Source organism: Heloderma suspectum, chromosome 9 (assembly GCF_057233095.1).
Source record: "Heloderma suspectum isolate Gila_16-S chromosome 9, 16-S_ref, whole genome shotgun sequence".
Taxonomy (NCBI): domain Eukaryota; kingdom Metazoa; phylum Chordata; class Lepidosauria; order Squamata; family Helodermatidae; genus Heloderma; species Heloderma suspectum.
This window is the reverse complement of record NC_139466.1, coordinates 52,523,735-52,595,823: the sequence shown is the minus strand read 5'-3', so window position 1 is coordinate 52,595,823 and position 72,089 is coordinate 52,523,735.

The following is a 72,089-nucleotide window of genomic DNA, read 5'->3' as shown; positions in this document are numbered from 1 at the left end:
TAACCCTAACCCTAACCCTAACCCTAACCCTAACCCTAACCCTAACCCTAACCCTAACCCTAACCCTAACCCTAACCCTAACCCTAACCCTAACCCTAACCCTAACCCTAACCCTAACCCTAACCCTAACCCTAACCCTAACCCTAACCCTAACCCTAACCCTAACCCTAACCCTAACCCTAACCCTAACCCTAACCCTAACCCTAACCCTAACCCTAACCCTAACCCTAACCCTAACCCTAACCCTAACCCTAACCCTAACCCTAACCCTAACCCTAACCCTAACCCTAACCCTAACCCTAACCCTAACCCTAACCCTAACCCTAACCCTAACCCTAACCCTAACCCTAACCCTAACCCTAACCCTAACCCTAACCCTAACCCTAACCCTAACCCTAACCCTAACCCTAACCCTAACCCTAACCCTAACCCTAACCCTAACCCTAACCCTAACCCTAACCCTAACCCTAACCCTAACCCTAACCCTAACCCTAACCCTAACCCTAACCCTAACCCTAACCCTAACCCTAACCCTAACCCTAACCCTAACCCTAACCCTAACCCTAACCCTAACCCTAACCCTAACCCTAACCCTAACCCTAACCCTAACCCTAACCCTAACCCTAACCCTAACCCTAACCCTAACCCTAACCCTAACCCTAACCCTAACCCTAACCCTAACCCTAACCCTAACCCTAACCCTAACCCTAACCCTAACCCTAACCCTAACCCTAACCCTAACCCTAACCCTAACCCTAACCCTAACCCTAACCCTAACCCTAACCCTAACCCTAACCCTAACCCTAACCCTAACCCTAACCCTAACCCTAACCCTAACCCTAACCCTAACCCTAACCCTAACCCTAACCCTAACCCTAACCCTAACCCTAACCCTAACCCTAACCCTAACCCTAACCCTAACCCTAACCCTAACCCTAACCCTAACCCTAACCCTAACCCTAACCCTAACCCTAACCCTAACCCTAACCCTAACCCTAACCCTAACCCTAACCCTAACCCTAACCCTAACCCTAACCCTAACCCTAACCCTAACCCTAACCCTAACCCTAACCCTAACCCTAACCCTAACCCTAACCCTAACCCTAACCCTAACCCTAACCCTAACCCTAACCCTAACCCTAACCCTAACCCTAACCCTAACCCTAACCCTAACCCTAACCCTAACCCTAACCCTAACCCTAACCCTAACCCTAACCCTAACCCTAACCCTAACCCTAACCCTAACCCTAACCCTAACCCTAACCCTAACCCTAACCCTAACCCTAACCCTAACCCTAACCCTAACCCTAACCCTAACCCTAACCCTAACCCTAACCCTAACCCTAACCCTAACCCTAACCCTAACCCTAACCCTAACCCTAACCCTAACCCTAACCCTAACCCTAACCCTAACCCTAACCCTAACCCTAACCCTAACCCTAACCCTAACCCTAACCCTAACCCTAACCCTAACCCTAACCCTAACCCTAACCCTAACCCTAACCCTAACCCTAACCCTAACCCTAACCCTAACCCTAACCCTAACCCTAACCCTAACCCTAACCCTAACCCTAACCCTAACCCTAACCCTAACCCTAACCCTAACCCTAACCCTAACCCTAACCCTAACCCTAACCCTAACCCTAACCCTAACCCTAACCCTAACCCTAACCCTAACCCTAACCCTAACCCTAACCCTAACCCTAACCCTAACCCTAACCCTAACCCTAACCCTAACCCTAACCCTAACCCTAACCCTAACCCTAACCCTAACCCTAACCCTAACCCTAACCCTAACCCTAACCCTAACCCTAACCCTAACCCTAACCCTAACCCTAACCCTAACCCTAACCCTAACCCTAACCCTAACCCTAACCCTAACCCTAACCCTAACCCTAACCCTAACCCTAACCCTAACCCTAACCCTAACCCTAACCCTAACCCTAACCCTAACCCTAACCCTAACCCTAACCCTAACCCTAACCCTAACCCTAACCCTAACCCTAACCCTAACCCTAACCCTAACCCTAACCCTAACCCTAACCCTAACCCTAACCCTAACCCTAACCCTAACCCTAACCCTAACCCTAACCCTAACCCTAACCCTAACCCTAACCCTAACCCTAACCCTAACCCTAACCCTAACCCTAACCCTAACCCTAACCCTAACCCTAACCCTAACCCTAACCCTAACCCTAACCCTAACCCTAACCCTAACCCTAACCCTAACCCTAACCCTAACCCTAACCCTAACCCTAACCCTAACCCTAACCCTAACCCTAACCCTAACCCTAACCCTAACCCTAACCCTAACCCTAACCCTAACCCTAACCCTAACCCTAACCCTAACCCTAACCCTAACCCTAACCCTAACCCTAACCCTAACCCTAACCCTAACCCTAACCCTAACCCTAACCCTAACCCTAACCCTAACCCTAACCCTAACCCTAACCCTAACCCTAACCCTAACCCTAACCCTAACCCTAACCCTAACCCTAACCCTAACCCTAACCCTAACCCTAACCCTAACCCTAACCCTAACCCTAACCCTAACCCTAACCCTAACCCTAACCCTAACCCTAACCCTAACCCTAACCCTAACCCTAACCCTAACCCTAACCCTAACCCTAACCCTAACCCTAACCCTAACCCTAACCCTAACCCTAACCCTAACCCTAACCCTAACCCTAACCCTAACCCTAACCCTAACCCTAACCCTAACCCTAACCCTAACCCTAACCCTAACCCTAACCCTAACCCTAACCCTAACCCTAACCCTAACCCTAACCCTAACCCTAACCCTAACCCTAACCCTAACCCTAACCCTAACCCTAACCCTAACCCTAACCCTAACCCTAACCCTAACCCTAACCCTAACCCTAACCCTAACCCTAACCCTAACCCTAACCCTAACCCTAACCCTAACCCTAACCCTAACCCTAACCCTAACCCTAACCCTAACCCTAACCCTAACCCTAACCCTAACCCTAACCCTAACCCTAACCCTAACCCTAACCCTAACCCTAACCCTAACCCTAACCCTAACCCTAACCCTAACCCTAACCCTAACCCTAACCCTAACCCTAACCCTAACCCTAACCCTAACCCTAACCCTAACCCTAACCCTAACCCTAACCCTAACCCTAACCCTAACCCTAACCCTAACCCTAACCCTAACCCTAACCCTAACCCTAACCCTAACCCTAACCCTAACCCTAACCCTAACCCTAACCCTAACCCTAACCCTAACCCTAACCCTAACCCTAACCCTAACCCTAACCCTAACCCTAACCCTAACCCTAACCCTAACCCTAACCCTAACCCTAACCCTAACCCTAACCCTAACCCTAACCCTAACCCTAACCCTAACCCTAACCCTAACCCTAACCCTAACCCTAACCCTAACCCTAACCCTAACCCTAACCCTAACCCTAACCCTAACCCTAACCCTAACCCTAACCCTAACCCTAACCCTAACCCTAACCCTAACCCTAACCCTAACCCTAACCCTAACCCTAACCCTAACCCTAACCCTAACCCTAACCCTAACCCTAACCCTAACCCTAACCCTAACCCTAACCCTAACCCTAACCCTAACCCTAACCCTAACCCTAACCCTAACCCTAACCCTAACCCTAACCCTAACCCTAACCCTAACCCTAACCCTAACCCTAACCCTAACCCTAACCCTAACCCTAACCCTAACCCTAACCCTAACCCTAACCCTAACCCTAACCCTAACCCTAACCCTAACCCTAACCCTAACCCTAACCCTAACCCTAACCCTAACCCTAACCCTAACCCTAACCCTAACCCTAACCCTAACCCTAACCCTAACCCTAACCCTAACCCTAACCCTAACCCTAACCCTAACCCTAACCCTAACCCTAACCCTAACCCTAACCCTAACCCTAACCCTAACCCTAACCCTAACCCTAACCCTAACCCTAACCCTAACCCTAACCCTAACCCTAACCCTAACCCTAACCCTAACCCTAACCCTAACCCTAACCCTAACCCTAACCCTAACCCTAACCCTAACCCTAACCCTAACCCTAACCCTAACCCTAACCCTAACCCTAACCCTAACCCTAACCCTAACCCTAACCCTAACCCTAACCCTAACCCTAACCCTAACCCTAACCCTAACCCTAACCCTAACCCTAACCCTAACCCTAACCCTAACCCTAACCCTAACCCTAACCCTAACCCTAACCCTAACCCTAACCCTAACCCTAACCCTAACCCTAACCCTAACCCTAACCCTAACCCTAACCCTAACCCTAACCCTAACCCTAACCCTAACCCTAACCCTAACCCTAACCCTAACCCTAACCCTAACCCTAACCCTAACCCTAACCCTAACCCTAACCCTAACCCTAACCCTAACCCTAACCCTAACCCTAACCCTAACCCTAACCCTAACCCTAACCCTAACCCTAACCCTAACCCTAACCCTAACCCTAACCCTAACCCTAACCCTAACCCTAACCCTAACCCTAACCCTAACCCTAACCCTAACCCTAACCCTAACCCTAACCCTAACCCTAACCCTAACCCTAACCCTAACCCTAACCCTAACCCTAACCCTAACCCTAACCCTAACCCTAACCCTAACCCTAACCCTAACCCTAACCCTAACCCTAACCCTAACCCTAACCCTAACCCTAACCCTAACCCTAACCCTAACCCTAACCCTAACCCTAACCCTAACCCTAACCCTAACCCTAACCCTAACCCTAACCCTAACCCTAACCCTAACCCTAACCCTAACCCTAACCCTAACCCTAACCCTAACCCTAACCCTAACCCTAACCCTAACCCTAACCCTAACCCTAACCCTAACCCTAACCCTAACCCTAACCCTAACCCTAACCCTAACCCTAACCCTAACCCTAACCCTAACCCTAACCCTAACCCTAACCCTAACCCTAACCCTAACCCTAACCCTAACCCTAACCCTAACCCTAACCCTAACCCTAACCCTAACCCTAACCCTAACCCTAACCCTAACCCTAACCCTAACCCTAACCCTAACCCTAACCCTAACCCTAACCCTAACCCTAACCCTAACCCTAACCCTAACCCTAACCCTAACCCTAACCCTAACCCTAACCCTAACCCTAACCCTAACCCTAACCCTAACCCTAACCCTAACCCTAACCCTAACCCTAACCCTAACCCTAACCCTAACCCTAACCCTAACCCTAACCCTAACCCTAACCCTAACCCTAACCCTAACCCTAACCCTAACCCTAACCCTAACCCTAACCCTAACCCTAACCCTAACCCTAACCCTAACCCTAACCCTAACCCTAACCCTAACCCTAACCCTAACCCTAACCCTAACCCTAACCCTAACCCTAACCCTAACCCTAACCCTAACCCTAACCCTAACCCTAACCCTAACCCTAACCCTAACCCTAACCCTAACCCTAACCCTAACCCTAACCCTAACCCTAACCCTAACCCTAACCCTAACCCTAACCCTAACCCTAACCCTAACCCTAACCCTAACCCTAACCCTAACCCTAACCCTAACCCTAACCCTAACCCTAACCCTAACCCTAACCCTAACCCTAACCCTAACCCTAACCCTAACCCTAACCCTAACCCTAACCCTAACCCTAACCCTAACCCTAACCCTAACCCTAACCCTAACCCTAACCCTAACCCTAACCCTAACCCTAACCCTAACCCTAACCCTAACCCTAACCCTAACCCTAACCCTAACCCTAACCCTAACCCTAACCCTAACCCTAACCCTAACCCTAACCCTAACCCTAACCCTAACCCTAACCCTAACCCTAACCCTAACCCTAACCCTAACCCTAACCCTAACCCTAACCCTAACCCTAACCCTAACCCTAACCCTAACCCTAACCCTAACCCTAACCCTAACCCTAACCCTAACCCTAACCCTAACCCTAACCCTAACCCTAACCCTAACCCTAACCCTAACCCTAACCCTAACCCTAACCCTAACCCTAACCCTAACCCTAACCCTAACCCTAACCCTAACCCTAACCCTAACCCTAACCCTAACCCTAACCCTAACCCTAACCCTAACCCTAACCCTAACCCTAACCCTAACCCTAACCCTAACCCTAACCCTAACCCTAACCCTAACCCTAACCCTAACCCTAACCCTAACCCTAACCCTAACCCTAACCCTAACCCTAACCCTAACCCTAACCCTAACCCTAACCCTAACCCTAACCCTAACCCTAACCCTAACCCTAACCCTAACCCTAACCCTAACCCTAACCCTAACCCTAACCCTAACCCTAACCCTAACCCTAACCCTAACCCTAACCCTAACCCTAACCCTAACCCTAACCCTAACCCTAACCCTAACCCTAACCCTAACCCTAACCCTAACCCTAACCCTAACCCTAACCCTAACCCTAACCCTAACCCTAACCCTAACCCTAACCCTAACCCTAACCCTAACCCTAACCCTAACCCTAACCCTAACCCTAACCCTAACCCTAACCCTAACCCTAACCCTAACCCTAACCCTAACCCTAACCCTAACCCTAACCCTAACCCTAACCCTAACCCTAACCCTAACCCTAACCCTAACCCTAACCCTAACCCTAACCCTAACCCTAACCCTAACCCTAACCCTAACCCTAACCCTAACCCTAACCCTAACCCTAACCCTAACCCTAACCCTAACCCTAACCCTAACCCTAACCCTAACCCTAACCCTAACCCTAACCCTAACCCTAACCCTAACCCTAACCCTAACCCTAACCCTAACCCTAACCCTAACCCTAACCCTAACCCTAACCCTAACCCTAACCCTAACCCTAACCCTAACCCTAACCCTAACCCTAACCCTAACCCTAACCCTAACCCTAACCCTAACCCTAACCCTAACCCTAACCCTAACCCTAACCCTAACCCTAACCCTAACCCTAATGGAACCCTAACCCTAACCCTAACCCTAACCCTAACCCTAACCCTAACCCTAACCCTAACCCTAACCCTAACCCTAACCCTAACCCTAACCCTAACCCTAACCCTAACCCTAACCCTAACCCTAACCCTAACCCTAACCCTAACCCTAACCCTAACCCTAACCCTAACCCTAACCCTAACCCTAACCCTAACCCTAACCCTAACCCTAACCCTAACCCTAACCCTAACCCTAACCCTAACCCTAACCCTAACCCTAACCCTAACCCTAACCCTAACCCTAACCCTAACCCTAACCCTAACCCTAACCCTAACCCTAACCCTAACCCTAACCCTAACCCTAACCCTAACCCTAACCCTAACCCTAACCCTAACCCTAACCCTAACCCTAACCCTAACCCTAACCCTAACCCTAACCCTAACCCTAACCCTAACCCTAACCCTAACCCTAACCCTAACCCTAACCCTAACCCTAACCCTAACCCTAACCCTAACCCTAACCCTAACCCTAACCCTAACCCTAACCCTAACCCTAACCCTAACCCTAACCCTAACCCTAACCCTAACCCTAACCCTAACCCTAACCCTAACCCTAACCCTAACCCTAACCCTAACCCTAACCCTAACCCTAACCCTAACCCTAACCCTAACCCTAACCCTAACCCTAACCCTAACCCTAACCCTAACCCTAACCCTAACCCTAACCCTAACCCTAACCCTAACCCTAACCCTAACCCTAACCCTAACCCTAACCCTAACCCTAACCCTAACCCTAACCCTAACCCTAACCCTAACCCTAACCCTAACCCTAACCCTAACCCTAACCCTAACCCTAACCCTAACCCTAACCCTAACCCTAACCCTAACCCTAACCCTAACCCTAACCCTAACCCTAACCCTAACCCTAACCCTAACCCTAACCCTAACCCTAACCCTAACCCTAACCCTAACCCTAACCCTAACCCTAACCCTAACCCTAACCCTAACCCTAACCCTAACCCTAACCCTAACCCTAACCCTAACCCTAACCCTAACCCTAACCCTAACCCTAACCCTAACCCTAACCCTAACCCTAACCCTAACCCTAACCCTAACCCTAACCCTAACCCTAACCCTAACCCTAACCCTAACCCTAACCCTAACCCTAACCCTAACCCTAACCCTAACCCTAACCCTAACCCTAACCCTAACCCTAACCCTAACCCTAACCCTAACCCTAACCCTAACCCTAACCCTAACCCTAACCCTAACCCTAACCCTAACCCTAACCCTAACCCTAACCCTAACCCTAACCCTAACCCTAACCCTAACCCTAACCCTAACCCTAACCCTAACCCTAACCCTAACCCTAACCCTAACCCTAACCCTAACCCTAACCCTAACCCTAACCCTAACCCTAACCCTAACCCTAACCCTAACCCTAACCCTAACCCTAACCCTAACCCTAACCCTAACCCTAACCCTAACCCTAACCCTAACCCTAACCCTAACCCTAACCCTAACCCTAACCCTAACCCTAACCCTAACCCTAACCCTAACCCTAACCCTAACCCTAACCCTAACCCTAACCCTAACCCTAACCCTAACCCTAACCCTAACCCTAACCCTAACCCTAACCCTAACCCTAACCCTAACCCTAACCCTAACCCTAACCCTAACCCTAACCCTAACCCTAACCCTAACCCTAACCCTAACCCTAACCCTAACCCTAACCCTAACCCTAACCCTAACCCTAACCCTAACCCTAACCCTAACCCTAACCCTAACCCTAACCCTAACCCTAACCCTAACCCTAACCCTAACCCTAACCCTAACCCTAACCCTAACCCTAACCCTAACCCTAACCCTAACCCTAACCCTAACCCTAACCCTAACCCTAACCCTAACCCTAACCCTAACCCTAACCCTAACCCTAACCCTAACCCTAACCCTAACCCTAACCCTAACCCTAACCCTAACCCTAACCCTAACCCTAACCCTAACCCTAACCCTAACCCTAACCCTAACCCTAACCCTAACCCTAACCCTAACCCTAACCCTAACCCTAACCCTAACCCTAACCCTAACCCTAACCCTAACCCTAACCCTAACCCTAACCCTAACCCTAACCCTAACCCTAACCCTAACCCTAACCCTAACCCTAACCCTAACCCTAACCCTAACCCTAACCCTAACCCTAACCCTAACCCTAACCCTAACCCTAACCCTAACCCTAACCCTAACCCTAACCCTAACCCTAACCCTAACCCTAACCCTAACCCTAACCCTAACCCTAACCCTAACCCTAACCCTAACCCTAACCCTAACCCTAACCCTAACCCTAACCCTAACCCTAACCCTAACCCTAACCCTAACCCTAACCCTAACCCTAACCCTAACCCTAACCCTAACCCTAACCCTAACCCTAACCCTAACCCTAACCCTAACCCTAACCCTAACCCTAACCCTAACCCTAACCCTAACCCTAACCCTAACCCTAACCCTAACCCTAACCCTAACCCTAACCCTAACCCTAACCCTAACCCTAACCCTAACCCTAACCCTAACCCTAACCCTAACCCTAACCCTAACCCTAACCCTAACCCTAACCCTAACCCTAACCCTAACCCTAACCCTAACCCTAACCCTAACCCTAACCCTAACCCTAACCCTAACCCTAACCCTAACCCTAACCCTAACCCTAACCCTAACCCTAACCCTAACCCTAACCCTAACCCTAACCCTAACCCTAACCCTAACCCTAACCCTAACCCTAACCCTAACCCTAACCCTAACCCTAACCCTAACCCTAACCCTAACCCTAACCCTAACCCTAACCCTAACCCTAACCCTAACCCTAACCCTAACCCTAACCCTAACCCTAACCCTAACCCTAACCCTAACCCTAACCCTAACCCTAACCCTAACCCTAACCCTAACCCTAACCCTAACCCTAACCCTAACCCTAACCCTAACCCTAACCCTAACCCTAACCCTAACCCTAACCCTAACCCTAACCCTAACCCTAACCCTAACCCTAACCCTAACCCTAACCCTAACCCTAACCCTAACCCTAACCCTAACCCTAACCCTAACCCTAACCCTAACCCTAACCCTAACCCTAACCCTAACCCTAACCCTAACCCTAACCCTAACCCTAACCCTAACCCTAACCCTAACCCTAACCCTAACCCTAACCCTAACCCTAACCCTAACCCTAACCCTAACCCTAACCCTAACCCTAACCCTAACCCTAACCCTAACCCTAACCCTAACCCTAACCCTAACCCTAACCCTAACCCTAACCCTAACCCTAACCCTAACCCTAACCCTAACCCTAACCCTAACCCTAACCCTAACCCTAACCCTAACCCTAACCCTAACCCTAACCCTAACCCTAACCCTAACCCTAACCCTAACCCTAACCCTAACCCTAACCCTAACCCTAACCCTAACCCTAACCCTAACCCTAACCCTAACCCTAACCCTAACCCTAACCCTAACCCTAACCCTAACCCTAACCCTAACCCTAACCCTAACCCTAACCCTAACCCTAACCCTAACCCTAACCCTAACCCTAACCCTAACCCTAACCCTAACCCTAACCCTAACCCTAACCCTAACCCTAACCCTAACCCTAACCCTAACCCTAACCCTAACCCTAACCCTAACCCTAACCCTAACCCTAACCCTAACCCTAACCCTAACCCTAACCCTAACCCTAACCCTAACCCTAACCCTAACCCTAACCCTAACCCTAACCCTAACCCTAACCCTAACCCTAACCCTAACCCTAACCCTAACCCTAACCCTAACCCTAACCCTAACCCTAACCCTAACCCTAACCCTAACCCTAACCCTAACCCTAACCCTAACCCTAACCCTAACCCTAACCCTAACCCTAACCCTAACCCTAACCCTAACCCTAACCCTAACCCTAACCCTAACCCTAACCCTAACCCTAACCCTAACCCTAACCCTAACCCTAACCCTAACCCTAACCCTAACCCTAACCCTAACCCTAACCCTAACCCTAACCCTAACCCTAACCCTAACCCTAACCCTAACCCTAACCCTAACCCTAACCCTAACCCTAACCCTAACCCTAACCCTAACCCTAACCCTAACCCTAACCCTAACCCTAACCCTAACCCTAACCCTAACCCTAACCCTAACCCTAACCCTAACCCTAACCCTAACCCTAACCCTAACCCTAACCCTAACCCTAACCCTAACCCTAACCCTAACCCTAACCCTAACCCTAACCCTAACCCTAACCCTAACCCTAACCCTAACCCTAACCCTAACCCTAACCCTAACCCTAACCCTAACCCTAACCCTAACCCTAACCCTAACCCTAACCCTAACCCTAACCCTAACCCTAACCCTAACCCTAACCCTAACCCTAACCCTAACCCTAACCCTAACCCTAACCCTAACCCTAACCCTAACCCTAACCCTAACCCTAACCCTAACCCTAACCCTAACCCTAACCCTAACCCTAACCCTAACCCTAACCCTAACCCTAACCCTAACCCTAACCCTAACCCTAACCCTAACCCTAACCCTAACCCTAACCCTAACCCTAACCCTAACCCTAACCCTAACCCTAACCCTAACCCTAACCCTAACCCTAACCCTAACCCTAACCCTAACCCTAACCCTAACCCTAACCCTAACCCTAACCCTAACCCTAACCCTAACCCTAACCCTAACCCTAACCCTAACCCTAACCCTAACCCTAACCCTAACCCTAACCCTAACCCTAACCCTAACCCTAACCCTAACCCTAACCCTAACCCTAACCCTAACCCTAACCCTAACCCTAACCCTAACCCTAACCCTAACCCTAACCCTAACCCTAACCCTAACCCTAACCCTAACCCTAACCCTAACCCTAACCCTAACCCTAACCCTAACCCTAACCCTAACCCTAACCCTAACCCTAACCCTAACCCTAACCCTAACCCTAACCCTAACCCTAACCCTAACCCTAACCCTAACCCTAACCCTAACCCTAACCCTAACCCTAACCCTAACCCTAACCCTAACCCTAACCCTAACCCTAACCCTAACCCTAACCCTAACCCTAACCCTAACCCTAACCCTAACCCTAACCCTAACCCTAACCCTAACCCTAACCCTAACCCTAACCCTAACCCTAACCCTAACCCTAACCCTAACCCTAACCCTAACCCTAACCCTAACCCTAACCCTAACCCTAACCCTAACCCTAACCCTAACCCTAACCCTAACCCTAACCCTAACCCTAACCCTAACCCTAACCCTAACCCTAACCCTAACCCTAACCCTAACCCTAACCCTAACCCTAACCCTAACCCTAACCCTAACCCTAACCCTAACCCTAACCCTAACCCTAACCCTAACCCTAACCCTAACCCTAACCCTAACCCTAACCCTAACCCTAACCCTAACCCTAACCCTAACCCTAACCCTAACCCTAACCCTAACCCTAACCCTAACCCTAACCCTAACCCTAACCCTAACCCTAACCCTAACCCTAACCCTAACCCTAACCCTAACCCTAACCCTAACCCTAACCCTAACCCTAACCCTAACCCTAACCCTAACCCTAACCCTAACCCTAACCCTAACCCTAACCCTAACCCTAACCCTAACCCTAACCCTAACCCTAACCCTAACCCTAACCCTAACCCTAACCCTAACCCTAACCCTAACCCTAACCCTAACCCTAACCCTAACCCTAACCCTAACCCTAACCCTAACCCTAACCCTAACCCTAACCCTAACCCTAACCCTAACCCTAACCCTAACCCTAACCCTAACCCTAACCCTAACCCTAACCCTAACCCTAACCCTAACCCTAACCCTAACCCTAACCCTAACCCTAACCCTAACCCTAACCCTAACCCTAACCCTAACCCTAACCCTAACCCTAACCCTAACCCTAACCCTAACCCTAACCCTAACCCTAACCCTAACCCTAACCCTAACCCTAACCCTAACCCTAACCCTAACCCTAACCCTAACCCTAACCCTAACCCTAACCCTAACCCTAACCCTAACCCTAACCCTAACCCTAACCCTAACCCTAACCCTAACCCTAACCCTAACCCTAACCCTAACCCTAACCCTAACCCTAACCCTAACCCTAACCCTAACCCTAACCCTAACCCTAACCCTAACCCTAACCCTAACCCTAACCCTAACCCTAACCCTAACCCTAACCCTAACCCTAACCCTAACCCTAACCCTAACCCTAACCCTAACCCTAACCCTAACCCTAACCCTAACCCTAACCCTAACCCTAACCCTAACCCTAACCCTAACCCTAACCCTAACCCTAACCCTAACCCTAACCCTAACCCTAACCCTAACCCTAACCCTAACCCTAACCCTAACCCTAACCCTAACCCTAACCCTAACCCTAACCCTAACCCTAACCCTAACCCTAACCCTAACCCTAACCCTAACCCTAACCCTAACCCTAACCCTAACCCTAACCCTAACCCTAACCCTAACCCTAACCCTAACCCTAACCCTAACCCTAACCCTAACCCTAACCCTAACCCTAACCCTAACCCTAACCCTAACCCTAACCCTAACCCTAACCCTAACCCTAACCCTAACCCTAACCCTAACCCTAACCCTAACCCTAACCCTAACCCTAACCCTAACCCTAACCCTAACCCTAACCCTAACCCTAACCCTAACCCTAACCCTAACCCTAACCCTAACCCTAACCCTAACCCTAACCCTAACCCTAACCCTAACCCTAACCCTAACCCTAACCCTAACCCTAACCCTAACCCTAACCCTAACCCTAACCCTAACCCTAACCCTAACCCTAACCCTAACCCTAACCCTAACCCTAACCCTAACCCTAACCCTAACCCTAACCCTAACCCTAACCCTAACCCTAACCCTAACCCTAACCCTAACCCTAACCCTAACCCTAACCCTAACCCTAACCCTAACCCTAACCCTAACCCTAACCCTAACCCTAACCCTAACCCTAACCCTAACCCTAACCCTAACCCTAACCCTAACCCTAACCCTAACCCTAACCCTAACCCTAACCCTAACCCTAACCCTAACCCTAACCCTAACCCTAACCCTAACCCTAACCCTAACCCTAACCCTAACCCTAACCCTAACCCTAACCCTAACCCTAACCCTAACCCTAACCCTAACCCTAACCCTAACCCTAACCCTAACCCTAACCCTAACCCTAACCCTAACCCTAACCCTAACCCTAACCCTAACCCTAACCCTAACCCTAACCCTAACCCTAACCCTAACCCTAACCCTAACCCTAACCCTAACCCTAACCCTAACCCTAACCCTAACCCTAACCCTAACCCTAACCCTAACCCTAACCCTAACCCTAACCCTAACCCTAACCCTAACCCTAACCCTAACCCTAACCCTAACCCTAACCCTAACCCTAACCCTAACCCTAACCCTAACCCTAACCCTAACCCTAACCCTAACCCTAACCCTAACCCTAACCCTAACCCTAACCCTAACCCTAACCCTAACCCTAACCCTAACCCTAACCCTAACCCTAACCCTAACCCTAACCCTAACCCTAACCCTAACCCTAACCCTAACCCTAACCCTAACCCTAACCCTAACCCTAACCCTAACCCTAACCCTAACCCTAACCCTAACCCTAACCCTAACCCTAACCCTAACCCTAACCCTAACCCTAACCCTAACCCTAACCCTAACCCTAACCCTAACCCTAACCCTAACCCTAACCCTAACCCTAACCCTAACCCTAACCCTAACCCTAACCCTAACCCTAACCCTAACCCTAACCCTAACCCTAACCCTAACCCTAACCCTAACCCTAACCCTAACCCTAACCCTAACCCTAACCCTAACCCTAACCCTAACCCTAACCCTAACCCTAACCCTAACCCTAACCCTAACCCTAACCCTAACCCTAACCCTAACCCTAACCCTAACCCTAACCCTAACCCTAACCCTAACCCTAACCCTAACCCTAACCCTAACCCTAACCCTAACCCTAACCCTAACCCTAACCCTAACCCTAACCCTAACCCTAACCCTAACCCTAACCCTAACCCTAACCCTAACCCTAACCCTAACCCTAACCCTAACCCTAACCCTAACCCTAACCCTAACCCTAACCCTAACCCTAACCCTAACCCTAACCCTAACCCTAACCCTAACCCTAACCCTAACCCTAACCCTAACCCTAACCCTAACCCTAACCCTAACCCTAACCCTAACCCTAACCCTAACCCTAACCCTAACCCTAACCCTAACCCTAACCCTAACCCTAACCCTAACCCTAACCCTAACCCTAACCCTAACCCTAACCCTAACCCTAACCCTAACCCTAACCCTAACCCTAACCCTAACCCTAACCCTAACCCTAACCCTAACCCTAACCCTAACCCTAACCCTAACCCTAACCCTAACCCTAACCCTAACCCTAACCCTAACCCTAACCCTAACCCTAACCCTAACCCTAACCCTAACCCTAACCCTAACCCTAACCCTAACCCTAACCCTAACCCTAACCCTAACCCTAACCCTAACCCTAACCCTAACCCTAACCCTAACCCTAACCCTAACCCTAACCCTAACCCTAACCCTAACCCTAACCCTAACCCTAACCCTAACCCTAACCCTAACCCTAACCCTAACCCTAACCCTAACCCTAACCCTAACCCTAACCCTAACCCTAACCCTAACCCTAACCCTAACCCTAACCCTAACCCTAACCCTAACCCTAACCCTAACCCTAACCCTAACCCTAACCCTAACCCTAACCCTAACCCTAACCCTAACCCTAACCCTAACCCTAACCCTAACCCTAACCCTAACCCTAACCCTAACCCTAACCCTAACCCTAACCCTAACCCTAACCCTAACCCTAACCCTAACCCTAACCCTAACCCTAACCCTAACCCTAACCCTAACCCTAACCCTAACCCTAACCCTAACCCTAACCCTAACCCTAACCCTAACCCTAACCCTAACCCTAACCCTAACCCTAACCCTAACCCTAACCCTAACCCTAACCCTAACCCTAACCCTAACCCTAACCCTAACCCTAACCCTAACCCTAACCCTAACCCTAACCCTAACCCTAACCCTAACCCTAACCCTAACCCTAACCCTAACCCTAACCCTAACCCTAACCCTAACCCTAACCCTAACCCTAACCCTAACCCTAACCCTAACCCTAACCCTAACCCTAACCCTAACCCTAACCCTAACCCTAACCCTAACCCTAACCCTAACCCTAACCCTAACCCTAACCCTAACCCTAACCCTAACCCTAACCCTAACCCTAACCCTAACCCTAACCCTAACCCTAACCCTAACCCTAACCCTAACCCTAACCCTAACCCTAACCCTAACCCTAACCCTAACCCTAACCCTAACCCTAACCCTAACCCTAACCCTAACCCTAACCCTAACCCTAACCCTAACCCTAACCCTAACCCTAACCCTAACCCTAACCCTAACCCTAACCCTAACCCTAACCCTAACCCTAACCCTAACCCTAACCCTAACCCTAACCCTAACCCTAACCCTAACCCTAACCCTAACCCTAACCCTAACCCTAACCCTAACCCTAACCCTAACCCTAACCCTAACCCTAACCCTAACCCTAACCCTAACCCTAACCCTAACCCTAACCCTAACCCTAACCCTAACCCTAACCCTAACCCTAACCCTAACCCTAACCCTAACCCTAACCCTAACCCTAACCCTAACCCTAACCCTAACCCTAACCCTAACCCTAACCCTAACCCTAACCCTAACCCTAACCCTAACCCTAACCCTAACCCTAACCCTAACCCTAACCCTAACCCTAACCCTAACCCTAACCCTAACCCTAACCCTAACCCTAACCCTAACCCTAACCCTAACCCTAACCCTAACCCTAACCCTAACCCTAACCCTAACCCTAACCCTAACCCTAACCCTAACCCTAACCCTAACCCTAACCCTAACCCTAACCCTAACCCTAACCCTAACCCTAACCCTAACCCTAACCCTAACCCTAACCCTAACCCTAACCCTAACCCTAACCCTAACCCTAACCCTAACCCTAACCCTAACCCTAACCCTAACCCTAACCCTAACCCTAACCCTAACCCTAACCCTAACCCTAACCCTAACCCTAACCCTAACCCTAACCCTAACCCTAACCCTAACCCTAACCCTAACCCTAACCCTAACCCTAACCCTAACCCTAACCCTAACCCTAACCCTAACCCTAACCCTAACCCTAACCCTAACCCTAACCCTAACCCTAACCCTAACCCTAACCCTAACCCTAACCCTAACCCTAACCCTAACCCTAACCCTAACCCTAACCCTAACCCTAACCCTAACCCTAACCCTAACCCTAACCCTAACCCTAACCCTAACCCTAACCCTAACCCTAACCCTAACCCTAACCCTAACCCTAACCCTAACCCTAACCCTAACCCTAACCCTAACCCTAACCCTAACCCTAACCCTAACCCTAACCCTAACCCTAACCCTAACCCTAACCCTAACCCTAACCCTAACCCTAACCCTAACCCTAACCCTAACCCTAACCCTAACCCTAACCCTAACCCTAACCCTAACCCTAACCCTAACCCTAACCCTAACCCTAACCCTAACCCTAACCCTAACCCTAACCCTAACCCTAACCCTAACCCTAACCCTAACCCTAACCCTAACCCTAACCCTAACCCTAACCCTAACCCTAACCCTAACCCTAACCCTAACCCTAACCCTAACCCTAACCCTAACCCTAACCCTAACCCTAACCCTAACCCTAACCCTAACCCTAACCCTAACCCTAACCCTAACCCTAACCCTAACCCTAACCCTAACCCTAACCCTAACCCTAACCCTAACCCTAACCCTAACCCTAACCCTAACCCTAACCCTAACCCTAACCCTAACCCTAACCCTAACCCTAACCCTAACCCTAACCCTAACCCTAACCCTAACCCTAACCCTAACCCTAACCCTAACCCTAACCCTAACCCTAACCCTAACCCTAACCCTAACCCTAACCCTAACCCTAACCCTAACCCTAACCCTAACCCTAACCCTAACCCTAACCCTAACCCTAACCCTAACCCTAACCCTAACCCTAACCCTAACCCTAACCCTAACCCTAACCCTAACCCTAACCCTAACCCTAACCCTAACCCTAACCCTAACCCTAACCCTAACCCTAACCCTAACCCTAACCCTAACCCTAACCCTAACCCTAACCCTAACCCTAACCCTAACCCTAACCCTAACCCTAACCCTAACCCTAACCCTAACCCTAACCCTAACCCTAACCCTAACCCTAACCCTAACCCTAACCCTAACCCTAACCCTAACCCTAACCCTAACCCTAACCCTAACCCTAACCCTAACCCTAACCCTAACCCTAACCCTAACCCTAACCCTAACCCTAACCCTAACCCTAACCCTAACCCTAACCCTAACCCTAACCCTAACCCTAACCCTAACCCTAACCCTAACCCTAACCCTAACCCTAACCCTAACCCTAACCCTAACCCTAACCCTAACCCTAACCCTAACCCTAACCCTAACCCTAACCCTAACCCTAACCCTAACCCTAACCCTAACCCTAACCCTAACCCTAACCCTAACCCTAACCCTAACCCTAACCCTAACCCTAACCCTAACCCTAACCCTAACCCTAACCCTAACCCTAACCCTAACCCTAACCCTAACCCTAACCCTAACCCTAACCCTAACCCTAACCCTAACCCTAACCCTAACCCTAACCCTAACCCTAACCCTAACCCTAACCCTAACCCTAACCCTAACCCTAACCCTAACCCTAACCCTAACCCTAACCCTAACCCTAACCCTAACCCTAACCCTAACCCTAACCCTAACCCTAACCCTAACCCTAACCCTAACCCTAACCCTAACCCTAACCCTAACCCTAACCCTAACCCTAACCCTAACCCTAACCCTAACCCTAACCCTAACCCTAACCCTAACCCTAACCCTAACCCTAACCCTAACCCTAACCCTAACCCTAACCCTAACCCTAACCCTAACCCTAACCCTAACCCTAACCCTAACCCTAACCCTAACCCTAACCCTAACCCTAACCCTAACCCTAACCCTAACCCTAACCCTAACCCTAACCCTAACCCTAACCCTAACCCTAACCCTAACCCTAACCCTAACCCTAACCCTAACCCTAACCCTAACCCTAACCCTAACCCTAACCCTAACCCTAACCCTAACCCTAACCCTAACCCTAACCCTAACCCTAACCCTAACCCTAACCCTAACCCTAACCCTAACCCTAACCCTAACCCTAACCCTAACCCTAACCCTAACCCTAACCCTAACCCTAACCCTAACCCTAACCCTAACCCTAACCCTAACCCTAACCCTAACCCTAACCCTAACCCTAACCCTAACCCTAACCCTAACCCTAACCCTAACCCTAACCCTAACCCTAACCCTAACCCTAACCCTAACCCTAACCCTAACCCTAACCCTAACCCTAACCCTAACCCTAACCCTAACCCTAACCCTAACCCTAACCCTAACCCTAACCCTAACCCTAACCCTAACCCTAACCCTAACCCTAACCCTAACCCTAACCCTAACCCTAACCCTAACCCTAACCCTAACCCTAACCCTAACCCTAACCCTAACCCTAACCCTAACCCTAACCCTAACCCTAACCCTAACCCTAACCCTAACCCTAACCCTAACCCTAACCCTAACCCTAACCCTAACCCTAACCCTAACCCTAACCCTAACCCTAACCCTAACCCTAACCCTAACCCTAACCCTAACCCTAACCCTAACCCTAACCCTAACCCTAACCCTAACCCTAACCCTAACCCTAACCCTAACCCTAACCCTAACCCTAACCCTAACCCTAACCCTAACCCTAACCCTAACCCTAACCCTAACCCTAACCCTAACCCTAACCCTAACCCTAACCCTAACCCTAACCCTAACCCTAACCCTAACCCTAACCCTAACCCTAACCCTAACCCTAACCCTAACCCTAACCCTAACCCTAACCCTAACCCTAACCCTAACCCTAACCCTAACCCTAACCCTAACCCTAACCCTAACCCTAACCCTAACCCTAACCCTAACCCTAACCCTAACCCTAACCCTAACCCTAACCCTAACCCTAACCCTAACCCTAACCCTAACCCTAACCCTAACCCTAACCCTAACCCTAACCCTAACCCTAACCCTAACCCTAACCCTAACCCTAACCCTAACCCTAACCCTAACCCTAACCCTAACCCTAACCCTAACCCTAACCCTAACCCTAACCCTAACCCTAACCCTAACCCTAACCCTAACCCTAACCCTAACCCTAACCCTAACCCTAACCCTAACCCTAACCCTAACCCTAACCCTAACCCTAACCCTAACCCTAACCCTAACCCTAACCCTAACCCTAACCCTAACCCTAACCCTAACCCTAACCCTAACCCTAACCCTAACCCTAACCCTAACCCTAACCCTAACCCTAACCCTAACCCTAACCCTAACCCTAACCCTAACCCTAACCCTAACCCTAACCCTAACCCTAACCCTAACCCTAACCCTAACCCTAACCCTAACCCTAACCCTAACCCTAACCCTAACCCTAACCCTAACCCTAACCCTAACCCTAACCCTAACCCTAACCCTAACCCTAACCCTAACCCTAACCCTAACCCTAACCCTAACCCTAACCCTAACCCTAACCCTAACCCTAACCCTAACCCTAACCCTAACCCTAACCCTAACCCTAACCCTAACCCTAACCCTAACCCTAACCCTAACCCTAACCCTAACCCTAACCCTAACCCTAACCCTAACCCTAACCCTAACCCTAACCCTAACCCTAACCCTAACCCTAACCCTAACCCTAACCCTAACCCTAACCCTAACCCTAACCCTAACCCTAACCCTAACCCTAACCCTAACCCTAACCCTAACCCTAACCCTAACCCTAACCCTAACCCTAACCCTAACCCTAACCCTAACCCTAACCCTAACCCTAACCCTAACCCTAACCCTAACCCTAACCCTAACCCTAACCCTAACCCTAACCCTAACCCTAACCCTAACCCTAACCCTAACCCTAACCCTAACCCTAACCCTAACCCTAACCCTAACCCTAACCCTAACCCTAACCCTAACCCTAACCCTAACCCTAACCCTAACCCTAACCCTAACCCTAACCCTAACCCTAACCCTAACCCTAACCCTAACCCTAACCCTAACCCTAACCCTAACCCTAACCCTAACCCTAACCCTAACCCTAACCCTAACCCTAACCCTAACCCTAACCCTAACCCTAACCCTAACCCTAACCCTAACCCTAACCCTAACCCTAACCCTAACCCTAACCCTAACCCTAACCCTAACCCTAACCCTAACCCTAACCCTAACCCTAACCCTAACCCTAACCCTAACCCTAACCCTAACCCTAACCCTAACCCTAACCCTAACCCTAACCCTAACCCTAACCCTAACCCTAACCCTAACCCTAACCCTAACCCTAACCCTAACCCTAACCCTAACCCTAACCCTAACCCTAACCCTAACCCTAACCCTAACCCTAACCCTAACCCTAACCCTAACCCTAACCCTAACCCTAACCCTAACCCTAACCCTAACCCTAACCCTAACCCTAACCCTAACCCTAACCCTAACCCTAACCCTAACCCTAACCCTAACCCTAACCCTAACCCTAACCCTAACCCTAACCCTAACCCTAACCCTAACCCTAACCCTAACCCTAACCCTAACCCTAACCCTAACCCTAACCCTAACCCTAACCCTAACCCTAACCCTAACCCTAACCCTAACCCTAACCCTAACCCTAACCCTAACCCTAACCCTAACCCTAACCCTAACCCTAACCCTAACCCTAACCCTAACCCTAACCCTAACCCTAACCCTAACCCTAACCCTAACCCTAACCCTAACCCTAACCCTAACCCTAACCCTAACCCTAACCCTAACCCTAACCCTAACCCTAACCCTAACCCTAACCCTAACCCTAACCCTAACCCTAACCCTAACCCTAACCCTAACCCTAACCCTAACCCTAACCCTAACCCTAACCCTAACCCTAACCCTAACCCTAACCCTAACCCTAACCCTAACCCTAACCCTAACCCTAACCCTAACCCTAACCCTAACCCTAACCCTAACCCTAACCCTAACCCTAACCCTAACCCTAACCCTAACCCTAACCCTAACCCTAACCCTAACCCTAACCCTAACCCTAACCCTAACCCTAACCCTAACCCTAACCCTAACCCTAACCCTAACCCTAACCCTAACCCTAACCCTAACCCTAACCCTAACCCTAACCCTAACCCTAACCCTAACCCTAACCCTAACCCTAACCCTAACCCTAACCCTAACCCTAACCCTAACCCTAACCCTAACCCTAACCCTAACCCTAACCCTAACCCTAACCCTAACCCTAACCCTAACCCTAACCCTAACCCTAACCCTAACCCTAACCCTAACCCTAACCCTAACCCTAACCCTAACCCTAACCCTAACCCTAACCCTAACCCTAACCCTAACCCTAACCCTAACCCTAACCCTAACCCTAACCCTAACCCTAACCCTAACCCTAACCCTAACCCTAACCCTAACCCTAACCCTAACCCTAACCCTAACCCTAACCCTAACCCTAACCCTAACCCTAACCCTAACCCTAACCCTAACCCTAACCCTAACCCTAACCCTAACCCTAACCCTAACCCTAACCCTAACCCTAACCCTAACCCTAACCCTAACCCTAACCCTAACCCTAACCCTAACCCTAACCCTAACCCTAACCCTAACCCTAACCCTAACCCTAACCCTAACCCTAACCCTAACCCTAACCCTAACCCTAACCCTAACCCTAACCCTAACCCTAACCCTAACCCTAACCCTAACCCTAACCCTAACCCTAACCCTAACCCTAACCCTAACCCTAACCCTAACCCTAACCCTAACCCTAACCCTAACCCTAACCCTAACCCTAACCCTAACCCTAACCCTAACCCTAACCCTAACCCTAACCCTAACCCTAACCCTAACCCTAACCCTAACCCTAACCCTAACCCTAACCCTAACCCTAACCCTAACCCTAACCCTAACCCTAACCCTAACCCTAACCCTAACCCTAACCCTAACCCTAACCCTAACCCTAACCCTAACCCTAACCCTAACCCTAACCCTAACCCTAACCCTAACCCTAACCCTAACCCTAACCCTAACCCTAACCCTAACCCTAACCCTAACCCTAACCCTAACCCTAACCCTAACCCTAACCCTAACCCTAACCCTAACCCTAACCCTAACCCTAACCCTAACCCTAACCCTAACCCTAACCCTAACCCTAACCCTAACCCTAACCCTAACCCTAACCCTAACCCTAACCCTAACCCTAACCCTAACCCTAACCCTAACCCTAACCCTAACCCTAACCCTAACCCTAACCCTAACCCTAACCCTAACCCTAACCCTAACCCTAACCCTAACCCTAACCCTAACCCTAACCCTAACCCTAACCCTAACCCTAACCCTAACCCTAACCCTAACCCTAACCCTAACCCTAACCCTAACCCTAACCCTAACCCTAACCCTAACCCTAACCCTAACCCTAACCCTAACCCTAACCCTAACCCTAACCCTAACCCTAACCCTAACCCTAACCCTAACCCTAACCCTAACCCTAACCCTAACCCTAACCCTAACCCTAACCCTAACCCTAACCCTAACCCTAACCCTAACCCTAACCCTAACCCTAACCCTAACCCTAACCCTAACCCTAACCCTAACCCTAACCCTAACCCTAACCCTAACCCTAACCCTAACCCTAACCCTAACCCTAACCCTAACCCTAACCCTAACCCTAACCCTAACCCTAACCCTAACCCTAACCCTAACCCTAACCCTAACCCTAACCCTAACCCTAACCCTAACCCTAACCCTAACCCTAACCCTAACCCTAACCCTAACCCTAACCCTAACCCTAACCCTAACCCTAACCCTAACCCTAACCCTAACCCTAACCCTAACCCTAACCCTAACCCTAACCCTAACCCTAACCCTAACCCTAACCCTAACCCTAACCCTAACCCTAACCCTAACCCTAACCCTAACCCTAACCCTAACCCTAACCCTAACCCTAACCCTAACCCTAACCCTAACCCTAACCCTAACCCTAACCCTAACCCTAACCCTAACCCTAACCCTAACCCTAACCCTAACCCTAACCCTAACCCTAACCCTAACCCTAACCCTAACCCTAACCCTAACCCTAACCCTAACCCTAACCCTAACCCTAACCCTAACCCTAACCCTAACCCTAACCCTAACCCTAACCCTAACCCTAACCCTAACCCTAACCCTAACCCTAACCCTAACCCTAACCCTAACCCTAACCCTAACCCTAACCCTAACCCTAACCCTAACCCTAACCCTAACCCTAACCCTAACCCTAACCCTAACCCTAACCCTAACCCTAACCCTAACCCTAACCCTAACCCTAACCCTAACCCTAACCCTAACCCTAACCCTAACCCTAACCCTAACCCTAACCCTAACCCTAACCCTAACCCTAACCCTAACCCTAACCCTAACCCTAACCCTAACCCTAACCCTAACCCTAACCCTAACCCTAACCCTAACCCTAACCCTAACCCTAACCCTAACCCTAACCCTAACCCTAACCCTAACCCTAACCCTAACCCTAACCCTAACCCTAACCCTAACCCTAACCCTAACCCTAACCCTAACCCTAACCCTAACCCTAACCCTAACCCTAACCCTAACCCTAACCCTAACCCTAACCCTAACCCTAACCCTAACCCTAACCCTAACCCTAACCCTAACCCTAACCCTAACCCTAACCCTAACCCTAACCCTAACCCTAACCCTAACCCTAACCCTAACCCTAACCCTAACCCTAACCCTAACCCTAACCCTAACCCTAACCCTAACCCTAACCCTAACCCTAACCCTAACCCTAACCCTAACCCTAACCCTAACCCTAACCCTAACCCTAACCCTAACCCTAACCCTAACCCTAACCCTAACCCTAACCCTAACCCTAACCCTAACCCTAACCCTAACCCTAACCCTAACCCTAACCCTAACCCTAACCCTAACCCTAACCCTAACCCTAACCCTAACCCTAACCCTAACCCTAACCCTAACCCTAACCCTAACCCTAACCCTAACCCTAACCCTAACCCTAACCCTAACCCTAACCCTAACCCTAACCCTAACCCTAACCCTAACCCTAACCCTAACCCTAACCCTAACCCTAACCCTAACCCTAACCCTAACCCTAACCCTAACCCTAACCCTAACCCTAACCCTAACCCTAACCCTAACCCTAACCCTAACCCTAACCCTAACCCTAACCCTAACCCTAACCCTAACCCTAACCCTAACCCTAACCCTAACCCTAACCCTAACCCTAACCCTAACCCTAACCCTAACCCTAACCCTAACCCTAACCCTAACCCTAACCCTAACCCTAACCCTAACCCTAACCCTAACCCTAACCCTAACCCTAACCCTAACCCTAACCCTAACCCTAACCCTAACCCTAACCCTAACCCTAACCCTAACCCTAACCCTAACCCTAACCCTAACCCTAACCCTAACCCTAACCCTAACCCTAACCCTAACCCTAACCCTAACCCTAACCCTAACCCTAACCCTAACCCTAACCCTAACCCTAACCCTAACCCTAACCCTAACCCTAACCCTAACCCTAACCCTAACCCTAACCCTAACCCTAACCCTAACCCTAACCCTAACCCTAACCCTAACCCTAACCCTAACCCTAACCCTAACCCTAACCCTAACCCTAACCCTAACCCTAACCCTAACCCTAACCCTAACCCTAACCCTAACCCTAACCCTAACCCTAACCCTAACCCTAACCCTAACCCTAACCCTAACCCTAACCCTAACCCTAACCCTAACCCTAACCCTAACCCTAACCCTAACCCTAACCCTAACCCTAACCCTAACCCTAACCCTAACCCTAACCCTAACCCTAACCCTAACCCTAACCCTAACCCTAACCCTAACCCTAACCCTAACCCTAACCCTAACCCTAACCCTAACCCTAACCCTAACCCTAACCCTAACCCTAACCCTAACCCTAACCCTAACCCTAACCCTAACCCTAACCCTAACCCTAACCCTAACCCTAACCCTAACCCTAACCCTAACCCTAACCCTAACCCTAACCCTAACCCTAACCCTAACCCTAACCCTAACCCTAACCCTAACCCTAACCCTAACCCTAACCCTAACCCTAACCCTAACCCTAACCCTAACCCTAACCCTAACCCTAACCCTAACCCTAACCCTAACCCTAACCCTAACCCTAACCCTAACCCTAACCCTAACCCTAACCCTAACCCTAACCCTAACCCTAACCCTAACCCTAACCCTAACCCTAACCCTAACCCTAACCCTAACCCTAACCCTAACCCTAACCCTAACCCTAACCCTAACCCTAACCCTAACCCTAACCCTAACCCTAACCCTAACCCTAACCCTAACCCTAACCCTAACCCTAACCCTAACCCTAACCCTAACCCTAACCCTAACCCTAACCCTAACCCTAACCCTAACCCTAACCCTAACCCTAACCCTAACCCTAACCCTAACCCTAACCCTAACCCTAACCCTAACCCTAACCCTAACCCTAACCCTAACCCTAACCCTAACCCTAACCCTAACCCTAACCCTAACCCTAACCCTAACCCTAACCCTAACCCTAACCCTAACCCTAACCCTAACCCTAACCCTAACCCTAACCCTAACCCTAACCCTAACCCTAACCCTAACCCTAACCCTAACCCTAACCCTAACCCTAACCCTAACCCTAACCCTAACCCTAACCCTAACCCTAACCCTAACCCTAACCCTAACCCTAACCCTAACCCTAACCCTAACCCTAACCCTAACCCTAACCCTAACCCTAACCCTAACCCTAACCCTAACCCTAACCCTAACCCTAACCCTAACCCTAACCCTAACCCTAACCCTAACCCTAACCCTAACCCTAACCCTAACCCTAACCCTAACCCTAACCCTAACCCTAACCCTAACCCTAACCCTAACCCTAACCCTAACCCTAACCCTAACCCTAACCCTAACCCTAACCCTAACCCTAACCCTAACCCTAACCCTAACCCTAACCCTAACCCTAACCCTAACCCTAACCCTAACCCTAACCCTAACCCTAACCCTAACCCTAACCCTAACCCTAACCCTAACCCTAACCCTAACCCTAACCCTAACCCTAACCCTAACCCTAACCCTAACCCTAACCCTAACCCTAACCCTAACCCTAACCCTAACCCTAACCCTAACCCTAACCCTAACCCTAACCCTAACCCTAACCCTAACCCTAACCCTAACCCTAACCCTAACCCTAACCCTAACCCTAACCCTAACCCTAACCCTAACCCTAACCCTAACCCTAACCCTAACCCTAACCCTAACCCTAACCCTAACCCTAACCCTAACCCTAACCCTAACCCTAACCCTAACCCTAACCCTAACCCTAACCCTAACCCTAACCCTAACCCTAACCCTAACCCTAACCCTAACCCTAACCCTAACCCTAACCCTAACCCTAACCCTAACCCTAACCCTAACCCTAACCCTAACCCTAACCCTAACCCTAACCCTAACCCTAACCCTAACCCTAACCCTAACCCTAACCCTAACCCTAACCCTAACCCTAACCCTAACCCTAACCCTAACCCTAACCCTAACCCTAACCCTAACCCTAACCCTAACCCTAACCCTAACCCTAACCCTAACCCTAACCCTAACCCTAACCCTAACCCTAACCCTAACCCTAACCCTAACCCTAACCCTAACCCTAACCCTAACCCTAACCCTAACCCTAACCCTAACCCTAACCCTAACCCTAACCCTAACCCTAACCCTAACCCTAACCCTAACCCTAACCCTAACCCTAACCCTAACCCTAACCCTAACCCTAACCCTAACCCTAACCCTAACCCTAACCCTAACCCTAACCCTAACCCTAACCCTAACCCTAACCCTAACCCTAACCCTAACCCTAACCCTAACCCTAACCCTAACCCTAACCCTAACCCTAACCCTAACCCTAACCCTAACCCTAACCCTAACCCTAACCCTAACCCTAACCCTAACCCTAACCCTAACCCTAACCCTAACCCTAACCCTAACCCTAACCCTAACCCTAACCCTAACCCTAACCCTAACCCTAACCCTAACCCTAACCCTAACCCTAACCCTAACCCTAACCCTAACCCTAACCCTAACCCTAACCCTAACCCTAACCCTAACCCTAACCCTAACCCTAACCCTAACCCTAACCCTAACCCTAACCCTAACCCTAACCCTAACCCTAACCCTAACCCTAACCCTAACCCTAACCCTAACCCTAACCCTAACCCTAACCCTAACCCTAACCCTAACCCTAACCCTAACCCTAACCCTAACCCTAACCCTAACCCTAACCCTAACCCTAACCCTAACCCTAACCCTAACCCTAACCCTAACCCTAACCCTAACCCTAACCCTAACCCTAACCCTAACCCTAACCCTAACCCTAACCCTAACCCTAACCCTAACCCTAACCCTAACCCTAACCCTAACCCTAACCCTAACCCTAACCCTAACCCTAACCCTAACCCTAACCCTAACCCTAACCCTAACCCTAACCCTAACCCTAACCCTAACCCTAACCCTAACCCTAACCCTAACCCTAACCCTAACCCTAACCCTAACCCTAACCCTAACCCTAACCCTAACCCTAACCCTAACCCTAACCCTAACCCTAACCCTAACCCTAACCCTAACCCTAACCCTAACCCTAACCCTAACCCTAACCCTAACCCTAACCCTAACCCTAACCCTAACCCTAACCCTAACCCTAACCCTAACCCTAACCCTAACCCTAACCCTAACCCTAACCCTAACCCTAACCCTAACCCTAACCCTAACCCTAACCCTAACCCTAACCCTAACCCTAACCCTAACCCTAACCCTAACCCTAACCCTAACCCTAACCCTAACCCTAACCCTAACCCTAACCCTAACCCTAACCCTAACCCTAACCCTAACCCTAACCCTAACCCTAACCCTAACCCTAACCCTAACCCTAACCCTAACCCTAACCCTAACCCTAACCCTAACCCTAACCCTAACCCTAACCCTAACCCTAACCCTAACCCTAACCCTAACCCTAACCCTAACCCTAACCCTAACCCTAACCCTAACCCTAACCCTAACCCTAACCCTAACCCTAACCCTAACCCTAACCCTAACCCTAACCCTAACCCTAACCCTAACCCTAACCCTAACCCTAACCCTAACCCTAACCCTAACCCTAACCCTAACCCTAACCCTAACCCTAACCCTAACCCTAACCCTAACCCTAACCCTAACCCTAACCCTAACCCTAACCCTAACCCTAACCCTAACCCTAACCCTAACCCTAACCCTAACCCTAACCCTAACCCTAACCCTAACCCTAACCCTAACCCTAACCCTAACCCTAACCCTAACCCTAACCCTAACCCTAACCCTAACCCTAACCCTAACCCTAACCCTAACCCTAACCCTAACCCTAACCCTAACCCTAACCCTAACCCTAACCCTAACCCTAACCCTAACCCTAACCCTAACCCTAACCCTAACCCTAACCCTAACCCTAACCCTAACCCTAACCCTAACCCTAACCCTAACCCTAACCCTAACCCTAACCCTAACCCTAACCCTAACCCTAACCCTAACCCTAACCCTAACCCTAACCCTAACCCTAACCCTAACCCTAACCCTAACCCTAACCCTAACCCTAACCCTAACCCTAACCCTAACCCTAACCCTAACCCTAACCCTAACCCTAACCCTAACCCTAACCCTAACCCTAACCCTAACCCTAACCCTAACCCTAACCCTAACCCTAACCCTAACCCTAACCCTAACCCTAACCCTAACCCTAACCCTAACCCTAACCCTAACCCTAACCCTAACCCTAACCCTAACCCTAACCCTAACCCTAACCCTAACCCTAACCCTAACCCTAACCCTAACCCTAACCCTAACCCTAACCCTAACCCTAACCCTAACCCTAACCCTAACCCTAACCCTAACCCTAACCCTAACCCTAACCCTAACCCTAACCCTAACCCTAACCCTAACCCTAACCCTAACCCTAACCCTAACCCTAACCCTAACCCTAACCCTAACCCTAACCCTAACCCTAACCCTAACCCTAACCCTAACCCTAACCCTAACCCTAACCCTAACCCTAACCCTAACCCTAACCCTAACCCTAACCCTAACCCTAACCCTAACCCTAACCCTAACCCTAACCCTAACCCTAACCCTAACCCTAACCCTAACCCTAACCCTAACCCTAACCCTAACCCTAACCCTAACCCTAACCCTAACCCTAACCCTAACCCTAACCCTAACCCTAACCCTAACCCTAACCCTAACCCTAACCCTAACCCTAACCCTAACCCTAACCCTAACCCTAACCCTAACCCTAACCCTAACCCTAACCCTAACCCTAACCCTAACCCTAACCCTAACCCTAACCCTAACCCTAACCCTAACCCTAACCCTAACCCTAACCCTAACCCTAACCCTAACCCTAACCCTAACCCTAACCCTAACCCTAACCCTAACCCTAACCCTAACCCTAACCCTAACCCTAACCCTAACCCTAACCCTAACCCTAACCCTAACCCTAACCCTAACCCTAACCCTAACCCTAACCCTAACCCTAACCCTAACCCTAACCCTAACCCTAACCCTAACCCTAACCCTAACCCTAACCCTAACCCTAACCCTAACCCTAACCCTAACCCTAACCCTAACCCTAACCCTAACCCTAACCCTAACCCTAACCCTAACCCTAACCCTAACCCTAACCCTAACCCTAACCCTAACCCTAACCCTAACCCTAACCCTAACCCTAACCCTAACCCTAACCCTAACCCTAACCCTAACCCTAACCCTAACCCTAACCCTAACCCTAACCCTAACCCTAACCCTAACCCTAACCCTAACCCTAACCCTAACCCTAACCCTAACCCTAACCCTAACCCTAACCCTAACCCTAACCCTAACCCTAACCCTAACCCTAACCCTAACCCTAACCCTAACCCTAACCCTAACCCTAACCCTAACCCTAACCCTAACCCTAACCCTAACCCTAACCCTAACCCTAACCCTAACCCTAACCCTAACCCTAACCCTAACCCTAACCCTAACCCTAACCCTAACCCTAACCCTAACCCTAACCCTAACCCTAACCCTAACCCTAACCCTAACCCTAACCCTAACCCTAACCCTAACCCTAACCCTAACCCTAACCCTAACCCTAACCCTAACCCTAACCCTAACCCTAACCCTAACCCTAACCCTAACCCTAACCCTAACCCTAACCCTAACCCTAACCCTAACCCTAACCCTAACCCTAACCCTAACCCTAACCCTAACCCTAACCCTAACCCTAACCCTAACCCTAACCCTAACCCTAACCCTAACCCTAACCCTAACCCTAACCCTAACCCTAACCCTAACCCTAACCCTAACCCTAACCCTAACCCTAACCCTAACCCTAACCCTAACCCTAACCCTAACCCTAACCCTAACCCTAACCCTAACCCTAACCCTAACCCTAACCCTAACCCTAACCCTAACCCTAACCCTAACCCTAACCCTAACCCTAACCCTAACCCTAACCCTAACCCTAACCCTAACCCTAACCCTAACCCTAACCCTAACCCTAACCCTAACCCTAACCCTAACCCTAACCCTAACCCTAACCCTAACCCTAACCCTAACCCTAACCCTAACCCTAACCCTAACCCTAACCCTAACCCTAACCCTAACCCTAACCCTAACCCTAACCCTAACCCTAACCCTAACCCTAACCCTAACCCTAACCCTAACCCTAACCCTAACCCTAACCCTAACCCTAACCCTAACCCTAACCCTAACCCTAACCCTAACCCTAACCCTAACCCTAACCCTAACCCTAACCCTAACCCTAACCCTAACCCTAACCCTAACCCTAACCCTAACCCTAACCCTAACCCTAACCCTAACCCTAACCCTAACCCTAACCCTAACCCTAACCCTAACCCTAACCCTAACCCTAACCCTAACCCTAACCCTAACCCTAACCCTAACCCTAACCCTAACCCTAACCCTAACCCTAACCCTAACCCTAACCCTAACCCTAACCCTAACCCTAACCCTAACCCTAACCCTAACCCTAACCCTAACCCTAACCCTAACCCTAACCCTAACCCTAACCCTAACCCTAACCCTAACCCTAACCCTAACCCTAACCCTAACCCTAACCCTAACCCTAACCCTAACCCTAACCCTAACCCTAACCCTAACCCTAACCCTAACCCTAACCCTAACCCTAACCCTAACCCTAACCCTAACCCTAACCCTAACCCTAACCCTAACCCTAACCCTAACCCTAACCCTAACCCTAACCCTAACCCTAACCCTAACCCTAACCCTAACCCTAACCCTAACCCTAACCCTAACCCTAACCCTAACCCTAACCCTAACCCTAACCCTAACCCTAACCCTAACCCTAACCCTAACCCTAACCCTAACCCTAACCCTAACCCTAACCCTAACCCTAACCCTAACCCTAACCCTAACCCTAACCCTAACCCTAACCCTAACCCTAACCCTAACCCTAACCCTAACCCTAACCCTAACCCTAACCCTAACCCTAACCCTAACCCTAACCCTAACCCTAACCCTAACCCTAACCCTAACCCTAACCCTAACCCTAACCCTAACCCTAACCCTAACCCTAACCCTAACCCTAACCCTAACCCTAACCCTAACCCTAACCCTAACCCTAACCCTAACCCTAACCCTAACCCTAACCCTAACCCTAACCCTAACCCTAACCCTAACCCTAACCCTAACCCTAACCCTAACCCTAACCCTAACCCTAACCCTAACCCTAACCCTAACCCTAACCCTAACCCTAACCCTAACCCTAACCCTAACCCTAACCCTAACCCTAACCCTAACCCTAACCCTAACCCTAACCCTAACCCTAACCCTAACCCTAACCCTAACCCTAACCCTAACCCTAACCCTAACCCTAACCCTAACCCTAACCCTAACCCTAACCCTAACCCTAACCCTAACCCTAACCCTAACCCTAACCCTAACCCTAACCCTAACCCTAACCCTAACCCTAACCCTAACCCTAACCCTAACCCTAACCCTAACCCTAACCCTAACCCTAACCCTAACCCTAACCCTAACCCTAACCCTAACCCTAACCCTAACCCTAACCCTAACCCTAACCCTAACCCTAACCCTAACCCTAACCCTAACCCTAACCCTAACCCTAACCCTAACCCTAACCCTAACCCTAACCCTAACCCTAACCCTAACCCTAACCCTAACCCTAACCCTAACCCTAACCCTAACCCTAACCCTAACCCTAACCCTAACCCTAACCCTAACCCTAACCCTAACCCTAACCCTAACCCTAACCCTAACCCTAACCCTAACCCTAACCCTAACCCTAACCCTAACCCTAACCCTAACCCTAACCCTAACCCTAACCCTAACCCTAACCCTAACCCTAACCCTAACCCTAACCCTAACCCTAACCCTAACCCTAACCCTAACCCTAACCCTAACCCTAACCCTAACCCTAACCCTAACCCTAACCCTAACCCTAACCCTAACCCTAACCCTAACCCTAACCCTAACCCTAACCCTAACCCTAACCCTAACCCTAACCCTAACCCTAACCCTAACCCTAACCCTAACCCTAACCCTAACCCTAACCCTAACCCTAACCCTAACCCTAACCCTAACCCTAACCCTAACCCTAACCCTAACCCTAACCCTAACCCTAACCCTAACCCTAACCCTAACCCTAACCCTAACCCTAACCCTAACCCTAACCCTAACCCTAACCCTAACCCTAACCCTAACCCTAACCCTAACCCTAACCCTAACCCTAACCCTAACCCTAACCCTAACCCTAACCCTAACCCTAACCCTAACCCTAACCCTAACCCTAACCCTAACCCTAACCCTAACCCTAACCCTAACCCTAACCCTAACCCTAACCCTAACCCTAACCCTAACCCTAACCCTAACCCTAACCCTAACCCTAACCCTAACCCTAACCCTAACCCTAACCCTAACCCTAACCCTAACCCTAACCCTAACCCTAACCCTAACCCTAACCCTAACCCTAACCCTAACCCTAACCCTAACCCTAACCCTAACCCTAACCCTAACCCTAACCCTAACCCTAACCCTAACCCTAACCCTAACCCTAACCCTAACCCTAACCCTAACCCTAACCCTAACCCTAACCCTAACCCTAACCCTAACCCTAACCCTAACCCTAACCCTAACCCTAACCCTAACCCTAACCCTAACCCTAACCCTAACCCTAACCCTAACCCTAACCCTAACCCTAACCCTAACCCTAACCCTAACCCTAACCCTAACCCTAACCCTAACCCTAACCCTAACCCTAACCCTAACCCTAACCCTAACCCTAACCCTAACCCTAACCCTAACCCTAACCCTAACCCTAACCCTAACCCTAACCCTAACCCTAACCCTAACCCTAACCCTAACCCTAACCCTAACCCTAACCCTAACCCTAACCCTAACCCTAACCCTAACCCTAACCCTAACCCTAACCCTAACCCTAACCCTAACCCTAACCCTAACCCTAACCCTAACCCTAACCCTAACCCTAACCCTAACCCTAACCCTAACCCTAACCCTAACCCTAACCCTAACCCTAACCCTAACCCTAACCCTAACCCTAACCCTAACCCTAACCCTAACCCTAACCCTAACCCTAACCCTAACCCTAACCCTAACCCTAACCCTAACCCTAACCCTAACCCTAACCCTAACCCTAACCCTAACCCTAACCCTAACCCTAACCCTAACCCTAACCCTAACCCTAACCCTAACCCTAACCCTAACCCTAACCCTAACCCTAACCCTAACCCTAACCCTAACCCTAACCCTAACCCTAACCCTAACCCTAACCCTAACCCTAACCCTAACCCTAACCCTAACCCTAACCCTAACCCTAACCCTAACCCTAACCCTAACCCTAACCCTAACCCTAACCCTAACCCTAACCCTAACCCTAACCCTAACCCTAACCCTAACCCTAACCCTAACCCTAACCCTAACCCTAACCCTAACCCTAACCCTAACCCTAACCCTAACCCTAACCCTAACCCTAACCCTAACCCTAACCCTAACCCTAACCCTAACCCTAACCCTAACCCTAACCCTAACCCTAACCCTAACCCTAACCCTAACCCTAACCCTAACCCTAACCCTAACCCTAACCCTAACCCTAACCCTAACCCTAACCCTAACCCTAACCCTAACCCTAACCCTAACCCTAACCCTAACCCTAACCCTAACCCTAACCCTAACCCTAACCCTAACCCTAACCCTAACCCTAACCCTAACCCTAACCCTAACCCTAACCCTAACCCTAACCCTAACCCTAACCCTAACCCTAACCCTAACCCTAACCCTAACCCTAACCCTAACCCTAACCCTAACCCTAACCCTAACCCTAACCCTAACCCTAACCCTAACCCTAACCCTAACCCTAACCCTAACCCTAACCCTAACCCTAACCCTAACCCTAACCCTAACCCTAACCCTAACCCTAACCCTAACCCTAACCCTAACCCTAACCCTAACCCTAACCCTAACCCTAACCCTAACCCTAACCCTAACCCTAACCCTAACCCTAACCCTAACCCTAACCCTAACCCTAACCCTAACCCTAACCCTAACCCTAACCCTAACCCTAACCCTAACCCTAACCCTAACCCTAACCCTAACCCTAACCCTAACCCTAACCCTAACCCTAACCCTAACCCTAACCCTAACCCTAACCCTAACCCTAACCCTAACCCTAACCCTAACCCTAACCCTAACCCTAACCCTAACCCTAACCCTAACCCTAACCCTAACCCTAACCCTAACCCTAACCCTAACCCTAACCCTAACCCTAACCCTAACCCTAACCCTAACCCTAACCCTAACCCTAACCCTAACCCTAACCCTAACCCTAACCCTAACCCTAACCCTAACCCTAACCCTAACCCTAACCCTAACCCTAACCCTAACCCTAACCCTAACCCTAACCCTAACCCTAACCCTAACCCTAACCCTAACCCTAACCCTAACCCTAACCCTAACCCTAACCCTAACCCTAACCCTAACCCTAACCCTAACCCTAACCCTAACCCTAACCCTAACCCTAACCCTAACCCTAACCCTAACCCTAACCCTAACCCTAACCCTAACCCTAACCCTAACCCTAACCCTAACCCTAACCCTAACCCTAACCCTAACCCTAACCCTAACCCTAACCCTAACCCTAACCCTAACCCTAACCCTAACCCTAACCCTAACCCTAACCCTAACCCTAACCCTAACCCTAACCCTAACCCTAACCCTAACCCTAACCCTAACCCTAACCCTAACCCTAACCCTAACCCTAACCCTAACCCTAACCCTAACCCTAACCCTAACCCTAACCCTAACCCTAACCCTAACCCTAACCCTAACCCTAACCCTAACCCTAACCCTAACCCTAACCCTAACCCTAACCCTAACCCTAACCCTAACCCTAACCCTAACCCTAACCCTAACCCTAACCCTAACCCTAACCCTAACCCTAACCCTAACCCTAACCCTAACCCTAACCCTAACCCTAACCCTAACCCTAACCCTAACCCTAACCCTAACCCTAACCCTAACCCTAACCCTAACCCTAACCCTAACCCTAACCCTAACCCTAACCCTAACCCTAACCCTAACCCTAACCCTAACCCTAACCCTAACCCTAACCCTAACCCTAACCCTAACCCTAACCCTAACCCTAACCCTAACCCTAACCCTAACCCTAACCCTAACCCTAACCCTAACCCTAACCCTAACCCTAACCCTAACCCTAACCCTAACCCTAACCCTAACCCTAACCCTAACCCTAACCCTAACCCTAACCCTAACCCTAACCCTAACCCTAACCCTAACCCTAACCCTAACCCTAACCCTAACCCTAACCCTAACCCTAACCCTAACCCTAACCCTAACCCTAACCCTAACCCTAACCCTAACCCTAACCCTAACCCTAACCCTAACCCTAACCCTAACCCTAACCCTAACCCTAACCCTAACCCTAACCCTAACCCTAACCCTAACCCTAACCCTAACCCTAACCCTAACCCTAACCCTAACCCTAACCCTAACCCTAACCCTAACCCTAACCCTAACCCTAACCCTAACCCTAACCCTAACCCTAACCCTAACCCTAACCCTAACCCTAACCCTAACCCTAACCCTAACCCTAACCCTAACCCTAACCCTAACCCTAACCCTAACCCTAACCCTAACCCTAACCCTAACCCTAACCCTAACCCTAACCCTAACCCTAACCCTAACCCTAACCCTAACCCTAACCCTAACCCTAACCCTAACCCTAACCCTAACCCTAACCCTAACCCTAACCCTAACCCTAACCCTAACCCTAACCCTAACCCTAACCCTAACCCTAACCCTAACCCTAACCCTAACCCTAACCCTAACCCTAACCCTAACCCTAACCCTAACCCTAACCCTAACCCTAACCCTAACCCTAACCCTAACCCTAACCCTAACCCTAACCCTAACCCTAACCCTAACCCTAACCCTAACCCTAACCCTAACCCTAACCCTAACCCTAACCCTAACCCTAACCCTAACCCTAACCCTAACCCTAACCCTAACCCTAACCCTAACCCTAACCCTAACCCTAACCCTAACCCTAACCCTAACCCTAACCCTAACCCTAACCCTAACCCTAACCCTAACCCTAACCCTAACCCTAACCCTAACCCTAACCCTAACCCTAACCCTAACCCTAACCCTAACCCTAACCCTAACCCTAACCCTAACCCTAACCCTAACCCTAACCCTAACCCTAACCCTAACCCTAACCCTAACCCTAACCCTAACCCTAACCCTAACCCTAACCCTAACCCTAACCCTAACCCTAACCCTAACCCTAACCCTAACCCTAACCCTAACCCTAACCCTAACCCTAACCCTAACCCTAACCCTAACCCTAACCCTAACCCTAACCCTAACCCTAACCCTAACCCTAACCCTAACCCTAACCCTAACCCTAACCCTAACCCTAACCCTAACCCTAACCCTAACCCTAACCCTAACCCTAACCCTAACCCTAACCCTAACCCTAACCCTAACCCTAACCCTAACCCTAACCCTAACCCTAACCCTAACCCTAACCCTAACCCTAACCCTAACCCTAACCCTAACCCTAACCCTAACCCTAACCCTAACCCTAACCCTAACCCTAACCCTAACCCTAACCCTAACCCTAACCCTAACCCTAACCCTAACCCTAACCCTAACCCTAACCCTAACCCTAACCCTAACCCTAACCCTAACCCTAACCCTAACCCTAACCCTAACCCTAACCCTAACCCTAACCCTAACCCTAACCCTAACCCTAACCCTAACCCTAACCCTAACCCTAACCCTAACCCTAACCCTAACCCTAACCCTAACCCTAACCCTAACCCTAACCCTAACCCTAACCCTAACCCTAACCCTAACCCTAACCCTAACCCTAACCCTAACCCTAACCCTAACCCTAACCCTAACCCTAACCCTAACCCTAACCCTAACCCTAACCCTAACCCTAACCCTAACCCTAACCCTAACCCTAACCCTAACCCTAACCCTAACCCTAACCCTAACCCTAACCCTAACCCTAACCCTAACCCTAACCCTAACCCTAACCCTAACCCTAACCCTAACCCTAACCCTAACCCTAACCCTAACCCTAACCCTAACCCTAACCCTAACCCTAACCCTAACCCTAACCCTAACCCTAACCCTAACCCTAACCCTAACCCTAACCCTAACCCTAACCCTAACCCTAACCCTAACCCTAACCCTAACCCTAACCCTAACCCTAACCCTAACCCTAACCCTAACCCTAACCCTAACCCTAACCCTAACCCTAACCCTAACCCTAACCCTAACCCTAACCCTAACCCTAACCCTAACCCTAACCCTAACCCTAACCCTAACCCTAACCCTAACCCTAACCCTAACCCTAACCCTAACCCTAACCCTAACCCTAACCCTAACCCTAACCCTAACCCTAACCCTAACCCTAACCCTAACCCTAACCCTAACCCTAACCCTAACCCTAACCCTAACCCTAACCCTAACCCTAACCCTAACCCTAACCCTAACCCTAACCCTAACCCTAACCCTAACCCTAACCCTAACCCTAACCCTAACCCTAACCCTAACCCTAACCCTAACCCTAACCCTAACCCTAACCCTAACCCTAACCCTAACCCTAACCCTAACCCTAACCCTAACCCTAACCCTAACCCTAACCCTAACCCTAACCCTAACCCTAACCCTAACCCTAACCCTAACCCTAACCCTAACCCTAACCCTAACCCTAACCCTAACCCTAACCCTAACCCTAACCCTAACCCTAACCCTAACCCTAACCCTAACCCTAACCCTAACCCTAACCCTAACCCTAACCCTAACCCTAACCCTAACCCTAACCCTAACCCTAACCCTAACCCTAACCCTAACCCTAACCCTAACCCTAACCCTAACCCTAACCCTAACCCTAACCCTAACCCTAACCCTAACCCTAACCCTAACCCTAACCCTAACCCTAACCCTAACCCTAACCCTAACCCTAACCCTAACCCTAACCCTAACCCTAACCCTAACCCTAACCCTAACCCTAACCCTAACCCTAACCCTAACCCTAACCCTAACCCTAACCCTAACCCTAACCCTAACCCTAACCCTAACCCTAACCCTAACCCTAACCCTAACCCTAACCCTAACCCTAACCCTAACCCTAACCCTAACCCTAACCCTAACCCTAACCCTAACCCTAACCCTAACCCTAACCCTAACCCTAACCCTAACCCTAACCCTAACCCTAACCCTAACCCTAACCCTAACCCTAACCCTAACCCTAACCCTAACCCTAACCCTAACCCTAACCCTAACCCTAACCCTAACCCTAACCCTAACCCTAACCCTAACCCTAACCCTAACCCTAACCCTAACCCTAACCCTAACCCTAACCCTAACCCTAACCCTAACCCTAACCCTAACCCTAACCCTAACCCTAACCCTAACCCTAACCCTAACCCTAACCCTAACCCTAACCCTAACCCTAACCCTAACCCTAACCCTAACCCTAACCCTAACCCTAACCCTAACCCTAACCCTAACCCTAACCCTAACCCTAACCCTAACCCTAACCCTAACCCTAACCCTAACCCTAACCCTAACCCTAACCCTAACCCTAACCCTAACCCTAACCCTAACCCTAACCCTAACCCTAACCCTAACCCTAACCCTAACCCTAACCCTAACCCTAACCCTAACCCTAACCCTAACCCTAACCCTAACCCTAACCCTAACCCTAACCCTAACCCTAACCCTAACCCTAACCCTAACCCTAACCCTAACCCTAACCCTAACCCTAACCCTAACCCTAACCCTAACCCTAACCCTAACCCTAACCCTAACCCTAACCCTAACCCTAACCCTAACCCTAACCCTAACCCTAACCCTAACCCTAACCCTAACCCTAACCCTAACCCTAACCCTAACCCTAACCCTAACCCTAACCCTAACCCTAACCCTAACCCTAACCCTAACCCTAACCCTAACCCTAACCCTAACCCTAACCCTAACCCTAACCCTAACCCTAACCCTAACCCTAACCCTAACCCTAACCCTAACCCTAACCCTAACCCTAACCCTAACCCTAACCCTAACCCTAACCCTAACCCTAACCCTAACCCTAACCCTAACCCTAACCCTAACCCTAACCCTAACCCTAACCCTAACCCTAACCCTAACCCTAACCCTAACCCTAACCCTAACCCTAACCCTAACCCTAACCCTAACCCTAACCCTAACCCTAACCCTAACCCTAACCCTAACCCTAACCCTAACCCTAACCCTAACCCTAACCCTAACCCTAACCCTAACCCTAACCCTAACCCTAACCCTAACCCTAACCCTAACCCTAACCCTAACCCTAACCCTAACCCTAACCCTAACCCTAACCCTAACCCTAACCCTAACCCTAACCCTAACCCTAACCCTAACCCTAACCCTAACCCTAACCCTAACCCTAACCCTAACCCTAACCCTAACCCTAACCCTAACCCTAACCCTAACCCTAACCCTAACCCTAACCCTAACCCTAACCCTAACCCTAACCCTAACCCTAACCCTAACCCTAACCCTAACCCTAACCCTAACCCTAACCCTAACCCTAACCCTAACCCTAACCCTAACCCTAACCCTAACCCTAACCCTAACCCTAACCCTAACCCTAACCCTAACCCTAACCCTAACCCTAACCCTAACCCTAACCCTAACCCTAACCCTAACCCTAACCCTAACCCTAACCCTAACCCTAACCCTAACCCTAACCCTAACCCTAACCCTAACCCTAACCCTAACCCTAACCCTAACCCTAACCCTAACCCTAACCCTAACCCTAACCCTAACCCTAACCCTAACCCTAACCCTAACCCTAACCCTAACCCTAACCCTAACCCTAACCCTAACCCTAACCCTAACCCTAACCCTAACCCTAACCCTAACCCTAACCCTAACCCTAACCCTAACCCTAACCCTAACCCTAACCCTAACCCTAACCCTAACCCTAACCCTAACCCTAACCCTAACCCTAACCCTAACCCTAACCCTAACCCTAACCCTAACCCTAACCCTAACCCTAACCCTAACCCTAACCCTAACCCTAACCCTAACCCTAACCCTAACCCTAACCCTAACCCTAACCCTAACCCTAACCCTAACCCTAACCCTAACCCTAACCCTAACCCTAACCCTAACCCTAACCCTAACCCTAACCCTAACCCTAACCCTAACCCTAACCCTAACCCTAACCCTAACCCTAACCCTAACCCTAACCCTAACCCTAACCCTAACCCTAACCCTAACCCTAACCCTAACCCTAACCCTAACCCTAACCCTAACCCTAACCCTAACCCTAACCCTAACCCTAACCCTAACCCTAACCCTAACCCTAACCCTAACCCTAACCCTAACCCTAACCCTAACCCTAACCCTAACCCTAACCCTAACCCTAACCCTAACCCTAACCCTAACCCTAACCCTAACCCTAACCCTAACCCTAACCCTAACCCTAACCCTAACCCTAACCCTAACCCTAACCCTAACCCTAACCCTAACCCTAACCCTAACCCTAACCCTAACCCTAACCCTAACCCTAACCCTAACCCTAACCCTAACCCTAACCCTAACCCTAACCCTAACCCTAACCCTAACCCTAACCCTAACCCTAACCCTAACCCTAACCCTAACCCTAACCCTAACCCTAACCCTAACCCTAACCCTAACCCTAACCCTAACCCTAACCCTAACCCTAACCCTAACCCTAACCCTAACCCTAACCCTAACCCTAACCCTAACCCTAACCCTAACCCTAACCCTAACCCTAACCCTAACCCTAACCCTAACCCTAACCCTAACCCTAACCCTAACCCTAACCCTAACCCTAACCCTAACCCTAACCCTAACCCTAACCCTAACCCTAACCCTAACCCTAACCCTAACCCTAACCCTAACCCTAACCCTAACCCTAACCCTAACCCTAACCCTAACCCTAACCCTAACCCTAACCCTAACCCTAACCCTAACCCTAACCCTAACCCTAACCCTAACCCTAACCCTAACCCTAACCCTAACCCTAACCCTAACCCTAACCCTAACCCTAACCCTAACCCTAACCCTAACCCTAACCCTAACCCTAACCCTAACCCTAACCCTAACCCTAACCCTAACCCTAACCCTAACCCTAACCCTAACCCTAACCCTAACCCTAACCCTAACCCTAACCCTAACCCTAACCCTAACCCTAACCCTAACCCTAACCCTAACCCTAACCCTAACCCTAACCCTAACCCTAACCCTAACCCTAACCCTAACCCTAACCCTAACCCTAACCCTAACCCTAACCCTAACCCTAACCCTAACCCTAACCCTAACCCTAACCCTAACCCTAACCCTAACCCTAACCCTAACCCTAACCCTAACCCTAACCCTAACCCTAACCCTAACCCTAACCCTAACCCTAACCCTAACCCTAACCCTAACCCTAACCCTAACCCTAACCCTAACCCTAACCCTAACCCTAACCCTAACCCTAACCCTAACCCTAACCCTAACCCTAACCCTAACCCTAACCCTAACCCTAACCCTAACCCTAACCCTAACCCTAACCCTAACCCTAACCCTAACCCTAACCCTAACCCTAACCCTAACCCTAACCCTAACCCTAACCCTAACCCTAACCCTAACCCTAACCCTAACCCTAACCCTAACCCTAACCCTAACCCTAACCCTAACCCTAACCCTAACCCTAACCCTAACCCTAACCCTAACCCTAACCCTAACCCTAACCCTAACCCTAACCCTAACCCTAACCCTAACCCTAACCCTAACCCTAACCCTAACCCTAACCCTAACCCTAACCCTAACCCTAACCCTAACCCTAACCCTAACCCTAACCCTAACCCTAACCCTAACCCTAACCCTAACCCTAACCCTAACCCTAACCCTAACCCTAACCCTAACCCTAACCCTAACCCTAACCCTAACCCTAACCCTAACCCTAACCCTAACCCTAACCCTAACCCTAACCCTAACCCTAACCCTAACCCTAACCCTAACCCTAACCCTAACCCTAACCCTAACCCTAACCCTAACCCTAACCCTAACCCTAACCCTAACCCTAACCCTAACCCTAACCCTAACCCTAACCCTAACCCTAACCCTAACCCTAACCCTAACCCTAACCCTAACCCTAACCCTAACCCTAACCCTAACCCTAACCCTAACCCTAACCCTAACCCTAACCCTAACCCTAACCCTAACCCTAACCCTAACCCTAACCCTAACCCTAACCCTAACCCTAACCCTAACCCTAACCCTAACCCTAACCCTAACCCTAACCCTAACCCTAACCCTAACCCTAACCCTAACCCTAACCCTAACCCTAACCCTAACCCTAACCCTAACCCTAACCCTAACCCTAACCCTAACCCTAACCCTAACCCTAACCCTAACCCTAACCCTAACCCTAACCCTAACCCTAACCCTAACCCTAACCCTAACCCTAACCCTAACCCTAACCCTAACCCTAACCCTAACCCTAACCCTAACCCTAACCCTAACCCTAACCCTAACCCTAACCCTAACCCTAACCCTAACCCTAACCCTAACCCTAACCCTAACCCTAACCCTAACCCTAACCCTAACCCTAACCCTAACCCTAACCCTAACCCTAACCCTAACCCTAACCCTAACCCTAACCCTAACCCTAACCCTAACCCTAACCCTAACCCTAACCCTAACCCTAACCCTAACCCTAACCCTAACCCTAACCCTAACCCTAACCCTAACCCTAACCCTAACCCTAACCCTAACCCTAACCCTAACCCTAACCCTAACCCTAACCCTAACCCTAACCCTAACCCTAACCCTAACCCTAACCCTAACCCTAACCCTAACCCTAACCCTAACCCTAACCCTAACCCTAACCCTAACCCTAACCCTAACCCTAACCCTAACCCTAACCCTAACCCTAACCCTAACCCTAACCCTAACCCTAACCCTAACCCTAACCCTAACCCTAACCCTAACCCTAACCCTAACCCTAACCCTAACCCTAACCCTAACCCTAACCCTAACCCTAACCCTAACCCTAACCCTAACCCTAACCCTAACCCTAACCCTAACCCTAACCCTAACCCTAACCCTAACCCTAACCCTAACCCTAACCCTAACCCTAACCCTAACCCTAACCCTAACCCTAACCCTAACCCTAACCCTAACCCTAACCCTAACCCTAACCCTAACCCTAACCCTAACCCTAACCCTAACCCTAACCCTAACCCTAACCCTAACCCTAACCCTAACCCTAACCCTAACCCTAACCCTAACCCTAACCCTAACCCTAACCCTAACCCTAACCCTAACCCTAACCCTAACCCTAACCCTAACCCTAACCCTAACCCTAACCCTAACCCTAACCCTAACCCTAACCCTAACCCTAACCCTAACCCTAACCCTAACCCTAACCCTAACCCTAACCCTAACCCTAACCCTAACCCTAACCCTAACCCTAACCCTAACCCTAACCCTAACCCTAACCCTAACCCTAACCCTAACCCTAACCCTAACCCTAACCCTAACCCTAACCCTAACCCTAACCCTAACCCTAACCCTAACCCTAACCCTAACCCTAACCCTAACCCTAACCCTAACCCTAACCCTAACCCTAACCCTAACCCTAACCCTAACCCTAACCCTAACCCTAACCCTAACCCTAACCCTAACCCTAACCCTAACCCTAACCCTAACCCTAACCCTAACCCTAACCCTAACCCTAACCCTAACCCTAACCCTAACCCTAACCCTAACCCTAACCCTAACCCTAACCCTAACCCTAACCCTAACCCTAACCCTAACCCTAACCCTAACCCTAACCCTAACCCTAACCCTAACCCTAACCCTAACCCTAACCCTAACCCTAACCCTAACCCTAACCCTAACCCTAACCCTAACCCTAACCCTAACCCTAACCCTAACCCTAACCCTAACCCTAACCCTAACCCTAACCCTAACCCTAACCCTAACCCTAACCCTAACCCTAACCCTAACCCTAACCCTAACCCTAACCCTAACCCTAACCCTAACCCTAACCCTAACCCTAACCCTAACCCTAACCCTAACCCTAACCCTAACCCTAACCCTAACCCTAACCCTAACCCTAACCCTAACCCTAACCCTAACCCTAACCCTAACCCTAACCCTAACCCTAACCCTAACCCTAACCCTAACCCTAACCCTAACCCTAACCCTAACCCTAACCCTAACCCTAACCCTAACCCTAACCCTAACCCTAACCCTAACCCTAACCCTAACCCTAACCCTAACCCTAACCCTAACCCTAACCCTAACCCTAACCCTAACCCTAACCCTAACCCTAACCCTAACCCTAACCCTAACCCTAACCCTAACCCTAACCCTAACCCTAACCCTAACCCTAACCCTAACCCTAACCCTAACCCTAACCCTAACCCTAACCCTAACCCTAACCCTAACCCTAACCCTAACCCTAACCCTAACCCTAACCCTAACCCTAACCCTAACCCTAACCCTAACCCTAACCCTAACCCTAACCCTAACCCTAACCCTAACCCTAACCCTAACCCTAACCCTAACCCTAACCCTAACCCTAACCCTAACCCTAACCCTAACCCTAACCCTAACCCTAACCCTAACCCTAACCCTAACCCTAACCCTAACCCTAACCCTAACCCTAACCCTAACCCTAACCCTAACCCTAACCCTAACCCTAACCCTAACCCTAACCCTAACCCTAACCCTAACCCTAACCCTAACCCTAACCCTAACCCTAACCCTAACCCTAACCCTAACCCTAACCCTAACCCTAACCCTAACCCTAACCCTAACCCTAACCCTAACCCTAACCCTAACCCTAACCCTAACCCTAACCCTAACCCTAACCCTAACCCTAACCCTAACCCTAACCCTAACCCTAACCCTAACCCTAACCCTAACCCTAACCCTAACCCTAACCCTAACCCTAACCCTAACCCTAACCCTAACCCTAACCCTAACCCTAACCCTAACCCTAACCCTAACCCTAACCCTAACCCTAACCCTAACCCTAACCCTAACCCTAACCCTAACCCTAACCCTAACCCTAACCCTAACCCTAACCCTAACCCTAACCCTAACCCTAACCCTAACCCTAACCCTAACCCTAACCCTAACCCTAACCCTAACCCTAACCCTAACCCTAACCCTAACCCTAACCCTAACCCTAACCCTAACCCTAACCCTAACCCTAACCCTAACCCTAACCCTAACCCTAACCCTAACCCTAACCCTAACCCTAACCCTAACCCTAACCCTAACCCTAACCCTAACCCTAACCCTAACCCTAACCCTAACCCTAACCCTAACCCTAACCCTAACCCTAACCCTAACCCTAACCCTAACCCTAACCCTAACCCTAACCCTAACCCTAACCCTAACCCTAACCCTAACCCTAACCCTAACCCTAACCCTAACCCTAACCCTAACCCTAACCCTAACCCTAACCCTAACCCTAACCCTAACCCTAACCCTAACCCTAACCCTAACCCTAACCCTAACCCTAACCCTAACCCTAACCCTAACCCTAACCCTAACCCTAACCCTAACCCTAACCCTAACCCTAACCCTAACCCTAACCCTAACCCTAACCCTAACCCTAACCCTAACCCTAACCCTAACCCTAACCCTAACCCTAACCCTAACCCTAACCCTAACCCTAACCCTAACCCTAACCCTAACCCTAACCCTAACCCTAACCCTAACCCTAACCCTAACCCTAACCCTAACCCTAACCCTAACCCTAACCCTAACCCTAACCCTAACCCTAACCCTAACCCTAACCCTAACCCTAACCCTAACCCTAACCCTAACCCTAACCCTAACCCTAACCCTAACCCTAACCCTAACCCTAACCCTAACCCTAACCCTAACCCTAACCCTAACCCTAACCCTAACCCTAACCCTAACCCTAACCCTAACCCTAACCCTAACCCTAACCCTAACCCTAACCCTAACCCTAACCCTAACCCTAACCCTAACCCTAACCCTAACCCTAACCCTAACCCTAACCCTAACCCTAACCCTAACCCTAACCCTAACCCTAACCCTAACCCTAACCCTAACCCTAACCCTAACCCTAACCCTAACCCTAACCCTAACCCTAACCCTAACCCTAACCCTAACCCTAACCCTAACCCTAACCCTAACCCTAACCCTAACCCTAACCCTAACCCTAACCCTAACCCTAACCCTAACCCTAACCCTAACCCTAACCCTAACCCTAACCCTAACCCTAACCCTAACCCTAACCCTAACCCTAACCCTAACCCTAACCCTAACCCTAACCCTAACCCTAACCCTAACCCTAACCCTAACCCTAACCCTAACCCTAACCCTAACCCTAACCCTAACCCTAACCCTAACCCTAACCCTAACCCTAACCCTAACCCTAACCCTAACCCTAACCCTAACCCTAACCCTAACCCTAACCCTAACCCTAACCCTAACCCTAACCCTAACCCTAACCCTAACCCTAACCCTAACCCTAACCCTAACCCTAACCCTAACCCTAACCCTAACCCTAACCCTAACCCTAACCCTAACCCTAACCCTAACCCTAACCCTAACCCTAACCCTAACCCTAACCCTAACCCTAACCCTAACCCTAACCCTAACCCTAACCCTAACCCTAACCCTAACCCTAACCCTAACCCTAACCCTAACCCTAACCCTAACCCTAACCCTAACCCTAACCCTAACCCTAACCCTAACCCTAACCCTAACCCTAACCCTAACCCTAACCCTAACCCTAACCCTAACCCTAACCCTAACCCTAACCCTAACCCTAACCCTAACCCTAACCCTAACCCTAACCCTAACCCTAACCCTAACCCTAACCCTAACCCTAACCCTAACCCTAACCCTAACCCTAACCCTAACCCTAACCCTAACCCTAACCCTAACCCTAACCCTAACCCTAACCCTAACCCTAACCCTAACCCTAACCCTAACCCTAACCCTAACCCTAACCCTAACCCTAACCCTAACCCTAACCCTAACCCTAACCCTAACCCTAACCCTAACCCTAACCCTAACCCTAACCCTAACCCTAACCCTAACCCTAACCCTAACCCTAACCCTAACCCTAACCCTAACCCTAACCCTAACCCTAACCCTAACCCTAACCCTAACCCTAACCCTAACCCTAACCCTAACCCTAACCCTAACCCTAACCCTAACCCTAACCCTAACCCTAACCCTAACCCTAACCCTAACCCTAACCCTAACCCTAACCCTAACCCTAACCCTAACCCTAACCCTAACCCTAACCCTAACCCTAACCCTAACCCTAACCCTAACCCTAACCCTAACCCTAACCCTAACCCTAACCCTAACCCTAACCCTAACCCTAACCCTAACCCTAACCCTAACCCTAACCCTAACCCTAACCCTAACCCTAACCCTAACCCTAACCCTAACCCTAACCCTAACCCTAACCCTAACCCTAACCCTAACCCTAACCCTAACCCTAACCCTAACCCTAACCCTAACCCTAACCCTAACCCTAACCCTAACCCTAACCCTAACCCTAACCCTAACCCTAACCCTAACCCTAACCCTAACCCTAACCCTAACCCTAACCCTAACCCTAACCCTAACCCTAACCCTAACCCTAACCCTAACCCTAACCCTAACCCTAACCCTAACCCTAACCCTAACCCTAACCCTAACCCTAACCCTAACCCTAACCCTAACCCTAACCCTAACCCTAACCCTAACCCTAACCCTAACCCTAACCCTAACCCTAACCCTAACCCTAACCCTAACCCTAACCCTAACCCTAACCCTAACCCTAACCCTAACCCTAACCCTAACCCTAACCCTAACCCTAACCCTAACCCTAACCCTAACCCTAACCCTAACCCTAACCCTAACCCTAACCCTAACCCTAACCCTAACCCTAACCCTAACCCTAACCCTAACCCTAACCCTAACCCTAACCCTAACCCTAACCCTAACCCTAACCCTAACCCTAACCCTAACCCTAACCCTAACCCTAACCCTAACCCTAACCCTAACCCTAACCCTAACCCTAACCCTAACCCTAACCCTAACCCTAACCCTAACCCTAACCCTAACCCTAACCCTAACCCTAACCCTAACCCTAACCCTAACCCTAACCCTAACCCTAACCCTAACCCTAACCCTAACCCTAACCCTAACCCTAACCCTAACCCTAACCCTAACCCTAACCCTAACCCTAACCCTAACCCTAACCCTAACCCTAACCCTAACCCTAACCCTAACCCTAACCCTAACCCTAACCCTAACCCTAACCCTAACCCTAACCCTAACCCTAACCCTAACCCTAACCCTAACCCTAACCCTAACCCTAACCCTAACCCTAACCCTAACCCTAACCCTAACCCTAACCCTAACCCTAACCCTAACCCTAACCCTAACCCTAACCCTAACCCTAACCCTAACCCTAACCCTAACCCTAACCCTAACCCTAACCCTAACCCTAACCCTAACCCTAACCCTAACCCTAACCCTAACCCTAACCCTAACCCTAACCCTAACCCTAACCCTAACCCTAACCCTAACCCTAACCCTAACCCTAACCCTAACCCTAACCCTAACCCTAACCCTAACCCTAACCCTAACCCTAACCCTAACCCTAACCCTAACCCTAACCCTAACCCTAACCCTAACCCTAACCCTAACCCTAACCCTAACCCTAACCCTAACCCTAACCCTAACCCTAACCCTAACCCTAACCCTAACCCTAACCCTAACCCTAACCCTAACCCTAACCCTAACCCTAACCCTAACCCTAACCCTAACCCTAACCCTAACCCTAACCCTAACCCTAACCCTAACCCTAACCCTAACCCTAACCCTAACCCTAACCCTAACCCTAACCCTAACCCTAACCCTAACCCTAACCCTAACCCTAACCCTAACCCTAACCCTAACCCTAACCCTAACCCTAACCCTAACCCTAACCCTAACCCTAACCCTAACCCTAACCCTAACCCTAACCCTAACCCTAACCCTAACCCTAACCCTAACCCTAACCCTAACCCTAACCCTAACCCTAACCCTAACCCTAACCCTAACCCTAACCCTAACCCTAACCCTAACCCTAACCCTAACCCTAACCCTAACCCTAACCCTAACCCTAACCCTAACCCTAACCCTAACCCTAACCCTAACCCTAACCCTAACCCTAACCCTAACCCTAACCCTAACCCTAACCCTAACCCTAACCCTAACCCTAACCCTAACCCTAACCCTAACCCTAACCCTAACCCTAACCCTAACCCTAACCCTAACCCTAACCCTAACCCTAACCCTAACCCTAACCCTAACCCTAACCCTAACCCTAACCCTAACCCTAACCCTAACCCTAACCCTAACCCTAACCCTAACCCTAACCCTAACCCTAACCCTAACCCTAACCCTAACCCTAACCCTAACCCTAACCCTAACCCTAACCCTAACCCTAACCCTAACCCTAACCCTAACCCTAACCCTAACCCTAACCCTAACCCTAACCCTAACCCTAACCCTAACCCTAACCCTAACCCTAACCCTAACCCTAACCCTAACCCTAACCCTAACCCTAACCCTAACCCTAACCCTAACCCTAACCCTAACCCTAACCCTAACCCTAACCCTAACCCTAACCCTAACCCTAACCCTAACCCTAACCCTAACCCTAACCCTAACCCTAACCCTAACCCTAACCCTAACCCTAACCCTAACCCTAACCCTAACCCTAACCCTAACCCTAACCCTAACCCTAACCCTAACCCTAACCCTAACCCTAACCCTAACCCTAACCCTAACCCTAACCCTAACCCTAACCCTAACCCTAACCCTAACCCTAACCCTAACCCTAACCCTAACCCTAACCCTAACCCTAACCCTAACCCTAACCCTAACCCTAACCCTAACCCTAACCCTAACCCTAACCCTAACCCTAACCCTAACCCTAACCCTAACCCTAACCCTAACCCTAACCCTAACCCTAACCCTAACCCTAACCCTAACCCTAACCCTAACCCTAACCCTAACCCTAACCCTAACCCTAACCCTAACCCTAACCCTAACCCTAACCCTAACCCTAACCCTAACCCTAACCCTAACCCTAACCCTAACCCTAACCCTAACCCTAACCCTAACCCTAACCCTAACCCTAACCCTAACCCTAACCCTAACCCTAACCCTAACCCTAACCCTAACCCTAACCCTAACCCTAACCCTAACCCTAACCCTAACCCTAACCCTAACCCTAACCCTAACCCTAACCCTAACCCTAACCCTAACCCTAACCCTAACCCTAACCCTAACCCTAACCCTAACCCTAACCCTAACCCTAACCCTAACCCTAACCCTAACCCTAACCCTAACCCTAACCCTAACCCTAACCCTAACCCTAACCCTAACCCTAACCCTAACCCTAACCCTAACCCTAACCCTAACCCTAACCCTAACCCTAACCCTAACCCTAACCCTAACCCTAACCCTAACCCTAACCCTAACCCTAACCCTAACCCTAACCCTAACCCTAACCCTAACCCTAACCCTAACCCTAACCCTAACCCTAACCCTAACCCTAACCCTAACCCTAACCCTAACCCTAACCCTAACCCTAACCCTAACCCTAACCCTAACCCTAACCCTAACCCTAACCCTAACCCTAACCCTAACCCTAACCCTAACCCTAACCCTAACCCTAACCCTAACCCTAACCCTAACCCTAACCCTAACCCTAACCCTAACCCTAACCCTAACCCTAACCCTAACCCTAACCCTAACCCTAACCCTAACCCTAACCCTAACCCTAACCCTAACCCTAACCCTAACCCTAACCCTAACCCTAACCCTAACCCTAACCCTAACCCTAACCCTAACCCTAACCCTAACCCTAACCCTAACCCTAACCCTAACCCTAACCCTAACCCTAACCCTAACCCTAACCCTAACCCTAACCCTAACCCTAACCCTAACCCTAACCCTAACCCTAACCCTAACCCTAACCCTAACCCTAACCCTAACCCTAACCCTAACCCTAACCCTAACCCTAACCCTAACCCTAACCCTAACCCTAACCCTAACCCTAACCCTAACCCTAACCCTAACCCTAACCCTAACCCTAACCCTAACCCTAACCCTAACCCTAACCCTAACCCTAACCCTAACCCTAACCCTAACCCTAACCCTAACCCTAACCCTAACCCTAACCCTAACCCTAACCCTAACCCTAACCCTAACCCTAACCCTAACCCTAACCCTAACCCTAACCCTAACCCTAACCCTAACCCTAACCCTAACCCTAACCCTAACCCTAACCCTAACCCTAACCCTAACCCTAACCCTAACCCTAACCCTAACCCTAACCCTAACCCTAACCCTAACCCTAACCCTAACCCTAACCCTAACCCTAACCCTAACCCTAACCCTAACCCTAACCCTAACCCTAACCCTAACCCTAACCCTAACCCTAACCCTAACCCTAACCCTAACCCTAACCCTAACCCTAACCCTAACCCTAACCCTAACCCTAACCCTAACCCTAACCCTAACCCTAACCCTAACCCTAACCCTAACCCTAACCCTAACCCTAACCCTAACCCTAACCCTAACCCTAACCCTAACCCTAACCCTAACCCTAACCCTAACCCTAACCCTAACCCTAACCCTAACCCTAACCCTAACCCTAACCCTAACCCTAACCCTAACCCTAACCCTAACCCTAACCCTAACCCTAACCCTAACCCTAACCCTAACCCTAACCCTAACCCTAACCCTAACCCTAACCCTAACCCTAACCCTAACCCTAACCCTAACCCTAACCCTAACCCTAACCCTAACCCTAACCCTAACCCTAACCCTAACCCTAACCCTAACCCTAACCCTAACCCTAACCCTAACCCTAACCCTAACCCTAACCCTAACCCTAACCCTAACCCTAACCCTAACCCTAACCCTAACCCTAACCCTAACCCTAACCCTAACCCTAACCCTAACCCTAACCCTAACCCTAACCCTAACCCTAACCCTAACCCTAACCCTAACCCTAACCCTAACCCTAACCCTAACCCTAACCCTAACCCTAACCCTAACCCTAACCCTAACCCTAACCCTAACCCTAACCCTAACCCTAACCCTAACCCTAACCCTAACCCTAACCCTAACCCTAACCCTAACCCTAACCCTAACCCTAACCCTAACCCTAACCCTAACCCTAACCCTAACCCTAACCCTAACCCTAACCCTAACCCTAACCCTAACCCTAACCCTAACCCTAACCCTAACCCTAACCCTAACCCTAACCCTAACCCTAACCCTAACCCTAACCCTAACCCTAACCCTAACCCTAACCCTAACCCTAACCCTAACCCTAACCCTAACCCTAACCCTAACCCTAACCCTAACCCTAACCCTAACCCTAACCCTAACCCTAACCCTAACCCTAACCCTAACCCTAACCCTAACCCTAACCCTAACCCTAACCCTAACCCTAACCCTAACCCTAACCCTAACCCTAACCCTAACCCTAACCCTAACCCTAACCCTAACCCTAACCCTAACCCTAACCCTAACCCTAACCCTAACCCTAACCCTAACCCTAACCCTAACCCTAACCCTAACCCTAACCCTAACCCTAACCCTAACCCTAACCCTAACCCTAACCCTAACCCTAACCCTAACCCTAACCCTAACCCTAACCCTAACCCTAACCCTAACCCTAACCCTAACCCTAACCCTAACCCTAACCCTAACCCTAACCCTAACCCTAACCCTAACCCTAACCCTAACCCTAACCCTAACCCTAACCCTAACCCTAACCCTAACCCTAACCCTAACCCTAACCCTAACCCTAACCCTAACCCTAACCCTAACCCTAACCCTAACCCTAACCCTAACCCTAACCCTAACCCTAACCCTAACCCTAACCCTAACCCTAACCCTAACCCTAACCCTAACCCTAACCCTAACCCTAACCCTAACCCTAACCCTAACCCTAACCCTAACCCTAACCCTAACCCTAACCCTAACCCTAACCCTAACCCTAACCCTAACCCTAACCCTAACCCTAACCCTAACCCTAACCCTAACCCTAACCCTAACCCTAACCCTAACCCTAACCCTAACCCTAACCCTAACCCTAACCCTAACCCTAACCCTAACCCTAACCCTAACCCTAACCCTAACCCTAACCCTAACCCTAACCCTAACCCTAACCCTAACCCTAACCCTAACCCTAACCCTAACCCTAACCCTAACCCTAACCCTAACCCTAACCCTAACCCTAACCCTAACCCTAACCCTAACCCTAACCCTAACCCTAACCCTAACCCTAACCCTAACCCTAACCCTAACCCTAACCCTAACCCTAACCCTAACCCTAACCCTAACCCTAACCCTAACCCTAACCCTAACCCTAACCCTAACCCTAACCCTAACCCTAACCCTAACCCTAACCCTAACCCTAACCCTAACCCTAACCCTAACCCTAACCCTAACCCTAACCCTAACCCTAACCCTAACCCTAACCCTAACCCTAACCCTAACCCTAACCCTAACCCTAACCCTAACCCTAACCCTAACCCTAACCCTAACCCTAACCCTAACCCTAACCCTAACCCTAACCCTAACCCTAACCCTAACCCTAACCCTAACCCTAACCCTAACCCTAACCCTAACCCTAACCCTAACCCTAACCCTAACCCTAACCCTAACCCTAACCCTAACCCTAACCCTAACCCTAACCCTAACCCTAACCCTAACCCTAACCCTAACCCTAACCCTAACCCTAACCCTAACCCTAACCCTAACCCTAACCCTAACCCTAACCCTAACCCTAACCCTAACCCTAACCCTAACCCTAACCCTAACCCTAACCCTAACCCTAACCCTAACCCTAACCCTAACCCTAACCCTAACCCTAACCCTAACCCTAACCCTAACCCTAACCCTAACCCTAACCCTAACCCTAACCCTAACCCTAACCCTAACCCTAACCCTAACCCTAACCCTAACCCTAACCCTAACCCTAACCCTAACCCTAACCCTAACCCTAACCCTAACCCTAACCCTAACCCTAACCCTAACCCTAACCCTAACCCTAACCCTAACCCTAACCCTAACCCTAACCCTAACCCTAACCCTAACCCTAACCCTAACCCTAACCCTAACCCTAACCCTAACCCTAACCCTAACCCTAACCCTAACCCTAACCCTAACCCTAACCCTAACCCTAACCCTAACCCTAACCCTAACCCTAACCCTAACCCTAACCCTAACCCTAACCCTAACCCTAACCCTAACCCTAACCCTAACCCTAACCCTAACCCTAACCCTAACCCTAACCCTAACCCTAACCCTAACCCTAACCCTAACCCTAACCCTAACCCTAACCCTAACCCTAACCCTAACCCTAACCCTAACCCTAACCCTAACCCTAACCCTAACCCTAACCCTAACCCTAACCCTAACCCTAACCCTAACCCTAACCCTAACCCTAACCCTAACCCTAACCCTAACCCTAACCCTAACCCTAACCCTAACCCTAACCCTAACCCTAACCCTAACCCTAACCCTAACCCTAACCCTAACCCTAACCCTAACCCTAACCCTAACCCTAACCCTAACCCTAACCCTAACCCTAACCCTAACCCTAACCCTAACCCTAACCCTAACCCTAACCCTAACCCTAACCCTAACCCTAACCCTAACCCTAACCCTAACCCTAACCCTAACCCTAACCCTAACCCTAACCCTAACCCTAACCCTAACCCTAACCCTAACCCTAACCCTAACCCTAACCCTAACCCTAACCCTAACCCTAACCCTAACCCTAACCCTAACCCTAACCCTAACCCTAACCCTAACCCTAACCCTAACCCTAACCCTAACCCTAACCCTAACCCTAACCCTAACCCTAACCCTAACCCTAACCCTAACCCTAACCCTAACCCTAACCCTAACCCTAACCCTAACCCTAACCCTAACCCTAACCCTAACCCTAACCCTAACCCTAACCCTAACCCTAACCCTAACCCTAACCCTAACCCTAACCCTAACCCTAACCCTAACCCTAACCCTAACCCTAACCCTAACCCTAACCCTAACCCTAACCCTAACCCTAACCCTAACCCTAACCCTAACCCTAACCCTAACCCTAACCCTAACCCTAACCCTAACCCTAACCCTAACCCTAACCCTAACCCTAACCCTAACCCTAACCCTAACCCTAACCCTAACCCTAACCCTAACCCTAACCCTAACCCTAACCCTAACCCTAACCCTAACCCTAACCCTAACCCTAACCCTAACCCTAACCCTAACCCTAACCCTAACCCTAACCCTAACCCTAACCCTAACCCTAACCCTAACCCTAACCCTAACCCTAACCCTAACCCTAACCCTAACCCTAACCCTAACCCTAACCCTAACCCTAACCCTAACCCTAACCCTAACCCTAACCCTAACCCTAACCCTAACCCTAACCCTAACCCTAACCCTAACCCTAACCCTAACCCTAACCCTAACCCTAACCCTAACCCTAACCCTAACCCTAACCCTAACCCTAACCCTAACCCTAACCCTAACCCTAACCCTAACCCTAACCCTAACCCTAACCCTAACCCTAACCCTAACCCTAACCCTAACCCTAACCCTAACCCTAACCCTAACCCTAACCCTAACCCTAACCCTAACCCTAACCCTAACCCTAACCCTAACCCTAACCCTAACCCTAACCCTAACCCTAACCCTAACCCTAACCCTAACCCTAACCCTAACCCTAACCCTAACCCTAACCCTAACCCTAACCCTAACCCTAACCCTAACCCTAACCCTAACCCTAACCCTAACCCTAACCCTAACCCTAACCCTAACCCTAACCCTAACCCTAACCCTAACCCTAACCCTAACCCTAACCCTAACCCTAACCCTAACCCTAACCCTAACCCTAACCCTAACCCTAACCCTAACCCTAACCCTAACCCTAACCCTAACCCTAACCCTAACCCTAACCCTAACCCTAACCCTAACCCTAACCCTAACCCTAACCCTAACCCTAACCCTAACCCTAACCCTAACCCTAACCCTAACCCTAACCCTAACCCTAACCCTAACCCTAACCCTAACCCTAACCCTAACCCTAACCCTAACCCTAACCCTAACCCTAACCCTAACCCTAACCCTAACCCTAACCCTAACCCTAACCCTAACCCTAACCCTAACCCTAACCCTAACCCTAACCCTAACCCTAACCCTAACCCTAACCCTAACCCTAACCCTAACCCTAACCCTAACCCTAACCCTAACCCTAACCCTAACCCTAACCCTAACCCTAACCCTAACCCTAACCCTAACCCTAACCCTAACCCTAACCCTAACCCTAACCCTAACCCTAACCCTAACCCTAACCCTAACCCTAACCCTAACCCTAACCCTAACCCTAACCCTAACCCTAACCCTAACCCTAACCCTAACCCTAACCCTAACCCTAACCCTAACCCTAACCCTAACCCTAACCCTAACCCTAACCCTAACCCTAACCCTAACCCTAACCCTAACCCTAACCCTAACCCTAACCCTAACCCTAACCCTAACCCTAACCCTAACCCTAACCCTAACCCTAACCCTAACCCTAACCCTAACCCTAACCCTAACCCTAACCCTAACCCTAACCCTAACCCTAACCCTAACCCTAACCCTAACCCTAACCCTAACCCTAACCCTAACCCTAACCCTAACCCTAACCCTAACCCTAACCCTAACCCTAACCCTAACCCTAACCCTAACCCTAACCCTAACCCTAACCCTAACCCTAACCCTAACCCTAACCCTAACCCTAACCCTAACCCTAACCCTAACCCTAACCCTAACCCTAACCCTAACCCTAACCCTAACCCTAACCCTAACCCTAACCCTAACCCTAACCCTAACCCTAACCCTAACCCTAACCCTAACCCTAACCCTAACCCTAACCCTAACCCTAACCCTAACCCTAACCCTAACCCTAACCCTAACCCTAACCCTAACCCTAACCCTAACCCTAACCCTAACCCTAACCCTAACCCTAACCCTAACCCTAACCCTAACCCTAACCCTAACCCTAACCCTAACCCTAACCCTAACCCTAACCCTAACCCTAACCCTAACCCTAACCCTAACCCTAACCCTAACCCTAACCCTAACCCTAACCCTAACCCTAACCCTAACCCTAACCCTAACCCTAACCCTAACCCTAACCCTAACCCTAACCCTAACCCTAACCCTAACCCTAACCCTAACCCTAACCCTAACCCTAACCCTAACCCTAACCCTAACCCTAACCCTAACCCTAACCCTAACCCTAACCCTAACCCTAACCCTAACCCTAACCCTAACCCTAACCCTAACCCTAACCCTAACCCTAACCCTAACCCTAACCCTAACCCTAACCCTAACCCTAACCCTAACCCTAACCCTAACCCTAACCCTAACCCTAACCCTAACCCTAACCCTAACCCTAACCCTAACCCTAACCCTAACCCTAACCCTAACCCTAACCCTAACCCTAACCCTAACCCTAACCCTAACCCTAACCCTAACCCTAACCCTAACCCTAACCCTAACCCTAACCCTAACCCTAACCCTAACCCTAACCCTAACCCTAACCCTAACCCTAACCCTAACCCTAACCCTAACCCTAACCCTAACCCTAACCCTAACCCTAACCCTAACCCTAACCCTAACCCTAACCCTAACCCTAACCCTAACCCTAACCCTAACCCTAACCCTAACCCTAACCCTAACCCTAACCCTAACCCTAACCCTAACCCTAACCCTAACCCTAACCCTAACCCTAACCCTAACCCTAACCCTAACCCTAACCCTAACCCTAACCCTAACCCTAACCCTAACCCTAACCCTAACCCTAACCCTAACCCTAACCCTAACCCTAACCCTAACCCTAACCCTAACCCTAACCCTAACCCTAACCCTAACCCTAACCCTAACCCTAACCCTAACCCTAACCCTAACCCTAACCCTAACCCTAACCCTAACCCTAACCCTAACCCTAACCCTAACCCTAACCCTAACCCTAACCCTAACCCTAACCCTAACCCTAACCCTAACCCTAACCCTAACCCTAACCCTAACCCTAACCCTAACCCTAACCCTAACCCTAACCCTAACCCTAACCCTAACCCTAACCCTAACCCTAACCCTAACCCTAACCCTAACCCTAACCCTAACCCTAACCCTAACCCTAACCCTAACCCTAACCCTAACCCTAACCCTAACCCTAACCCTAACCCTAACCCTAACCCTAACCCTAACCCTAACCCTAACCCTAACCCTAACCCTAACCCTAACCCTAACCCTAACCCTAACCCTAACCCTAACCCTAACCCTAACCCTAACCCTAACCCTAACCCTAACCCTAACCCTAACCCTAACCCTAACCCTAACCCTAACCCTAACCCTAACCCTAACCCTAACCCTAACCCTAACCCTAACCCTAACCCTAACCCTAACCCTAACCCTAACCCTAACCCTAACCCTAACCCTAACCCTAACCCTAACCCTAACCCTAACCCTAACCCTAACCCTAACCCTAACCCTAACCCTAACCCTAACCCTAACCCTAACCCTAACCCTAACCCTAACCCTAACCCTAACCCTAACCCTAACCCTAACCCTAACCCTAACCCTAACCCTAACCCTAACCCTAACCCTAACCCTAACCCTAACCCTAACCCTAACCCTAACCCTAACCCTAACCCTAACCCTAACCCTAACCCTAACCCTAACCCTAACCCTAACCCTAACCCTAACCCTAACCCTAACCCTAACCCTAACCCTAACCCTAACCCTAACCCTAACCCTAACCCTAACCCTAACCCTAACCCTAACCCTAACCCTAACCCTAACCCTAACCCTAACCCTAACCCTAACCCTAACCCTAACCCTAACCCTAACCCTAACCCTAACCCTAACCCTAACCCTAACCCTAACCCTAACCCTAACCCTAACCCTAACCCTAACCCTAACCCTAACCCTAACCCTAACCCTAACCCTAACCCTAACCCTAACCCTAACCCTAACCCTAACCCTAACCCTAACCCTAACCCTAACCCTAACCCTAACCCTAACCCTAACCCTAACCCTAACCCTAACCCTAACCCTAACCCTAACCCTAACCCTAACCCTAACCCTAACCCTAACCCTAACCCTAACCCTAACCCTAACCCTAACCCTAACCCTAACCCTAACCCTAACCCTAACCCTAACCCTAACCCTAACCCTAACCCTAACCCTAACCCTAACCCTAACCCTAACCCTAACCCTAACCCTAACCCTAACCCTAACCCTAACCCTAACCCTAACCCTAACCCTAACCCTAACCCTAACCCTAACCCTAACCCTAACCCTAACCCTAACCCTAACCCTAACCCTAACCCTAACCCTAACCCTAACCCTAACCCTAACCCTAACCCTAACCCTAACCCTAACCCTAACCCTAACCCTAACCCTAACCCTAACCCTAACCCTAACCCTAACCCTAACCCTAACCCTAACCCTAACCCTAACCCTAACCCTAACCCTAACCCTAACCCTAACCCTAACCCTAACCCTAACCCTAACCCTAACCCTAACCCTAACCCTAACCCTAACCCTAACCCTAACCCTAACCCTAACCCTAACCCTAACCCTAACCCTAACCCTAACCCTAACCCTAACCCTAACCCTAACCCTAACCCTAACCCTAACCCTAACCCTAACCCTAACCCTAACCCTAACCCTAACCCTAACCCTAACCCTAACCCTAACCCTAACCCTAACCCTAACCCTAACCCTAACCCTAACCCTAACCCTAACCCTAACCCTAACCCTAACCCTAACCCTAACCCTAACCCTAACCCTAACCCTAACCCTAACCCTAACCCTAACCCTAACCCTAACCCTAACCCTAACCCTAACCCTAACCCTAACCCTAACCCTAACCCTAACCCTAACCCTAACCCTAACCCTAACCCTAACCCTAACCCTAACCCTAACCCTAACCCTAACCCTAACCCTAACCCTAACCCTAACCCTAACCCTAACCCTAACCCTAACCCTAACCCTAACCCTAACCCTAACCCTAACCCTAACCCTAACCCTAACCCTAACCCTAACCCTAACCCTAACCCTAACCCTAACCCTAACCCTAACCCTAACCCTAACCCTAACCCTAACCCTAACCCTAACCCTAACCCTAACCCTAACCCTAACCCTAACCCTAACCCTAACCCTAACCCTAACCCTAACCCTAACCCTAACCCTAACCCTAACCCTAACCCTAACCCTAACCCTAACCCTAACCCTAACCCTAACCCTAACCCTAACCCTAACCCTAACCCTAACCCTAACCCTAACCCTAACCCTAACCCTAACCCTAACCCTAACCCTAACCCTAACCCTAACCCTAACCCTAACCCTAACCCTAACCCTAACCCTAACCCTAACCCTAACCCTAACCCTAACCCTAACCCTAACCCTAACCCTAACCCTAACCCTAACCCTAACCCTAACCCTAACCCTAACCCTAACCCTAACCCTAACCCTAACCCTAACCCTAACCCTAACCCTAACCCTAACCCTAACCCTAACCCTAACCCTAACCCTAACCCTAACCCTAACCCTAACCCTAACCCTAACCCTAACCCTAACCCTAACCCTAACCCTAACCCTAACCCTAACCCTAACCCTAACCCTAACCCTAACCCTAACCCTAACCCTAACCCTAACCCTAACCCTAACCCTAACCCTAACCCTAACCCTAACCCTAACCCTAACCCTAACCCTAACCCTAACCCTAACCCTAACCCTAACCCTAACCCTAACCCTAACCCTAACCCTAACCCTAACCCTAACCCTAACCCTAACCCTAACCCTAACCCTAACCCTAACCCTAACCCTAACCCTAACCCTAACCCTAACCCTAACCCTAACCCTAACCCTAACCCTAACCCTAACCCTAACCCTAACCCTAACCCTAACCCTAACCCTAACCCTAACCCTAACCCTAACCCTAACCCTAACCCTAACCCTAACCCTAACCCTAACCCTAACCCTAACCCTAACCCTAACCCTAACCCTAACCCTAACCCTAACCCTAACCCTAACCCTAACCCTAACCCTAACCCTAACCCTAACCCTAACCCTAACCCTAACCCTAACCCTAACCCTAACCCTAACCCTAACCCTAACCCTAACCCTAACCCTAACCCTAACCCTAACCCTAACCCTAACCCTAACCCTAACCCTAACCCTAACCCTAACCCTAACCCTAACCCTAACCCTAACCCTAACCCTAACCCTAACCCTAACCCTAACCCTAACCCTAACCCTAACCCTAACCCTAACCCTAACCCTAACCCTAACCCTAACCCTAACCCTAACCCTAACCCTAACCCTAACCCTAACCCTAACCCTAACCCTAACCCTAACCCTAACCCTAACCCTAACCCTAACCCTAACCCTAACCCTAACCCTAACCCTAACCCTAACCCTAACCCTAACCCTAACCCTAACCCTAACCCTAACCCTAACCCTAACCCTAACCCTAACCCTAACCCTAACCCTAACCCTAACCCTAACCCTAACCCTAACCCTAACCCTAACCCTAACCCTAACCCTAACCCTAACCCTAACCCTAACCCTAACCCTAACCCTAACCCTAACCCTAACCCTAACCCTAACCCTAACCCTAACCCTAACCCTAACCCTAACCCTAACCCTAACCCTAACCCTAACCCTAACCCTAACCCTAACCCTAACCCTAACCCTAACCCTAACCCTAACCCTAACCCTAACCCTAACCCTAACCCTAACCCTAACCCTAACCCTAACCCTAACCCTAACCCTAACCCTAACCCTAACCCTAACCCTAACCCTAACCCTAACCCTAACCCTAACCCTAACCCTAACCCTAACCCTAACCCTAACCCTAACCCTAACCCTAACCCTAACCCTAACCCTAACCCTAACCCTAACCCTAACCCTAACCCTAACCCTAACCCTAACCCTAACCCTAACCCTAACCCTAACCCTAACCCTAACCCTAACCCTAACCCTAACCCTAACCCTAACCCTAACCCTAACCCTAACCCTAACCCTAACCCTAACCCTAACCCTAACCCTAACCCTAACCCTAACCCTAACCCTAACCCTAACCCTAACCCTAACCCTAACCCTAACCCTAACCCTAACCCTAACCCTAACCCTAACCCTAACCCTAACCCTAACCCTAACCCTAACCCTAACCCTAACCCTAACCCTAACCCTAACCCTAACCCTAACCCTAACCCTAACCCTAACCCTAACCCTAACCCTAACCCTAACCCTAACCCTAACCCTAACCCTAACCCTAACCCTAACCCTAACCCTAACCCTAACCCTAACCCTAACCCTAACCCTAACCCTAACCCTAACCCTAACCCTAACCCTAACCCTAACCCTAACCCTAACCCTAACCCTAACCCTAACCCTAACCCTAACCCTAACCCTAACCCTAACCCTAACCCTAACCCTAACCCTAACCCTAACCCTAACCCTAACCCTAACCCTAACCCTAACCCTAACCCTAACCCTAACCCTAACCCTAACCCTAACCCTAACCCTAACCCTAACCCTAACCCTAACCCTAACCCTAACCCTAACCCTAACCCTAACCCTAACCCTAACCCTAACCCTAACCCTAACCCTAACCCTAACCCTAACCCTAACCCTAACCCTAACCCTAACCCTAACCCTAACCCTAACCCTAACCCTAACCCTAACCCTAACCCTAACCCTAACCCTAACCCTAACCCTAACCCTAACCCTAACCCTAACCCTAACCCTAACCCTAACCCTAACCCTAACCCTAACCCTAACCCTAACCCTAACCCTAACCCTAACCCTAACCCTAACCCTAACCCTAACCCTAACCCTAACCCTAACCCTAACCCTAACCCTAACCCTAACCCTAACCCTAACCCTAACCCTAACCCTAACCCTAACCCTAACCCTAACCCTAACCCTAACCCTAACCCTAACCCTAACCCTAACCCTAACCCTAACCCTAACCCTAACCCTAACCCTAACCCTAACCCTAACCCTAACCCTAACCCTAACCCTAACCCTAACCCTAACCCTAACCCTAACCCTAACCCTAACCCTAACCCTAACCCTAACCCTAACCCTAACCCTAACCCTAACCCTAACCCTAACCCTAACCCTAACCCTAACCCTAACCCTAACCCTAACCCTAACCCTAACCCTAACCCTAACCCTAACCCTAACCCTAACCCTAACCCTAACCCTAACCCTAACCCTAACCCTAACCCTAACCCTAACCCTAACCCTAACCCTAACCCTAACCCTAACCCTAACCCTAACCCTAACCCTAACCCTAACCCTAACCCTAACCCTAACCCTAACCCTAACCCTAACCCTAACCCTAACCCTAACCCTAACCCTAACCCTAACCCTAACCCTAACCCTAACCCTAACCCTAACCCTAACCCTAACCCTAACCCTAACCCTAACCCTAACCCTAACCCTAACCCTAACCCTAACCCTAACCCTAACCCTAACCCTAACCCTAACCCTAACCCTAACCCTAACCCTAACCCTAACCCTAACCCTAACCCTAACCCTAACCCTAACCCTAACCCTAACCCTAACCCTAACCCTAACCCTAACCCTAACCCTAACCCTAACCCTAACCCTAACCCTAACCCTAACCCTAACCCTAACCCTAACCCTAACCCTAACCCTAACCCTAACCCTAACCCTAACCCTAACCCTAACCCTAACCCTAACCCTAACCCTAACCCTAACCCTAACCCTAACCCTAACCCTAACCCTAACCCTAACCCTAACCCTAACCCTAACCCTAACCCTAACCCTAACCCTAACCCTAACCCTAACCCTAACCCTAACCCTAACCCTAACCCTAACCCTAACCCTAACCCTAACCCTAACCCTAACCCTAACCCTAACCCTAACCCTAACCCTAACCCTAACCCTAACCCTAACCCTAACCCTAACCCTAACCCTAACCCTAACCCTAACCCTAACCCTAACCCTAACCCTAACCCTAACCCTAACCCTAACCCTAACCCTAACCCTAACCCTAACCCTAACCCTAACCCTAACCCTAACCCTAACCCTAACCCTAACCCTAACCCTAACCCTAACCCTAACCCTAACCCTAACCCTAACCCTAACCCTAACCCTAACCCTAACCCTAACCCTAACCCTAACCCTAACCCTAACCCTAACCCTAACCCTAACCCTAACCCTAACCCTAACCCTAACCCTAACCCTAACCCTAACCCTAACCCTAACCCTAACCCTAACCCTAACCCTAACCCTAACCCTAACCCTAACCCTAACCCTAACCCTAACCCTAACCCTAACCCTAACCCTAACCCTAACCCTAACCCTAACCCTAACCCTAACCCTAACCCTAACCCTAACCCTAACCCTAACCCTAACCCTAACCCTAACCCTAACCCTAACCCTAACCCTAACCCTAACCCTAACCCTAACCCTAACCCTAACCCTAACCCTAACCCTAACCCTAACCCTAACCCTAACCCTAACCCTAACCCTAACCCTAACCCTAACCCTAACCCTAACCCTAACCCTAACCCTAACCCTAACCCTAACCCTAACCCTAACCCTAACCCTAACCCTAACCCTAACCCTAACCCTAACCCTAACCCTAACCCTAACCCTAACCCTAACCCTAACCCTAACCCTAACCCTAACCCTAACCCTAACCCTAACCCTAACCCTAACCCTAACCCTAACCCTAACCCTAACCCTAACCCTAACCCTAACCCTAACCCTAACCCTAACCCTAACCCTAACCCTAACCCTAACCCTAACCCTAACCCTAACCCTAACCCTAACCCTAACCCTAACCCTAACCCTAACCCTAACCCTAACCCTAACCCTAACCCTAACCCTAACCCTAACCCTAACCCTAACCCTAACCCTAACCCTAACCCTAACCCTAACCCTAACCCTAACCCTAACCCTAACCCTAACCCTAACCCTAACCCTAACCCTAACCCTAACCCTAACCCTAACCCTAACCCTAACCCTAACCCTAACCCTAACCCTAACCCTAACCCTAACCCTAACCCTAACCCTAACCCTAACCCTAACCCTAACCCTAACCCTAACCCTAACCCTAACCCTAACCCTAACCCTAACCCTAACCCTAACCCTAACCCTAACCCTAACCCTAACCCTAACCCTAACCCTAACCCTAACCCTAACCCTAACCCTAACCCTAACCCTAACCCTAACCCTAACCCTAACCCTAACCCTAACCCTAACCCTAACCCTAACCCTAACCCTAACCCTAACCCTAACCCTAACCCTAACCCTAACCCTAACCCTAACCCTAACCCTAACCCTAACCCTAACCCTAACCCTAACCCTAACCCTAACCCTAACCCTAACCCTAACCCTAACCCTAACCCTAACCCTAACCCTAACCCTAACCCTAACCCTAACCCTAACCCTAACCCTAACCCTAACCCTAACCCTAACCCTAACCCTAACCCTAACCCTAACCCTAACCCTAACCCTAACCCTAACCCTAACCCTAACCCTAACCCTAACCCTAACCCTAACCCTAACCCTAACCCTAACCCTAACCCTAACCCTAACCCTAACCCTAACCCTAACCCTAACCCTAACCCTAACCCTAACCCTAACCCTAACCCTAACCCTAACCCTAACCCTAACCCTAACCCTAACCCTAACCCTAACCCTAACCCTAACCCTAACCCTAACCCTAACCCTAACCCTAACCCTAACCCTAACCCTAACCCTAACCCTAACCCTAACCCTAACCCTAACCCTAACCCTAACCCTAACCCTAACCCTAACCCTAACCCTAACCCTAACCCTAACCCTAACCCTAACCCTAACCCTAACCCTAACCCTAACCCTAACCCTAACCCTAACCCTAACCCTAACCCTAACCCTAACCCTAACCCTAACCCTAACCCTAACCCTAACCCTAACCCTAACCCTAACCCTAACCCTAACCCTAACCCTAACCCTAACCCTAACCCTAACCCTAACCCTAACCCTAACCCTAACCCTAACCCTAACCCTAACCCTAACCCTAACCCTAACCCTAACCCTAACCCTAACCCTAACCCTAACCCTAACCCTAACCCTAACCCTAACCCTAACCCTAACCCTAACCCTAACCCTAACCCTAACCCTAACCCTAACCCTAACCCTAACCCTAACCCTAACCCTAACCCTAACCCTAACCCTAACCCTAACCCTAACCCTAACCCTAACCCTAACCCTAACCCTAACCCTAACCCTAACCCTAACCCTAACCCTAACCCTAACCCTAACCCTAACCCTAACCCTAACCCTAACCCTAACCCTAACCCTAACCCTAACCCTAACCCTAACCCTAACCCTAACCCTAACCCTAACCCTAACCCTAACCCTAACCCTAACCCTAACCCTAACCCTAACCCTAACCCTAACCCTAACCCTAACCCTAACCCTAACCCTAACCCTAACCCTAACCCTAACCCTAACCCTAACCCTAACCCTAACCCTAACCCTAACCCTAACCCTAACCCTAACCCTAACCCTAACCCTAACCCTAACCCTAACCCTAACCCTAACCCTAACCCTAACCCTAACCCTAACCCTAACCCTAACCCTAACCCTAACCCTAACCCTAACCCTAACCCTAACCCTAACCCTAACCCTAACCCTAACCCTAACCCTAACCCTAACCCTAACCCTAACCCTAACCCTAACCCTAACCCTAACCCTAACCCTAACCCTAACCCTAACCCTAACCCTAACCCTAACCCTAACCCTAACCCTAACCCTAACCCTAACCCTAACCCTAACCCTAACCCTAACCCTAACCCTAACCCTAACCCTAACCCTAACCCTAACCCTAACCCTAACCCTAACCCTAACCCTAACCCTAACCCTAACCCTAACCCTAACCCTAACCCTAACCCTAACCCTAACCCTAACCCTAACCCTAACCCTAACCCTAACCCTAACCCTAACCCTAACCCTAACCCTAACCCTAACCCTAACCCTAACCCTAACCCTAACCCTAACCCTAACCCTAACCCTAACCCTAACCCTAACCCTAACCCTAACCCTAACCCTAACCCTAACCCTAACCCTAACCCTAACCCTAACCCTAACCCTAACCCTAACCCTAACCCTAACCCTAACCCTAACCCTAACCCTAACCCTAACCCTAACCCTAACCCTAACCCTAACCCTAACCCTAACCCTAACCCTAACCCTAACCCTAACCCTAACCCTAACCCTAACCCTAACCCTAACCCTAACCCTAACCCTAACCCTAACCCTAACCCTAACCCTAACCCTAACCCTAACCCTAACCCTAACCCTAACCCTAACCCTAACCCTAACCCTAACCCTAACCCTAACCCTAACCCTAACCCTAACCCTAACCCTAACCCTAACCCTAACCCTAACCCTAACCCTAACCCTAACCCTAACCCTAACCCTAACCCTAACCCTAACCCTAACCCTAACCCTAACCCTAACCCTAACCCTAACCCTAACCCTAACCCTAACCCTAACCCTAACCCTAACCCTAACCCTAACCCTAACCCTAACCCTAACCCTAACCCTAACCCTAACCCTAACCCTAACCCTAACCCTAACCCTAACCCTAACCCTAACCCTAACCCTAACCCTAACCCTAACCCTAACCCTAACCCTAACCCTAACCCTAACCCTAACCCTAACCCTAACCCTAACCCTAACCCTAACCCTAACCCTAACCCTAACCCTAACCCTAACCCTAACCCTAACCCTAACCCTAACCCTAACCCTAACCCTAACCCTAACCCTAACCCTAACCCTAACCCTAACCCTAACCCTAACCCTAACCCTAACCCTAACCCTAACCCTAACCCTAACCCTAACCCTAACCCTAACCCTAACCCTAACCCTAACCCTAACCCTAACCCTAACCCTAACCCTAACCCTAACCCTAACCCTAACCCTAACCCTAACCCTAACCCTAACCCTAACCCTAACCCTAACCCTAACCCTAACCCTAACCCTAACCCTAACCCTAACCCTAACCCTAACCCTAACCCTAACCCTAACCCTAACCCTAACCCTAACCCTAACCCTAACCCTAACCCTAACCCTAACCCTAACCCTAACCCTAACCCTAACCCTAACCCTAACCCTAACCCTAACCCTAACCCTAACCCTAACCCTAACCCTAACCCTAACCCTAACCCTAACCCTAACCCTAACCCTAACCCTAACCCTAACCCTAACCCTAACCCTAACCCTAACCCTAACCCTAACCCTAACCCTAACCCTAACCCTAACCCTAACCCTAACCCTAACCCTAACCCTAACCCTAACCCTAACCCTAACCCTAACCCTAACCCTAACCCTAACCCTAACCCTAACCCTAACCCTAACCCTAACCCTAACCCTAACCCTAACCCTAACCCTAACCCTAACCCTAACCCTAACCCTAACCCTAACCCTAACCCTAACCCTAACCCTAACCCTAACCCTAACCCTAACCCTAACCCTAACCCTAACCCTAACCCTAACCCTAACCCTAACCCTAACCCTAACCCTAACCCTAACCCTAACCCTAACCCTAACCCTAACCCTAACCCTAACCCTAACCCTAACCCTAACCCTAACCCTAACCCTAACCCTAACCCTAACCCTAACCCTAACCCTAACCCTAACCCTAACCCTAACCCTAACCCTAACCCTAACCCTAACCCTAACCCTAACCCTAACCCTAACCCTAACCCTAACCCTAACCCTAACCCTAACCCTAACCCTAACCCTAACCCTAACCCTAACCCTAACCCTAACCCTAACCCTAACCCTAACCCTAACCCTAACCCTAACCCTAACCCTAACCCTAACCCTAACCCTAACCCTAACCCTAACCCTAACCCTAACCCTAACCCTAACCCTAACCCTAACCCTAACCCTAACCCTAACCCTAACCCTAACCCTAACCCTAACCCTAACCCTAACCCTAACCCTAACCCTAACCCTAACCCTAACCCTAACCCTAACCCTAACCCTAACCCTAACCCTAACCCTAACCCTAACCCTAACCCTAACCCTAACCCTAACCCTAACCCTAACCCTAACCCTAACCCTAACCCTAACCCTAACCCTAACCCTAACCCTAACCCTAACCCTAACCCTAACCCTAACCCTAACCCTAACCCTAACCCTAACCCTAACCCTAACCCTAACCCTAACCCTAACCCTAACCCTAACCCTAACCCTAACCCTAACCCTAACCCTAACCCTAACCCTAACCCTAACCCTAACCCTAACCCTAACCCTAACCCTAACCCTAACCCTAACCCTAACCCTAACCCTAACCCTAACCCTAACCCTAACCCTAACCCTAACCCTAACCCTAACCCTAACCCTAACCCTAACCCTAACCCTAACCCTAACCCTAACCCTAACCCTAACCCTAACCCTAACCCTAACCCTAACCCTAACCCTAACCCTAACCCTAACCCTAACCCTAACCCTAACCCTAACCCTAACCCTAACCCTAACCCTAACCCTAACCCTAACCCTAACCCTAACCCTAACCCTAACCCTAACCCTAACCCTAACCCTAACCCTAACCCTAACCCTAACCCTAACCCTAACCCTAACCCTAACCCTAACCCTAACCCTAACCCTAACCCTAACCCTAACCCTAACCCTAACCCTAACCCTAACCCTAACCCTAACCCTAACCCTAACCCTAACCCTAACCCTAACCCTAACCCTAACCCTAACCCTAACCCTAACCCTAACCCTAACCCTAACCCTAACCCTAACCCTAACCCTAACCCTAACCCTAACCCTAACCCTAACCCTAACCCTAACCCTAACCCTAACCCTAACCCTAACCCTAACCCTAACCCTAACCCTAACCCTAACCCTAACCCTAACCCTAACCCTAACCCTAACCCTAACCCTAACCCTAACCCTAACCCTAACCCTAACCCTAACCCTAACCCTAACCCTAACCCTAACCCTAACCCTAACCCTAACCCTAACCCTAACCCTAACCCTAACCCTAACCCTAACCCTAACCCTAACCCTAACCCTAACCCTAACCCTAACCCTAACCCTAACCCTAACCCTAACCCTAACCCTAACCCTAACCCTAACCCTAACCCTAACCCTAACCCTAACCCTAACCCTAACCCTAACCCTAACCCTAACCCTAACCCTAACCC